General features: G+C 38.2%; 2 non-coding genes across 2 annotated transcripts; both read right to left on the reverse strand.

Moving 5' to 3' along the window:
* Positions 1–12,549: 12,549 nt before the first annotated feature.
* LOC123445779 lies at positions 12,550–12,635 on the reverse strand. The gene has a single exon (XR_006631155.1). It is a non-coding gene; the product is annotated as a small nucleolar RNA SNORD24 (small nucleolar RNA).
* Positions 12,636–12,712: 77 nt separating this feature from the next.
* LOC123445790 lies at positions 12,713–12,794 on the reverse strand. Its single transcript, XR_006631163.1, has one exon. It is a non-coding gene; the product is annotated as a small nucleolar RNA R12 (small nucleolar RNA).
* Positions 12,795–72,089: the final 59,295 nt, after the last annotated feature.

Consider the following 72,089-nt stretch of genomic DNA (forward strand, 5'->3'; position numbering starts at 1 on the left):
TACAGAAATTAGCACTCGCTGTGAAGAAGTCATCCTACTCTTGCTTGCCCACTCCTAGTTTTTCATCCCTGATACCAGCTTTTATGGGCTCTAGTATACCTGCATACAAACAAAGTAATGTATTGTTGAGGCGCAGGAACTAGATGGCAATGCTAAATTGTAAAACGTCTTTCGAAGAACAAAATATCATCTCAGGTGTAACAATAACAGTGAGTAGCTAGATGAGGTGCAAGCTAGCTGAAACACCATTCGTTAAGTACCAAAACTAGTCCCTTGGATAATAAGTGACCACGAGGAACTACCCATACATATATTCAGCAAGTTTGCATCAGGTAGGCTAGTGTTAGCTAGCATGGTAAGCAGAGAAACGGGCAAACTTTAAAAACAAACAGTGGCATGATGATTATGAAAGGACTCTAGCAGCCTAACCATACAGCCATGGAACGATGGCCATAGACCCACACCATGACCGTGGCTCGAAGGCCATGAGGATCATCAGAGCAACCGGGGACAGGAGGCATGGAGCAGAGGAGGGAGAGGAGCTCACCGTGCCGATGCGAAACAGCGTCACCGGCAGCAACGGGGCAGTCCAATGGAAGACGTCGAAGCTGAGCCTACCTCCATGCACCTTGCCTGTAAGAAATGGTAAAGTAGTTTCAGATATCACATTATTGAATTGCTTGCAGTATGACATGAGCTAACCAAAAGTATGCAAGGGACTAAAAATTTTAAGAAGTGTAGAATCATATATGCCCCTAGCATGCATCTCTCAAATAGTTAATTAATCAGACTTGCACTGTTGTACTATCAAGCATGAGCGTTTAATTTGTACTCAAAACTGAACCTAGAGGATATATATGATATATCTCACTCACAGCTAGCCAAATCAACAACTAGAAATTGGTGGTGTGCTATTTAGAAGGTCAACAATGAAGACATGTTTGTGTCTTTCAAAAGAAACATGTGTGTGGTGTTTTTCCCAACAAAATATAATTAAGTGGTCCAAGTAAATATACTGAAGCAATAATTATCTGAAAAATGATGTTTTCCTGCTGCACTTAGCCTCATTGTACAAAAAACAAATGTGACTGAGAGAAATAGGAGCAGTAGGCTGTGATCCTATATGAATGATACTGAGAAAATTTGAGAGAAGTAGGACACCAGCAGCAGCAGGAAAATCTAAAGTAGGACACCAGCAGCAGCAGGAAAATCGTGGGAAAATAGACTGAGAGAAGTAGGGCACCAGCAGCAGCAGGAAAATCTGAATTTATACTGTGAAAATTTATTTACAAGCATATGAATAGGTGAATACAACCCCACACATGTCACGCCCTTTGCCCCACAAAAGCATCTCCGGCGAACTACTAGAGAAGCAAACGTGGTTGGATTATTTTGTGCTTTGTTGGAGAAGAGATAAAATTTATTTCAGATATACTACTGATCGCTACCTTCAATTTTCTTGTATGCACTTTCTGGCCTCGTACCGAATGGCACAGAGGTATCATTTGAATTATGACAGGAACTGTTCTAAGTTCTGACCTAGCTTTGAAACAACCTCTTGTGTTGCTATGCATAATTGAGTAGTAGATAACTAAAGATAACAAGAAAAAGTAAACAAGCATGCCAAAACAAAACCCATGTGTTTCGAAGCTCTAATCATGTTATACTAAAGGGCTAATGTTTACATTCTGCTTTGCTGCATTTTTAGGTTGATGCTATGCTTCAGAAATTAGAGAAAGAAATTTTTAGGTTGATGCGGCAAGGCCCCTCTGATCGTTTGAAGTGGAGAAGAACGTGGCCATCCGATCCTCTTCAGATGCAAATGCAGTCTATCATCAGAAGGGTACCACTGTCGACGCTTGGGAAGGTTCAAGTTCTGTCTTGAGTGTGTCGAACTGAAGAAATAGAGGATTGGAAACTGTCGGTAAATCCTACCTACTATTGTCAGAAAACGATTTCATCTTGCTCCTAAATTCAAATCATAGTAGCAAATAGCATAATTAGACACGGTGCGCAAGTGGAACTGTACTGAATTAGGCAGAAGTGTGATATGAGTGGACTAGGCAAGAATGACTATATGAGTGTGTTGGGGAACGTCGCATGGGAAACAAAAATTTTCCTACGCGCACGAAGACCTATCATGGTGATGTCCATCTACGAGAGGGGATGAGTGATCTACGTACCCTTGTAGATCGTACAGCAGAAGCGATTAGAGATCGCGGTTGATGTAGTGGAACGTCCTCACGTCCCTCGATCCGCCCCGCGAACAATCCCGCGATCAGTCCCACGATCTAGTACCGAACGGACGGCACCTCCGCGTTCAGCACACGTACAACTCGACGATGATCTCGGCCTTCTTGATCCAGCAAGAGAGACGGAGAGGTAGAAGAGTTCTCCGGCAGCGTGACGGCGCTCCGGAGGTTGGTGATGATCTTGTCTCAGCAGGGCTCCGCCCGAGCTCCGCAGAAACGTGATCTAGAGGAAAAACTATGGAGGTATGTGGTCGGGCAGCCGTGAGAAAGTCGTCTCAAATCAGCCCTAAAACCTCCGTATATATAGGTGGGAGGGAGGGGAGGAGGCAGCCTCAAAACCTAAAGGTTTGGCCGAAATTGGAGGTGGAGGAGTCCTACTCCAATCCTACTTGGAGTAGGATTCCACCTTCCCACTTGGAAACTCTTTCCACCTTGTGTTTTTTCCTTCTCAAACCTTATGGGCCTTAGTGGGAACTTATTCCAGCCCACTAGGGGCTGGTTTATCTCTTCCCATAGCCCATGAGACCCCTTGGGGCGTGACACCCCTCCCGATGGTCCCCGGCACCCCTCCCGGCACTCCCGGTACACTACCGATGAGCCCGAAACTTTTCCGGTAATGCACGAAAACCTTCCGGTAACCAAATGAGGTCATCCTATATATCAATCTTCGTTTCCGGACCATTCCGGAAACCCTCGTGACGTCCGTGATCTCATCCGGGACTCCGAACAACATTCGGTAACCAACCATATAACTCAAATACGCATAAAACAACGTCGAACCTTAAGTGTGCAGACCCTGCGGGTTCGAGAACTATGTAGACATGACCCGAGAGACTCCTCGGTCAATATCCAATAGCGGGACCTGGATGCCCATATTGGATCCTACATATTCTACGAAGATCTTATCGTTTGAACCTCAGTGCCAAGGATTCATATAATCCCGTATGTCATTCCCTTTGTCCTTCGGTATGTTACTTGCCCGAGATTCGATCGTCAGTATCCGTATACCTATTTCAATCTCGTTTACTGGCAAGTCTCTTTACTCGTTCCGTAATACAAGATCCCGCAACTTACACTAAGTTACATTGCTTGCAAGGCTTGTGTGTGATGTTGTATTACCAAGTGGGCCCCGAGATACCTCTCCGTTCACACGGAGTGACAAATCCCAGTCTTGATCCATACTAACTCAACTAACACCTTCGGAGATACCTGTAGAGCATCTTTATAGTCACCCAGTTACGTTGCGACGTTTGATACACACAAAGCATTCCTCCGGTGTCAGTGAGTTATATGATCTCATGGTCATAGGAATAAATACTTGACACGCAGAAAACAGTAGCAACAAAATGACACGATCAACATGCTACGTCTATTAGTTTGGGTCTAGTCCATCACATGATTCTCCTAATGATGTGATCCCGTTATCAAGTGACAACACTTGCCTATGGCCAGGAAACCTTGACCATCTTTGATCAACGAGCTAGTCAACTAGAGGCTTACTAGGGACAGTGTTTTGTCTATGTATCCACACAAGTATTGTGTTTCCAATCAATACAATTATAGCATGGATAATAAACGATTATCATGAACTAAGAAATATAATAATAACTAATTTATTATTGCCTCTAGGGCATATTTCCAACAGTCTCCCACTTGCACTAGAGTCAATAATCTAGTTCACATCACCATGTGATTCCAACGAATCCAACACCCATATAGTTATGGGGTCTGATCACGTCTTGCTCGTGAGAGAGGTTTTAGTCAACGGTTCTGAAACTTTCAGATTCGTGCGTTCTCTACAAATCTTTATGTCATCTTATAGATGCTGCTACTACGTGCTATTCGAAAATGCTCCAAATATCTACTCTACTATACGAATCCGTTTCACTACTCATAGTTATCCGGATTAGTGTCAAAGCTTGCATTGACGTAACCCTTTACGACAAACTCTTTAACCACCTCCATAATCGAGAAAAATTCCTTAGTCCATTAGTTACTAAGGATAAATTTCGACCGCTGCTAGTGATTCAATCATGGATCACTCTCTGTACCTCTCAACATACTTTGAGTCAAGGCACACTTCAGGTGCGGTACACAGCATGGCATACTTTAGATTTCTACGGCTAAGGCATAGAAGACGACCTTCGTCTATTCTCTTTATTCTGCCGTGGTCGGTTTTTGAGTCTTACTCAAATTCACACCTCACAACGCAACCAAGAACTCCTTCTTTGCTGGTCTATTTTGAACTCTTTCAAAAACTTGTCAAGGCATGCATCTTGTTGAAACTTCTATTAAGCGCTTTCGATCTATCTCCATAGATCTTTGATGCTCAACGTTCAAGTAGCGTAATCCAGGTACTCCTTTGAAAACTTCTTTCAAATAACCTTGTATGATTTACAGAAATTCTACATTACTTCTGATCCACAATATGTCAACCACATATACCTATCAGAAATTCTACAGTGCTCCCACTCAATTCTTTGGAAATACAAGTTTCTCATAAACCTTGTACATACCCAAAATCTTTGATCATCTCATCAAAGTGCTTATTCCAACTCCGAGATGCTTGCACCAGTCCATTGAAGGATCACTGGAGCTTGCATACTTGCTAGCATCTTTAGGATCGACAAAAACTTCTGGTTGTATCACATACAATGTTTGCTCAAGGAAACCGTCGAGGAAACAATGTTTTGACATCCTACGTGCAATATTTCATAAATAATGCATCAACAACTAACATAATTCTAACAGACCTTTAGCATCGCTACGAGTGAGAAAGTCTCATCATAGTCAACTGTTTGATCTTGTCGAAAACATCTTTGTGACAAGTCGAGCTTTTCTTAATAGTGACTTATCACCATCATCGTCTGTTTTCCTTTAAAGATCCATCTTTACTCAATAGTCCTATGACCATCAAGTAATTCTTCCAAAGTCTACACTTTGTTTTCATACATGGATCCTCTCTCGGATTTCATGGCTTCCAGCCATTTGTCGGAATCTGGGCCCACCATCGCTTTCTCCATAACTCGTAGGTTCATTGTTGCTCAACAACATGACCTCCAAGACAGGGTTACCGTACTACTCTCCAGCAGTACGCGACCTTGTCGACCTACGAGGTTTGTAGTAACTTGATTCGAAGCTCAATGATCACCATCATCATCTTCCACTTCAATTGGTGTAGGCGCCACAGGAACAACTTCCTGCGCCCTGTTACACACTGGTTGAAGTGATGGTTCAATAACCTCATCAAGTTCTACTACCCTCCCACTCAATTCTTTCGAGAGAAACCTTTCCTCGAGAAAGGATCCGTTTCTAGAAACAAACACTTTGCTTTCGGATCTGAGATAGGAGATGTACCCAACTGTTTTGGATACCCTATGAAGAAGCATTTATCCGCTTTGGGTTCGAGCTTATCAGACTGAAACTTTTTCACATAAGTGTCGAAACCCCAAACTTTCAGGAAACGACAGTTTAGATTTCTCTAAACCTCAGTCTATACTGTGTCATCTCAACGGAAATACGCGGTGCCCTATTTAAAGTGAGTGCGGTTGTCTCTAATGCAAAACCCATAAACGATAGTGGTAATTCGATAAGAGACATCATAGTATGCACCATACCAAATAGTGCGTGGCTATGACGTTCAGACACATCATCACACTATGATGTTCCAGGTGGCATGAACTGCGAAACAATTTCCACATTGTCTTAACTGCGTACCAAAAACCCGTAACTCAGATTTTCATTTCCATGATCATATCGTAGACAGTTTATCCTCTTGTTACGACGAACTTCACTCTGAAACGGAATTGAACTTTTCAACATTTCAGACTTGTGATTCATTAAGTAAATACTCCTGTATCTACTCAAATCGTCAGTGAAGTAAGAACATAATGATATCCACTGCGTGCCTCAGCACCCATTGGACTGCATACATCAAAATGTATCACTTCCAACAAGTTACTATCTTATTTCATCTCAATGAAAACAAGGCCTTGCTCATGTGGTATGATTTGCATGTCACTAGTGATTCGAAATCAGGTGAGTACAAAGATCCATCAGCATGGAGCCTCTTCATGCAATTTATACTAACATGACTCAAGCGGCAGTGCCACAAGTAAGTGGTACTATCATCATTAACTCGTATCTTTTGGCACCAATATCATGAACATGTGTAACACTACGATCGAGATTCAATAAACCATTGAAGGTGAATATTCAAGAAAATAGAGTAACCATTATTCTCCTTAAATGAATAATCGTATTGCAATAAACACGATACAATCATGTTCATGCTTAACGCAAGCACCAAATAACAATTATTTAGGTTTAACACCAATCCCGATGGTAGAGGGAGCTTGCGACGTTTGATCATATCAACCTTGGAAACACTTCCAACACGTATCGTCATCTCGCCTTTAGCTAGTCTCCGTTTATGCCGTAGCTTTCATTTCGTGTTACTAATCACTTAGCAACCGAACCGGTATCCAATACCCTCATGCTACTAGGAGTACTAGTAAAGTACACATCAACATCATGTATATCAAATACACTTCTTTCGACTTTTGCCAGCCTTCTTATCTACCAAGTATCTAGAGTTGCTCCGCCTCAGTGACTGTTCCCCTCATTACAGAAGCACTTAGTCTCGGGTTTGGGTTTAATCTTGGGTCTCTTCATTAGTGCAGCAACTGTTTTGCCGTTTCACGAAGTATCCCTTCTAGCCCTTGCCTTTCTTGAAACTTAGTGGTTTTACAAACCATCAACTATTGACGCTCCTTCTTGATTTCTACTTTCAGAGTGTCAAACATCACGAATCGCTCAAGGATCATTGTATCTATCCTTGATATGTTATAGTTCATCACGAAGCTCTCACAGCTTGGTGGCAGTGACTTTTGGAGAACCATCACTATGTCATCTGGAAGATTAACTCCCACTTGATTCAAGTGTTTGTCGTACTCAGACAATCTGAGCACACGCTCAACGATTGAGCTTTTCTCATTTACTTTGTGGACAAAGAATCTTGTTGGAGGTCTCGTACCTCTTAACAAGGGCACAAGCATGAAATCACAATTTCATCTCTTTAGAACATCACTTATGTTCCGTGACGTTTCAAAACGTCTTCGGCGCCTTGCTTCTGAGCCATTAAGTATTTTGCACTGAACTATCATGTAGTCATCAGAAACGTGTATGTCGGATGTTCACAGCATCCACAGACGACGCTCGAGGTGCAGCACACCAAGTGGTGCATTAAGGACATAAGCCTTCTGCGCAGCAACGAGGACAATCCTCTGCAAAGTTTGCTACTATCAACTTTCAACTAAATTTTCTCTAGGAACATATAAAAACAGTAGAGCTATAGCGCAAGCTACATCGTAATTCGCAAAGACCATTAGACTATGTTCATGACAATTAGTTCAATTAATCATATTACTTAAGAACTCCCACTCAAAAAGTACATCTCTCTAGTCATTTGAGTGGTACATGATCCAAATCCACTATCTCAAGTCCGATCATCACGTGAGTCGAGAATAGTTTCAGTGGTAAGCATCTCTATGCTAATCATATCAACTATACGATTCATGCTCGACCTTTCGGTCTCATGTGTTCCGAGGCCATGTCTGCACATGCTAGGCTCGTCAAGCTTAACCCGAGTGTTCTGCGTGTGCAACTGTTTTGCACCCGTTGTATGTGAACGTTGAGTCTATCACACCCGATCATCACGTGGTGTCTCGAAACGAAGAACTGTCGCAACGGTGCACAGTCGGGGAGAACACAATTTCGTCTTGAAATTTTAGTGAGAGATCACCTCATAATGCTACCGTCGTTCTAAGCAAAATAAGGTGCATAAAAGGATTAACATCACATGCAATTCATAAGTGACATGATATGGCCATCATCACGTGCTTCTTGATCTCCATCACCAAAGCACCGGCACGATCTTCTTGTCACCGGCGCCACACCATGATCATCCATCAACGTGTTGCCATCGGGGTTGTCGTGCTACTTATGCTATTACTACTAAAGCTACATCCTAGCAAAATAGTAAACGCATCTGCAAGCACAAACGTTAGTATAAAGACAACCCTATGGCTCCTGCCGGTTGCCGTACCATCGACGTGCAAGTCAATATTTCTATTACAACATGATCATCTCATACATCCAATATATCACATCACATCGTTGGCCATATCACATCACAATCATACCCTGCAAAAACAAGTTAGACGTCCTCTAATTTTGTTGTTGCATGTTTTACGTGGTGACCGAGGGTATCTAGTAGGATCGCATCTTACTTACGCAAACACCACAACGGAGATATATGAGTTGCTATTTAACGTCATCCAAGGACCTCCTCGGTCAAATCCGATTCAACTAAAGTTGGAGAAACAGTCACTTGCCAGTCATCTTTGAGCAAAGGGGGTTACTCGTAACGATGAAACCAGTCTCTCGTAAGCGTACGAGTAATGTCGGTCCAAGCCGCTTCAATCCAACAATACCGCGGAATCAAGAAAAGACTAAGGAGGGCAGCAAAACGCACATCACCGCCCACAAAAACTTTTGTGTTCTACTCGAGAAGACATCTACGCATGAACCTAGCTCATGATGCCACTGTTGGGGAACGTCGCATGGAAAACAAAAATTTTCCTACGCGCACGAAGACCTATCATGGTGATGTCCATCTACGAGAGGGGATGAGTGATCTACGTACCCTTGTAGATCGTACAGCAGAAGCGATTAGAGATCGCGGTTGATGTAGTGGAACGTCCTCACGTCCCTCGATCCGCCCCGCGAACAATCCCGCGATCAGTCCCACGATCTAGTACCGAACGGACGGCACCTCCGCGTTCAGCACACGTACAACTCGACGATGATCTCGGCCTTCTTGATCCAGCAAGAGAGACGGAGAGGTAGAAGAGTTCTCCGGCAGCGTGACGGCGCTCCGGAGGTTGGTGATGATCTTGTCTCAGCAGGGCTCCGCCCGAGCTCCGCAGAAACGTGATCTAGAGGAAAAACTATGGAGGTATGTGGTCGGGCAGCCGTGAGAAAGTCGTCTCAAATCAGCCCTAAAACCTCCGTATATATAGGTGGGAGGGAGGGGAGGAGGCAGCCTCAAAACCTAAAGGTTTGGCCGAAATTGGAGGTGGAGGAGTCCTACTCCAATCCTACTTGGAGTAGGATTCCACCTTCCCACTTGGAAACTCTTTCCACCTTGTGTTTTTTCCTTCTCAAACCTTATGGGCCTTAGTGGGAACTTATTCCAGCCCACTAGGGGCTGGTTTATCTCTTCCCATAGCCCATGAGACCCCTTGGGGCGTGACACCCCTCCCGATGGTCCCCGGCACCCCTCCCGGCACTCCCGGTACACTACCGATGAGCCCGAAACTTTTCCGGTAATGCACGAAAACCTTCCGGTAACCAAATGAGGTCATCCTATATATCAATCTTCGTTTCCGGACCATTCCGGAAACCCTCGTGACGTCCGTGATCTCATCCGGGACTCCGAACAACATTCGGTAACCAACCATATAACTCAAATACGCATAAAACAACGTCGAACCTTAAGTGTGCAGACCCTGCGGGTTCGAGAACTATGTAGACATGACCCGAGAGACTCCTCGGTCAATATCCAATAGCGGGACCTGGATGCCCATATTGGATCCTACATATTCTACGAAGATCTTATCGTTTGAACCTCAGTGCCAAGGATTCATATAATCCCGTATGTCATTCCCTTTGTCCTTCGGTATGTTACTTGCCCGAGATTCGATCGTCAGTATCCGTATACCTATTTCAATCTCGTTTACTGGCAAGTCTCTTTACTCGTTCCGTAATACAAGATCCCGCAACTTACACTAAGTTACATTGCTTGCAAGGCTTGTGTGTGATGTTGTATTACCAAGTGGGCCCCGAGATACCTCTCCGTTCACACGGAGTGACAAATCCCAGTCTTGATCCATACTAACTCAACTAACACCTTCGGAGATACCTGTAGAGCATCTTTATAGTCACCCAGTTACGTTGCGACGTTTGATACACACAAAGCATTCCTCCGGTGTCAGTGAGTTATATGATCTCATGGTCATAGGAATAAATACTTGACACGCAGAAAACAGTAGCAACAAAATGACACGATCAACATGCTACGTCTATTAGTTTGGGTCTAGTCCATCACATGATTCTCCTAATGATGTGATCCCGTTATCAAGTGACAACACTTGCCTATGGCCAGGAAACCTTGACCATCTTTGATCAACGAGCTAGTCAACTAGAGGCTTACTAGGGACAGTGTTTTGTCTATGTATCCACACAAGTATTGTGTTTCCAATCAATACAATTATAGCATGGATAATAAACGATTATGATGAACTAAGAAATATAATAATAACTAATTTATTATTGCCTCTAGGGCATATTTCCAACAGAGTGGACTAGGCAAGAATGACTGCAAATTCATTCAGAAAATTACAAGAGAAAAGTGGAAGAATTCTACTGCAAGTGAAGTAAATCAAAAGGAAGGAATGGATCCAACAGAATTGAAAGCATGCATCTACCTGGGAGAACAAAGTTCAGATCACCGTACTTCCTTAACACACAATCCCTCAGTCTTGTTTCTGAGGTACCACCTGCATAAAAAAGAAACAGAAGCATTTCCACTCAGCTGACGAAACCAACATATAATTTCACGTAAACACCAGTCCAAATCAGTAGTACCTATCAAGAGTAAAAAAAAGCCTAACTGGACTAGACTTGACTTGAGAGAAACTAAGAGCAGGCAAAAATATCAGTCACCATACTACCACTTAGCAATTCAGAGACCGAACTTGCCGAGAATCAGCTAAAACACGAAGCAGTTTTTCCAGTTGGTATGGTGTTTTGCCTAACGCAACATCAACCATTCGATTCAGAGCCAAAATAACAACTAGGTCCTTGGCATTTATCCTAGATTTCCAAATAATACCTCACTAGTTCCATTCTAAATGCTTGATGACAGACAAACACGCATATCATTGTTAAATCAAGGCAGACGAGATTAATCCAGGTTAATAATAGATGACCATGTTACAGGCCAATAAGACCATGTTACAGGTCAGATTCAGTGCATGATATATGGACAGTCCCGTCAGATTTTTTTATTCGGTTTAGAGTGGAATAAGCATTCTTTAGAAGGGCACTAACGATTTTAGAAGGCATCCTTTTTAAGTTGCTCCAAAACAGAGTACATTCCCATGCATGTGAGCCAGTTAGGCTTTTCATGGCTGAAGGCTGAAATCTGCGAATTCAAAATGTGCAGTTGGGCTAGGAGTAACAAGGGCATTGGAGAACAGAGGGCACCTAGACTGATCTGAGACTAGGTCGAAGCTGCTTATTCTCCTTTCACAAAATTGTTTGTGAGCCAATTCAATCTGACATATGTCCAGATCCAAGCAATGGTTTGTTCAGTAATCAAATAGATACTGTACATAATAGGAAAAGAACAGTGCACATACAGAGAATCCAAGGGTCTAATAGAAGTAATCTGTGTTAGATTCGAAGTAACATGGTCGCCAAAATCAGATCACAAATGCAGGAAAAAACATATATGTCGGCAAGAACGCCGCCAATCAGGATATACCACGAGGAACACAAATCATACTCAGTAATTGGCAATGAACGGAATCAATCAAAACAAATAAGTAGAAGAACATATATGAAAGATTAGGTGTTTTCCAAAAGTTTTTTTCGAAAAACAAGGAGGATGCCAGGATGGAATTATGACCTTGGGTGTTCTCATTAGGTGATTTTTAAGTTTCAGCACATGATAAAAACTAAGTTAGATTATCAGTATGGTTGTCTCACACGCATCCTGTTGTTGATTAGCCATGGCAACAATATTTCTTCTGTTTCGTCAGACTTATATGTAAAAGAAGCACACCAAGGTCTGAAATCTTAATTGGCCTGAAACTATACTACCTGTACAAAACCTAAGTTTCGGATTTAGCTTTTCTTTGCCTTTTTTATATATTCTCCACACATGGTACTGAAATGATGTTGGGTTTGTTGTCACAGCAAAGCTGTAAAAAACTCTACGCATGTTACTGGAATCATATGCATTCTCGTGTTTCCTGAACCGAATCTGAAGCAACAGTGATATTGTTTTCACAGCAATACATGGAGAAGCAGGTCAGTACAAGGGGAGCTACAAACGTTGCACAGGGAAGCACGAAGCAGCTGAGTTGCCATCATTTAGAATTGCTGCATCCGAGGACTTTCCATGTTGAGGCACAGAGAATCATAAAAAAAAATAAAAGATGATTTGAAGGGCCTCAGAGATCTTGGTGGTTGTGATCATCAAATGGGGTCGTTGCCCCATCAAGAGTAGCAAATATTTTGATAACATCACTGGCTCCATGAAAAACACGGACAAGCACCACTAAAACAATTAAGAAATAAACTAGTGAATCCAACAGTTGGTAGATTGGATGACGAGTCAGTAGTAGCTGGTTAGAGATCTCATTTTTTTTACAAATCAATGGGAATCAGAATGATTTTCTTCTTCACCCTCGCCATCCAAGCCAAAACAAAAGAAAAACAAAATAAAATCCCCGCATTGGAACACTCGGCGAGGGCGCGTCGATGAATCTGAGCGGCACAGGCAGCACGGAGAAACCAGGGCTCTACATTGGAATAGGAGGATGAGGTGCAGAGGAGAGGGGAGCGGACCTCGCGGAGGACAACGGCGGCAGCGGCGAAGCAGGCGCGCCTGATGGCCCGGCGGTAGGCCGGCGCGCACGTGCACTGCGACGGAGAACCCTGTGGGCAATCGAGGGCCGTACCACTGCTCCTTGGCCTGGTTGAGGCGGCGGCGGCGATGCTTGACCGCGGACGAGTCGCCGTGGTCGTCGTACACCTCCTGGTCCTCCTGGATCCCGCGCCACTGGTCGAGCAGCAGGCCCCGCCGCGCCGCCCCCATTGCCGCGTTCCGGTCACCGCCCCCGTCTCTTCGTAGGGTATGGGGAGGAGGTGGGGATCGGGAGGGGGAGGGGACGGGGAGGAGGCGGCGGCGGCTGCGAGGAGATGGTACGAGGGAGGAAGAACGGGATGGGGGATGTGAGCTAGGGTTTTGGGCTATGGGTGGGTTATCTCTTTTTCATTTTTTTCCTTGTAGATAGATGGATGGATGGATGTGGGATGGAGAGATGGATGGATGGATGGATGGACGCCATGTCATCGATCCGTGGGAAGGGTTCTGAGTGTTACGACATTTTTATAATCGTCGTAAATGTTATGACGATCTCATCTTATGTGGTTACGATGTTTTTGACTCACATCGTCGTAATTTATATGTAGATTTGATCCCCTCAAACGGTTTACGACAATCTCAGATGAAATCATCATAGATTTATGATGAATTCATCAACGACGTCTTAAAAAACATCATGTATGAGCATATTTCTTGTAGTGTGCCTAATTAGTCTAAATATTTTAGTCATGAAGAGGAGTTACTATTGTTGAATATATACAGAGGTGGTCACAATAATTGATTCTTTTTTTCCTTTGAGACGGAAACTTTTTTATAATTGTAACCCTAATTCTAATGCCATACAACTGTTTTCTCACAAATAAAAAATAACTAACATTACCGTTTATACACCTACATAGCTTATACGTAAGCAAATCTACCATGCCTCTATGTGGATTACAAGTTTATTTTGCACTCCATGCAATATCTAATTGCCAAAATACATTCGGAACCATGGCGAGTAGTAATAACTTGTGAAATCTGAGAACTCATTCTCAATAGTATATGTTTAAAACTCCAGGCAAGTGAACAGAAATAACAGCATGACTAATATTTGACCAAATATTGTAAAACGAGGACACCAACTTATACTCGGAGAAGGAAAATCACCTACAATAGTCATTACCCTCTTATTGTTCTTATGTGTATTTGGCATGAACTGCTCTATATAACTAGAAACTGACCTTATTATTTTGTGAACATCAGTCTCTCGAATGTGGATGCGCATACAAATTAAAGCCTTCTCAAGTGTTTTCTTTTTCTCCACGTAACTCATGAATTAAGAGCAACAACATTCGTAATGAACACATTTTACTTGGGAATTCGGCATGCTTGCTGTCCTTGACACGTAATCATGATGCTTGATGACATTTTACTCATGACCGAACACCATTCTTTCCCTTGAAAATTCACGACGTCGAAGAAACATCAAGGAATTCATGGTGCATGCACATATTATCCCCACGTTAAAGTTGCTTTCCGCATAGAACATATAGCAGATGCCTCTTGAACAAGCCCTACAGGGAAGCAAGAAACACTAAAAGCTGCAAGGAAACCACAAATAGCAGTCTAACAACTCTTAAGGAGGAGATAACCCTGATGCATTCAAATAACACATATTGTAATTAGTCACCTGAAGTTGAGATTCTGTTCTGGACCTAGAAAGAGAAACATTTCTTTGAAGTTGTAGTTGCTAGTTGTGTCTTTTTTTTATGTTGTATGCCGGGCAATGGTGGGAAAAAACTGGAAATCAAATCTCGGGTCGCAAGTGTGTTGTGTGATCTTACTTACGGTAGAAACAATGCCTGCTAGGTCTTGGTAGGTTCCATTCCATATTACTTGTGAAACGCGAGCATACCCAGGGGTATGCCACTAGCTACTTCAGATGGGGCGATACCTTCCCCATACTGATGTGTGGCTACGCACTGGTCCAGATGCTATTAGCACTGCACACCACTGATTGTAATGAGTCCTTTTAATTAATGAAAGGTCCCATTCACAAAAAATAATGGAAGGAAGTGTCGGCGCAAAAAGTGGACGCTTGGGAAGATGAAACAACGACCTCTAGGCGGAAGCACCATGGAGAGATTAGGGAATGATATTTGAAATAGATGAAGGGGTGGCTGTGGTAAATATCATCGCTTCTCATTTTTCCTTGTTTGCAAATTCTTTTCCTTTTGAGGAATCACAGCCTATACATGAATCCCTAAGGCTTTGCGTGCCTTTTTCTAACCTTTTGTGACTTGTGTTTTTCCCATTTTTTTAGAGATTCCAGCCTGTAGAGAGATCCATAAGGCTCTGCGTGTTTTCTTTTTCTAGTTCGATTCCTTTAATTTTGAGAAATCACAGCCTATAGATGAGTCCCGTTAGGAACAAATATTGAGGTGGGACAAAGGGCAATGACTTCTTTAAATATTGAGGTGGAACAAAGGGCAATGACTTCCTAAGATACTTCATCCAACGATTGTAGATAACTAATAGAAATATCTAATGGACATTTTTGATGGTTTTTCTGGGATCAACGTGCAGCCTGCAATGGTGCTTCCATTTATTAAACATGAGATATAACATGGATTAAATAAAATTTCCAAGGCTCCTATCCAAAATTATGCTAAGTAATACATCTATATATGCCCGCCAACTGTCTAAAATATTCTTTTTTCCCGCGATTTAGGGTAGAAGAATTTACATTTAATATTTATTATCAAATGTGCCGGTCCTTTCATGTTGATATATCTTGATTCATATCATTATAATAAAACCGTTTAAGGCGGTACTTCATGCCGTTGAGGGGGAAGTGTTAACCCCAGTTGTTTAGTTTTATGTTCCGTTGTCTCCTGATTCATAAAAAAGAACACGCAATTTTGCATAGTCTCTTCATGCCGAGGAAACAAGGAATGCATGCATGTGTACCTTCTGTGTATTTTAATAAGTTTTGTACTGTAGGCCGGGACAAATGCCAGTCCAACTGCGGAGGTTCCGACTATCAATATCATGGCCATTGATTTCCAGTTTGGAGTCTCCAAGGAAGAAAGCATGGTGCTATCATTTCTAACATGTTTTCCAAGAATTCAGATATTGCATGTAAAGGTATATGTGGCATCCATGTTCTTCCACTTTTCCTTATTTTGAATCATTTGCAACAACAATTGACATGCAATATATGGCCCAGCTAACACTTTTCTTTGTAGAATGGTGAATCTCTATTCAAAACCACTATTGACAGTGATGGCACATTATGGAAGAAGAAAATAGATCTCATCAAATGTGTGAAATCAACCATTAAGAAACTCGTATTCTATGGTTTATGTGGGGGTGATAGCGAACTTTCATTCTTGAAGTCCATTTTGAGAACCGCGAACATGCTAAGGGACATTTACATTGTCTTCTCGGATGATATATTTTCTACTGGCATGGAAACTGAGATGGATGAAAAATTGGAAGGGGATGCCGCTTCCGTTGAATCTGCTAATGCGAATGTGCAAATCTTCAGGGTGCCTAAACACAACATGTGGAACTACAAGACAGCATCTGATCTCTTACTTAGTGACCCTTTTGATTGCCTAACGTGAACATGCATGCCCTGCACTTCGTCCTACTAGATATTCTGCAAAGAGCTATTGAACTGACAGTCAAGTCCCGTGAAGGCAATAGAGCTTCTTTGTGTTGTTAGGTTGCCATTAGCTCTCCAAGTTCAAGTACCCTGGCTTATCAGCCATCTGGCTGATTTCTTAAATAAACATGTGTACGTTAAATGATGCCTACACTGTATACCCATTTTCCTTTTCCAAATGTTATCTGTGACAGTTCATGATAAATTCTTCACATGATACGTGGATTCCGTGGATGTTGATGTGTCTAAATAACATAGTAACTATTTATTTTATGATATGTTTTCATGTGGCTAGCTTCAACTCTGTGAGCGTTCTACATGTATGAAAGAATCACCTACTAGTTACTCATACAACATATTGGTTATGCGTCTCAGAAATCAATTGGTTCTAACTTGAGTATAATATAGATCATGGTGGCGTGATTCTTGCATAATATTTCTGATATACCGTAACAACTTCGTTCAGACTTACGTAAGATATAGCCAACGCATGATAAGGTATATTATTAGACCGATTATATATTTTTATATCAGCTTTTTCAAGTGCTTTACTGAATAGTCCTAACATTAAATATACAACTTTAAATTTCATGGGTTCTACATCTAAGTGCATATAAATTTCTTCGGTTAGTAGTCGTTACGTCTCAACTTGCACATGGTAGAATTTCCTGTGCTATATGTTTCCTTTTACATGAGGATTTGATTGTTGCCCTTGCTTCACTACTGCACAATGCTATGGTTGAGCACTTAATCACTAATGTAGGTCAGCTAGTGTGTAACACTATGAGTAGGTGTTCTTTTTTAATTTGTCCAAGAATGCACTGCGGTACCTTGTAAATGTACAACTATTTATTCGGACCGGAAACCCCAACAAGGCTAGTTTTGCCAAACCTGGGTCCTTACCAAAGAGCGACATGGGCGAACACTAGGGCTGTTGCCAACCCACCCGCCACCACCTTTTCTTGGTTTCCTCGTCGAGCGGGCAGAGCCCACCAGAGGTGGTGGTTTAGGGGGTGGGGGTGTTCTCATGGGTGATGCTGACTTCAAGGCTCTGAAAAACATGCCACACATGATACATCACATGCTTAGGGGCAGGGGCCATCGCATTATTGACAAGTTGCGCAATGGCAGGTGCTAGAGGTGTAGCAATCTCCGTCCTAATGGTATCGACTTGGATCTTGCATAATGCATATGGTTCCCTATATGCCAGGCGTGTAGCATCTCCTCCTACCCGTGGTGGTACTAGGAGACATGTAGGATTTGGAGGTTGATAGCTAGCATGTTTGATGTGTGTGTGGTCGTGTGGACGAAGGATAAGGAACCATCAGGCTGGATCACATGAAAGTTGTGGCGGGTCTCTGCTAATCGTCACTATGTAGTGTGATTGGTGGCAATGAGGCAGCCAAGGCATGTATATTTTTCAACTCTGATGATGTGGTGGTTTGGTGGGGAGGCGGCTCATTGTGGTGATGAAGTATCAGAAACCCAAGGTGAAACCCTTGCTCTGCTTGAGTCGAGGCTGACAATGATGGTACTTGTGTGGACCGCGATCATCTCGGTGGCTTAATGTCAGCTGATGTACGACCGGAGTACAAAAGAATCCATGGTTACTGAGTCGTTTTGGTACAGTTTCATTGCGGCGGTTTGGTATCGTGTTCCTTCCTGACAACATCCTCTTGGAGTTTGTTCGATCAACAAAAAATTGTCTTCTTGTGGCGTGGATGTCGTTTGGAGGCCTTGAATCCATCGGTTTGGTGACTTGTGTTTGGAAAAGAAGGCGGTAGTGAGCCGAGCTGGTTCACGGTTGATTTTTCTAGCGACATACATCCGGTGCGTGTTTAGGTTCCCATGCCTCACTGTATTGTCGTGGAGTTGGAGTTCCTAGGGAGGATCCTTAGCTGTGATAATGACATGAAATAAAATCATGATTGCTGGGTTCTGCTTTGTGCCACCTCAGAGTATATCTCCTACATTGCTCATCACAAGAGTCACGGATGTTTGGTCGCCGATGTGAGTGGTCTACTATTCGCATGGAGTGGCATGTGTGTATGGTTTCGGTGTCCGCTGAGGTGATGGAATAATTGGTGTTCACCAAAGTTTAGTTGGACATGCTCGGTTGAGCAAGAGTGATGACAATGACATTGATGGCAACCTCGACATTGCATTTCTTCTTGATGACATGTAATGGGCTTTGCGTGGGTAGGCATGTTAGCGATTGTTGCCATGTGGAGTTTCCATGCTAAGTTGTAGGTGTTTGAAAATAATCTATTGGTTTCCTACCAAATAATTGGGCGATTGTGTTTGATCCGAGGCAAAGATATTGCGTCTCCCTTTCTTGGAAAAGAGGTAATTATTAGGGTAGTTGGACTATATCGGTGACAACTTCTCATATATAAAGTGTGGATTTACACTATAGCTTTCATCATTTTTTTAACCTTGTAATTTTTTTTCATATTGCATATAATAGAGATCTTGGGATGATTGGTTAGTTGTTATATTAGCAATCATACTAAATGCTATATCCCAAATAGTTAAAATTAGTATCCAAATATATTTTCCCTACCCGTTTATGATTAAAAAGCACAAAACTGAGGCTCGTTATCCCATATGGTTTAGCTGCCAACTTCAATCGATGTTTATAGGGAATCACTAGCAGAAAACAGGGCTATCATTCGGCCCTGGCCAGCCCATTAGTTCCGGTTCTTCAAGAACCGGGACCAATGGGGGGGGGGTATTAGACCCGGTTCGTGAGCCCAGGGGGCCGACCGGGGCCTCGTGGGCATTGGTCCCGGTTCATGTAGAACCATTTGTCCCGTTTCGAGCCACGAACCGGGACCAATGGTCCTCGCTGTTGGCCCACAACCATTGGTTCCGGTTCGTGGCATGAACCGGGATAGAAGGGGTGGCTTTAGTCCCGGTTCATGCAACGAACCGGTACAGATAAGTTGCCTATATATACCCATCGCCGCGGCAGAGCACTCTGTTTTTTTGGCCGGCGAGGGGTGGGCATTTTGGTGCTCTAGCTCACCTCCTATGCACATGAGGTGTTCGATGAAATGCCCGAGCCACACTAGTTAAGCTTTCTCCTCTCGAAGCTTGACCTAGGAGCTTCATTTTTCCCGAGATTTGTCTAGATTTAGGGGTCCGTCACGCCCCGTCCCCGTTTTCACCGTCGTTGATCGCCCGCGCCGATATCGTCGCCCGCACCACCGTGGTGAGCCTCTTGTTCTTATCTTCTTTATGATACTTGTCTGATTTTCTTACTTTAGATAGATATTTGTTTGATTTTCTTAATTTTGACACATATAATTATATGTAATGCACGCAGATGAACCGGCAATGGATGTATGGTGACAGACACACCTCCGAGTACATTAAGGGCGTGCATATTTTTCTCCAAGTGGCTGAGGCAAACAAGCAGAATGGTTTTATGTGTTGTCCATGCAGTAAATGTGGGAATACGAAGTCTTACTCTGACCGGAAAATCCTTCACACCCACCTGCTTTACAAGGGTTTCATGCCACACTATAATGTTTGGACGAGGCACGGAGAAATAGGGGTTATGATTGAAGACGGCGAAGAAGAAGAGGACGATGACAACTATGTGCCCCCTTAATACGGTGATGCTGCAACGGGGGGAGCTGCTGAAGATCAAGAGGAACCAGACGATGTGCCCGATGATGTTGCAATGGGGGAAGCCGCTGAAGATCAAGAGAAACCAGACGATGTGCCCGATGATGATCTCCGCCGGGTCATTGTCGATGCAAGGACGCAATGCGAAAGTCAAAAGGAGAAGCTGAAGTTCGATCGCATGTTAGAGGATCACAAAAAAAGTTGTATCCCAATTATGAAGGTGGCAACACAAAGCTGGGTACCGTACTGGAATTGCTGCAGTGGAAGCTGCAGTAGGAAGATGGGTACCCCAAGGCAGAGAGCCTGACTTGTGCACCACCAATTTATGTCAGATATACACTTTGTTCGGATGGTCTCCAGTGACCCCAAGTTGGAGAAGCTAGCTTTCATCTTTGTCCTTATGGAATTGACCTGCATCGACCTCATTATTATGGCGGAGCCAACATCCAAAGAAAAGGTTTATAGAGTCCCCTAAAACCCGTCGATTTAATCATGTTTCACCTTTTATTTGCTTATGTTATTTTATATATGTGAATTACATGTGTTATTCACCCAAATACAAATGTCGCTCCACCCATGCCTCCTTAGCATCAACCTTAGATGTGTCCTGTACTAGCACATTGTTCCGTCAAAAGAGCTCACCGGGCGGTGCCAGCTATCTGGCATGGTTTGACAGGTGTCGTACCTAATTCTTTCTACAGATGCACTTAGTATATATACTAGTACATGTAGAACTTTAAAAATTCAGTGTGTGTTACGCCTAGTTGCTTCCTACTGATGAGCATGATGCAATGGTCAGTGGGTCTGTGAACTGTGACTTCACCCCACAGATAAATTAAAACATATATCTTGTATTTTGATGAACTCTTGCATTCACTAGTGGGGATAGGGCCTATAGCCCCGGCCCGTAAGGGGGCGGGACTAAAGGCCTAACCTTTTCGTCCCGGCCTTGTTACACGCCGGGACTAAAGGTGCTCCACGTGGGTGCCTCGTAGCGCCCCAGGGGCAGGCCCTTTAGTCCCGGTTCGTTACACGGACCGGGACTAAAGATTTTCAGATTTTGCTGGTTTTTGGGTTTTTTTGAATGAAATTATTTTTGGGTTTTAGGGTTTTAGGGTTTAGGTGTTCGGGAGATTAACGTGATGCCTCGTTTGGTGTTCGGGAATTAGTTTTCATATAATTTAAATAGAAATAATTATGCATATATATATATATATATATATATATATATATATATATATATATATATAAGATTAACTTATGTTACAAGCGATCATATATATACAATTATATGGAGATCTGAATTATCGGGGCTAGAGCCCGTCTATTCGATTACATGGACGAACATCAGTAATGGCCCTTAGCTACATTAAATTGTCCTTTGTCTTCTATAGCTTCCGTCCTTAGAAATCCCGCAAGCTCCTCTGCAACAGCAATCGCGCGTTGCTGTGGTAGGACCTTCGTCCTCATGGCCATGTGCTATATAAGAAGAGGAGATGAATATGAATATCAATCATGATAACAAAGAATGACGGGTAAAAATAGAGGTGTGAATGTTCATTGCTTACGTCGAATCTGTGATCCTTGAACTCAGAGGTAAACGTGCGAATCGTCTCGCAAACATAGTATCCGCATAGATGCGTTCCCCGTGGCTGTTGGTCGCACTTTACGAGAATAGAATATATATAATTGAAATAATAATCTAGCATCATAAATGTATTGAAAATTAATAGAAGTATATCATACTACTACTTACCTGAGCCGCTCTAAAGGTCAGCTTCTCTGGAAAGTTATCAGTAGTCACGCACTTGAACCGCTTCAAAACCCTGCCCGACAAGGATAATGATTTGCTAAGTTTTTCATTAATTGATATATCAGAAAATCATCGAAAGAGACCGATAGAGCGCAAGAATGATTAAAATTACCCTTGGAGCATGTCCTGCAGGCTTTAGAACTGTTCCAAGGGTCTCGATAATGGGTCGAAGGCATCAACTCTTCTCTTATCAATTTGAATGTCCAACAGAATCCAATGGAAGCTGCACATGTATATATATATATATATATATATATATATATATGTGTGTGTGTGTGTGTGTGTGTGTGTGTCAGTAACTTATCAATTACACTTATAAGTGAATGGACAAAACAGAGTAAAGACCCTCACCTGAAGTTGTATGGAAACAGTATGTGGTCACAGAAATTTTGATCTGTTAGAAACCTTAGAAGGTTTTCCTCCGTCTCCTTGGGTTTGTCAGTTAGCGTCGCTATATGTATTTTATCTGGGTCAATAAACCCAATATTTAGGATGCTCTTACTTTTACACTCCAGAATCTTCATTCTGCATAATAGAGTACAAGTTATATATAGACAATGAATTGAAATAACTAAACAAGTTATATGTAGACAACGAATTAAAAAACTTACAGACAATAGCAACTCATAAGCGATTTGTCGAGGGCGTCGCCATTGTACATCTGGAAGAGTTCATCAAAGTCGATATGGATTTCTTCGGAGCGGTCGTAGTACTCCCGTGGGACACTCAGCACGATCATCGTTCTCCCATTCTTTGATTCAATTAAGTACCATTTATGCAAGTAACGCATATTTGTTGGGAGATCATCTTTGCTGACCAAAGGCTCACCTATGACAAACTGTGGCTTAGGGGCTACCACAGCCTTGGGTATCCTGTTGTCTTGGGAAGCCAGCAAATCTTCAACCGAGATACCACATTCATCCGCCAACTCCTTTGCTCTTTGAAAAGATTGCCCCTGCACCGGAGGGGGAACATTCTCGGTTAACACCTTGAGGGGTGGGATCGACTATTTGGCCTGTTGTCCAAGCTGAGGAACGTCTGATTTTTTCTTGCTTGTAGTTCAACTTGATTTGCTCCCACTTGCACTTGCACGTGAGCTGCTCTTTTTCACTTCCTTCTGCAATGTGCGTGTATAGTCATCAGGCTTATAGTGTAAGTCATACTGTGATGGAGTGGTTATGAAGTCTTTTGCCCATGCTATGTGCTTCTCGGTGTATTCCGGGCGGGGCTCAGGTTCCTTCCTTTTCATCTGTGCATCATGTTGTTCCTTTGCTATCCTGGCGTTTTCCTCGGGGGTACGATCATAAGATCTGATAGGAAGATTAGCATGAGGTACCTTTGGGAGGGGCGACAGTTTGCGCTTTGGGGAGCTCCGTCGCTTAGAAATCTTCGACGGAGCGTTCTTGCTGGCACGCTTCCGCTTAGTATCATGTGCGGGCGGCGGCGGAGACGGACGACCCAAGTCCGGTGGCGGTGATCGAGATGGACTCGTGTTGTGCTGGCCGACGTCATGTGAAGGGCTTGGAGGTAATGGAGGTGTAGGTGACCTGCGACGACTCGGAGGCGGTGTTGTCCTTGGGGCCGAGCCTGGAAGCTTGATGTAGTTCTTGTCCCATAGGATGACTCCACCCAGTACTTCTCCAAGTGTCCTCTCATCTTTGGGTCCAGCTATGTCGAGCTCCATATCATTAAACCCCGTCATGATTTCATCCACCCCGACTTTAGCAAAGCCAGCTGGAATCTCACGGCCATGCCAGCGTGCATCAGGGCCAGAAGGTAAATCTTGTCCGACGGCCACCTTCATGGATATGTTCTTGAATTTCTGATGGAGTTCACATGATGTTGACTCCTTGATTCCATCCACGGGGTAGCCGGGACCGCCCTCTATCATTCTTCGTTCATCGTCAGGCGAGGCCTCATATTCAGCCACGCTGCTTTTCCGCTTAGATGGGGCGCCGGTAATATCAAGTGCAGGATCTTCCTGGCGCGGTACTCCTCTAAGCTCATCAATCTGCTTCTGTTGCTCGTTAATCCTGGCAAGCAACTGGTTGAACTTGTCATTCTCCTCATCCTGCTGCCGCTTCTTTGCTCTCTCTCGGCTTCTGTAAGTTTCTTGGTCTCTGGCAAACCCAAGCCACCATGGGTAAGAAGGACCAAAGCCTCGTGTTCGTCCTCCATGTTCGTCATTGCCGAGGACCAGTGTGAGCAAATCTTTATCTCTATCTGCAGTGAACTTTCTTTGTCCCTCCTTAATTTCTTTCACTATCCTTTTCCAATTCTCCCTGGGTATCCTAGCTCGTCATTGCAGATGAGTTCCCCTGTTGTTTCGTCGTACGACCCACCATGCACAAGGAACCAATTTCTTGCTCTCAATTCTCACTCATCACGGAGTGGTTCAGGTATGATGCCTTTATCTATCAGATATTGCTCTTTCTTATCCCACTTTGGGATGGCCGTCTCATAGCCCCTGGCCCCAGCTTGTGGTGATATTTCTTCTTGTCGGCATTTATCTTGTTCTTTTCTGATAATGCCTGGGCATCTTCTGACTCCTTTTACTCTTGAAATGCCTTCCAGTGATTCGCCTGCTTGGCTACATACCCCTCGAATACTCGCACTTTCTGTGTCTTCAGATAGTTTTTCCATAGCTTCTTCTTCCAGTTACGGAACAGTTCGGCCATCTTCTTCAGAGTCCACTGCTTGACTTTGGCCCTCAGTTTGTCTGCGGCGTCTTCATTCTCACATTCTGGCAGGTTGAAATGTGACATGAGATCATTCCAAAGATTATCTTTATACCTTTCGGCGACATAGTCACTATCGGCTGCCCCTTTGCGCTTGTTCCACTCCCGAACGCTGATCGGGACGTGATCCCTAACGAGAACTCCGCATTGCTTCTTGAATGTGTCAGCAATATTCTTAGGAAGCTTGGGTTCGCCCGTAGGAAATATCACCTCAAATGTGTAATGCGTCCGTGCATCCAACTTTCTAGTCGGGCCTCATTTCGTAGTTTTGCTCGATGTGGAGGCCTAAGAGGGAGAAACATTCGTCAAATGAATGTATATGTATACAATATAGAGCTATCTCCAATATTTTTCACATATTACAAGTGATTGTCGAACTTCATATGTATACCTCGCCGAACTTCTCCTCTTCATCGGCTTCTCCATCAGTGGAGCTATCACCTTCTCCGTCATTGGACCTATCTCCTGCCCCATCGGCTTCATCTTCGTGTCGCTCGACCTCCATTCCAACGTCCTGGTTTAGATATGACGACGGAGATTCAGCTGGTTCAACGCCGGGGCCGTCTTTGATTATATATTCGAGAAGTCCTTCCTCTTCGAGGTTCCTGATATGTGGATCCATAGTTCTGCAAAAAACGGATTCTCTTAGCCTTTGTACCAAAAAAAATTATTCTATCAGGAACTCCGTTCCAAAATAACTTAAGCCCCGGGTCATGGCTCCACCCGGGACTCCTAGATTTCTGCATAGTATTCAAAGTAGGAGTACTTTTCCAATTTGAGCATTCAATAAGCAAAACCAAATCGTAAAATAAAGTAGTATTCAAATTAGCATGTATTCAATTATAAGCTAATACATCATCACTTTTGTCCGTACATCGTCGAATATAATCACTAATACTCCTCGAATACTATCATACATATAGCATCACTAATACATCTAGAACCGTAGCGCCCGACGGGTATCGGCGCGGGCGGTGGACACCCAAAGAGAAGGAACCATCACAGGATCATAGCTCGAGTGAGATCCCCGAAGAACCAGCCAGGTATGCTCGAACCTGCCCTCCAACGCAACCATGTAGCGACGGACGTGCTCATCCTCCTCGCTGACACGGTGACGTACCACCTCTGCGGTGTCCGGAAGCCTCGGCACCCTCACTGGCCCACGCGACCGCCACCAAACAAGGATCGGGTCAACGACGGGCTGGCTCCTCACCAACCTACGCCCCCCGGAAGGTAGCACCTCCCAATACCAGCCGGGCGGAGCCCAATCCCTGACAGGGCCCCTCTGATCAAGCAGGTGTCCTCCGCCGAGTCGACGACGAGGATGCGGGATAGGCATCGTAAAATGAACTAAAAAAATAAACTAGTTCTATTAATTTTCTTGCTAAAAATAAACTATTAACACTTAAGCATATACAATAGCAAAATTAAACTATTAACACTTAACCATATACAATAGCAAAATTAAGCAATAATCTAAAAAACACTATTAACACTTAAGCATATACACTATACAATAGCAAAATTCCTCCTCTTCTTATTTTCATTTTTCTTCTCCTCCTCTTCTTTTCTTCTCTTCTCCTCCTCTTCTTTTCTTCTTTTCTTATACACTATACACTATATACACTATAGCAAAATTCCTCCTCTCCTTATACACTATACACTATATACACTATACACTTAAGCATATACACTATACAATATACAGTTTTTCTTCTTTTCTTCTCCTCCTCTTCTTATTTTCATTTTTCCTAATCTTATTTTCTTATTTTTGTTCATATTTCTTCTTCTTGTAACCCTAACCTAATTCTAAATATTACTAACCCTAATAATCTAGCACAAACCTACTAACAATAGGAATTAAATGACAAAAAAATCATTTTCTTTTTCTTCTTTTCTTCTCCTTCTTCTTCTTTTCTTCTCCTTTTTCTTCCTTTCTTCTCCTTTTTATTCTTCTCTTCTCCTTTTTCTTCTTTTCTTCTATACTGGCCGGAGTGTTGGGGAGGAGGGGGCGGGGGGCTTACCGGCCGGAGGTGTCAACGGCGCGCGGCGAGGAGGACGACGTGGAGGACGGCGCGACGGCGAGGAGCACGGCGCGGCGGCGAGGAGGACGGCGCGGCAGCGAGGAGGACGGCCGACGACGAGGAGGACGGCAGGCGGCGGCGAGCAGGACGGCGGGCAGCTTCACGGCGTCGGTTAGTTCGTCGTTGTGCCGCGCCGGGCAGGAGAACGAGAGGAAGAAGAAGAGAAATGGACGAATTGGGTTGGAAATTTTCGAAGTCCCGCTTATATAGGTGGATCTATAGTCCCGGTGCGTGGCTCGGGCCGGGACTAAAGACCCCCTTTAGTCCCGGGTGGTGCCATGACCCGGGACTAAAGGCCTCTTTCCGGGCAGACCAAGAGGCGGGAAGCAGGGGGTCTTTAGTCCCGGTGCGTGGCTCCAACCGGGACTAAAGGGTGTCTTTAGTCCCAGGGCGTGGCTCCACCCGGGACTAGAGCCCCTCCTCGGCTGCACGATAAGTTTAGTCCCACCTCGCCCAGCGAGGGGGACTAACACTTGTTTATAAGCCCCGTCGCAGCTTGTCCATCGAGCTCCTCTCTAAAGCAGGCTTACGGGCCTAAACTTACTGAAAATTGAAACTATATTCGAAATTGTGGAGAAAATTCAATCTGAATTCAAAGTGAATTCAGGTTGAATTTTGTCCATGATTTCTCATATAGTTTCTTTTTTTTCTATGATAATGAAATTTGAGAATTATTTTTGCACATTTGAGAATTTGACAAAACTATGATAATGAAAAGTGTTTCAAATTGAATAAATAATGCAAAACTATTTTCTATTTTCATAATTAATAATTTTGACTATCCAAACTATTATCTATTTTGTTATTTTCAATTAAAAACTATGTTTATTAAAAATTATTTTTGCATATTTGAGAATTTGACAAAACTATGATAATGAAAAGTGTTTCAAATTGAATAAATAATGCAAAACTATTTTCTATTTTCATAATTAATAATTTTGACTATCCAAACTATTATCTATTTTGTTATTTTCAATTAAAAACTATGTTTATTAAAAATTCTTTTTGCATATTTGAGAATTTGACAAAACTATGATAATGAAAAGTGTTTTAAATTGAATAAATAATGCAAAACTATTTTTTATTTTCATAATGAATAAATTTGACTATCCAAACTATTATCTCTCGAAGTAGCAGGGTTTCGAACGAGAACTCATCTCGTACAAATGGATTTCATTTTTTTGAACTTATTTGAACTCCATACTTTTTGTGTGTTCAAAATGCACCATTAAAAGGCACATCACAAAATTTCAACAATTTCTGACTTCATTTGGTATTCTTCGTGCACTTACTTTTTTTTTTGAGCTAGTTGACCCTGAAATTGAAAAGCACTACAAATGAACTCTAAAAATGTTGAAAGTTGGCATGCTATCATTATTTCAGCCACATAGCATGTGTTAAAAAGTTGAGAGGGCTACGACCAAAACTGGATGCACTTCGTGTACAAAACTGACAATCTCTCTCGAAGAAGCAGGGTTTCGAACGAGAACTCATCTCTTACAAAGGGATTTCATTTTTTTAAACTTATTTGAACTCCATACTTTTTGTGTGTTCAAAATGCACCATTCAAAGGCACATCACAAAATTTCAACAATTTTTGACTTCATTTGGTATATTTCGTGCATTTACTTTTTTTTTGAGCTAGTTGACCCTGAAATTGAAAAGCACTACAAATGAACTCTGAAAATGTTGAAAGTTCGCATGCTATCATCATTTCACCCACATAGCATGTGTTAAAAAGTTGAGAGGGCTACGACAAAAACTGGATGCAGTTCATGTACAAAACTGACAATCTCTCTCGAAGTAGCAGGGTTTCGAACGAGAACTCATCTCTTACAAATGGAGTTCATTTTTTTGAACTTATTTGAACTCCATACTTTTTGTGTGTTCAAAATGCACCATTCAAAGGCACATCACAAAATTTCAAAAATTTCTGATTTCATTTGGTATATTTCGTGCATTACTTATTTTTTTGAGCTAGTTGACCCTGAAATTGAAAAGCACTACAAATGAACTCTGAAAATGTTGAAAGTTGGCATGCTATCATAATTTCACCCACATAGCATGTGTTAAAAAGTTGAGAGGGCTACGACAAAAACTGGATGCAGTTCGTGTACAAAACTGACAATCTCTCTCGAAGTAGCAGGGTTTCGAACGAGAACTCATCTCTTACAAATGGATTTCATTTTTTTTGAACTTATTTGAACTCCATACTTTTTGTGTGTTCAAAATGCACCATTCAAAGGCACATCACAAAATTTCAACAATTTCTGACTTCATTTGGTATATTTCGTGCATTTACTTTTTTTTTTGAGCTAGTTGACCCTGAAATTGAAAAGCACTACAAATGATCTCTTAAAATGTTGAAAGTTGGCATGCTATGATCATTTCACCCACATAGCATGTGTTAAAAAGTTGAGAGGCCTACGACAAAAACTGGATGCAGTCCGTGTACAAAACTGACAATCTCTCTCGAAGTAGCAGGGTTTCGAACGAGAACTCATCTCTTACAAATGGATTTCATTTTTTTGAACTTATTTGAACTCCATACTTTTTGTGTGTTCAAAATGCACCATTCAAAATCACATCACAAAATTTCAACAATTTCTGACTTAATTTGGTATATTTCGTCCATTTACTTATTTTTTTTGAGCTAGTTGACCCTGAAATTGAAAAGCACTACAAATGAACTCTGAAAATGTTGAAAGTTGGCATGCTATCATCATTTCACCCACATAGCATGTGTTAAAAAGTTGAGAGGGCTACGACAAAAACTGGATGCAGTTCGTGTACAAAACTGACAATCTCTCTCGAAGTAGCAGGGTTTCGAACCAGAACTCATCTCTTACAAATGGATTTCATTTTTTGAACTTATTTGAACTCCATAATTTTTGTGTGTTCAAAATGCACCATTCAAAGGCACATCACAAAATTTCAACAATTTCTGACTTCATTTGGTATATTTCGTGCATTTACTTATTTTTTTTGAGCTAGTTGACCCTGAAATTGAAAAGCACTACAAATGAACTCTGAAAATGTTGAAAGTTGGCAAGGTATCATCATTTCACCCCCATAGCATGTGTTCAAAAGTTGAGAGGGCTACGACGAAAACTGGATGCAGTCCGTGTACAAAACTGACAATCTCTCTCGAAGTAGCAGGGTTTCGAACCAGAACTCATCTCTTACAAATGGATTTCATTTTTTTGAACTTATTTGAACTACATACTTTTTGTATGTTCAAAATGCACCATTCAAAGGCACATCACAAAATTTAAACAATTTCTGACTTCATTTGGTATATTTCGTGCATTTACTTATTTTTTTTGAGCTAGTTGACCCTGAAATTGAAAAGCACTACAAATGAATTTTAAAAATGTTGAAAGTTGGCATGATATCATCATTTCACCCACATAGCATGTGTTAAAAAGTTGAGAGGGCTACGACAAAAACTAGATGCAGTTCGTGTACAAAACTGACAATCTCTCTCGAAGTAGCAGGGTTTCGAACCAGAACTCATCTCTTACAAAGGGATTTCATTTTTTTTGAACTTATTTTAACTCCATACTTTTTGTGTGTTCAAAATGCACCATTCAAAATCACATCACAAAATTTCAACAATTTCTGACTTAATTTGGTATATTTCGTCCATTTACTTATTTTTTTTGAGCTAGTTGACCCTGAAATTGAAAAGCACTACAAATGAACTCTAAAAATGTTGAAAGTTGGCATGCTATCATTATTTCAGCCACATAGCATGTGTTAAAAAGTTGAGAGGGCTACGACCAAAACTGGATGCACTTCGTGTACAAAACTGACAATCTCTCTCGAAGAAGCAGGGTTTCGAACGAGAACTCATCTCTTACAAAGGGATTTCATTTTTTTAAACTTATTTGAACTCCATACTTTTTGTGTGTTCAAAATGCACCATTCAAAGGCACATCACAAAATTTCAACAATTTCAGACTTCATTTGGTATTCTTCGTGCATTTACTTATTTTTTTTCAGCTAGTTGACCATGAAATTGAAAAGCACTGCAAATGAACTCTGTAAATGTTGAAAGTTGGCATGCTATCATCATTTCACCCACATAGCATGTGTTTAAAAGTTGAGAGGGCTACGACAAAAACTGGATGCAGTTCGTGTACAAAACTGACAATCTCTCTCGAAGTAGCAGGGTTTCGAACCAGAACTCATCTCTTACAAAGGGATTTCATTTTTTGAACTTATTTGAACTCCATACTTTTTTTGTGTTCAAAATGCACCATTCAAAGCCACATCACAAAATTTCAACAATTTCTGACTTCATTTGGTATATTTCGAGCATTTACTTATTTTTTTTGAGCTAGTTGACCCTGAAATTGAAAAGCACTACAAATGAATTCTGAAAATGTTGAAAGTTGGCATGCTATCATCATTTCACCCACATAGCATGTGTTAAAAATTAAAGAGGGCTACGACAAAAAATAGATGCAGTTCATGTACAAAACTGACAATCTCTCTCGAAGTAGCACGGTTTCGAACCAGAACTCATCTCTTACAAAGGGATTTCATTTTTTTTGAACTTATTTGAACTCCATACTTTTTGTGTGTTCAAAATGCACCATTCAAAGGCACATCACAAAATTTCAACAATTTCTGACTTCATTTGGTATATTTCGTGCATTTACTTATTTTTTTTGAGCTAGTTGACCCTGAAATTGAAAAGCACTACAAATGAACTCTGAAAATGTTGAAAGTTGGCATGCTATCATCATTTCACCCAGATAGCATGTGTTAAAAAGTTGAGAGGGCTACGACAAAAACTGGATGCAGTTCGTGTACAAAACTAACAATCTCTCTCGAAGTAGCAGGGTTTCGAACCAGAACTCATCTCTTACAAAGGGATTTCATTTTTTGAACTTATTTGAACTCCATACTTTTTGTGTGTTCAAAATGCACCATTCAAAGCCACATCACAAAATTTCAACAATTTCTGACTTCATTTGGTATATTTCATGCATTTACTTATTTTTTTTGAGCTAGTTGACCCTGAAATTGAAAAGCACTACAAATAAACTCTGAAAATGTTGAAAGTTGGCATGCTATCATCATTTCACCCACATAGTATGTGTTAAAAAGTTGATACGGCTACGACAAAAAGTGGATGCAGTTCGTGTACAAAACTGACAATCTCTCTCGAAGTAGCAGGGTTTCGAACCAGAACTCATCTCTTACAAAGGGATTTCATTTTTTTGAACTTATTTGAACTCCATAATTTTTGTGTGTTCAAAATGCACCATTCAAAGGCACATCACAAAATTTCAACAATTTCTGACTTCATTTGGTATATTTCGTGCATTTACTTATTTTTTTTGAGCTAGTTGACCCTGAAATTGAAAAGCACTACAAATGAACTCTGAAAATGTTGAAAGTTGGCAAGGTATCATCATTTCACCCCCATAGCATGTGTTCAAAAGTTGCGAGGGCTACGACGAAAACTGGATGCAGTCCGTGTACAAAACTGACAATCTCTCTCGAAGTAGCAGGGTTTCGAACCAGAACTCATCTCTTACAAATGGATTTCATTTTTTTGAACTTATTTGAACTACATACTTTTTGTATGTTCAAAATGCACCATTCAAAGGCACATCACAAAATTTCAACAATTTCTAACTTCATTTGGTATATTTCGTGCATTTACTTATTTTTTTTGAGCTAGTTGACCCTGAAATTGAAAAGCACTACAAATGAATTTTAAAAATGTTGAAAGTTGGCATGATATCATCATTTCACCCACATAGCATGTGTTAAAAAGTTGAGAGGGCTACGACAAAAACTAGATGCAGTTCGTGTACAAAACTGACAATCTCTCTCGAAGTAGCAGGGTTTCGAACCAGAACTCATCTCTTACAAAGGGATTTCATTTTTTTTGAACTTATTTTAACTCCATACTTTTTGTGTGTTCAAAATGCACCATTCAAAATCACATCACAAAATTTCAACAATTTCTGACTTAATTTGGTATATTTCGTCCATTTACTTATTTTTTTTGAGCTAGTTGACCCTGAAATTGAAAAGCACTACAAATGAACTCTAAAAATGTTGAAAGTTGGCATGCTATCATTATTTCAGCCACATAGCATGTGTTAAAAAGTTGAGAGGGCTACGACCAAAACTGGATGCACTTCGTGTACAAAACTGACAATCTCTCTCGAAGAAGCAGGGTTTCGAACGAGAACTCATCTCTTACAAAGGGATTTCATTTTTTTAAACTTATTTGAACTCCATACTTTTTGTGTGTTCAAAATGCACCATTCAAAGGCACATCACAAAATTTCAACAATTTCAGACTTCATTTGGTATTCTTCGTGCATTTACTTATTTTTTTTCAGCTAGTTGACCATGAAATTGAAAAGCACTGCAAATGAACTCTGTAAATGTTGAAAGTTGGCATGCTATCATCATTTCACCCACATAGCATGTGTTTAAAAGTTGAGAGGGCTACGACAAAAACTGGATGCAGTTCGTGTACAAAACTGACAATCTCTCTCGAAGTAGCAGGGTTTCGAACCAGAACTCATCTCTTACAAAGGGATTTCATTTTTTGAACTTATTTGAACTCCATACTTTTTTTGTGTTCAAAATGCACCATTCAAAGCCACATCACAAAATTTCAACAATTTCTGACTTCATTTGGTATATTTCGAGCATTTACTTATTTTTTTTGAGCTAGTTGACCCTGAAATTGAAAAGCACTACAAATGAATTCTGAAAATGTTGAAAGTTGGCATGCTATCATCATTTCACCCACATAGCATGTGTTAAAAATTAAAGAGGGCTACGACAAAAAATAGATGCAGTTCATGTACAAAACTGACAATCTCTCTCGAAGTAGCACGGTTTCGAACCAGAACTCATCTCTTACAAAGGGATTTCATTTTTTTTGAACTTATTTGAACTCCATACTTTTTGTGTGTTCAAAATGCACCATTCAAAGGCACATCACAAAATTTCAACAATTTCTGACTTCATTTGGTATATTTCGTGCATTTACTTATTTTTTTTGAGCTAGTTGACCCTGAAATTGAAAAGCACTACAAATGAACTCTGAAAATGTTGAAAGTTGGCATGCTATCATCATTTCACCCAGATAGCATGTGTTAAAAAGTTGAGAGGGCTACGACAAAAACTGGATGCAGTTCGTGTACAAAACTAACAATCTCTCTCGAAGTAGCAGGGTTTCGAACCAGAACTCATCTCTTACAAAGGGATTTCATTTTTTGAACTTATTTGAACTCCATACTTTTTGTGTGTTCAAAATGCACCATTCAAAGCCACATCACAAAATTTCAACAATTTCTGACTTCATTTGGTATATTTCATGCATTTACTTATTTTTTTTGAGCTAGTTGACCCTGAAATTGAAAAGCACTACAAATAAACTCTGAAAATGTTGAAACTTGGCATGCTATCATCATTTCACCCACATAGTATGTGTTAAAAAGTTGATACGGCTACGACAAAAAGTGGATGCAGTTCGTGTACAAAACTGACAATCTCTCTCGAAGTAGTAGGGTTTCGAACCAGAACTCATCTCTTACAAAGGGATTTCATTTTTTTGAACTTATTTGAACTCCATACTTTTTTCCTGTTCAAAATGCACCATTCAAAGGCACATCACAAATTTCCAACAATTTCTGACTTCATTTGGTATTCTTCGTGCATTTACTTATTTTTTTTGATCTAGTTGACCCTGAAATTGAAAAGCACTACAAATGAACTCTGAAAATGTTGAAAGTTGGCATGCTATCATCATTTCACCCAGATAGCATGTGTTAAAAAGTTGAGAGGGCTACGACAAAAACTGGATGCAGTTCGTGTACAAAACTGACAATCTCTCTCGAAGTAGCAGGGTTTCGAACGAGAACTCATCTCTTACAAATGGATTTCATTTTTTTGACCTTTTTTGAACTCCATAATTTTTGTGTGTTCAAAATGCACCATTCAAAGGCACATCACAAAATTTCAACAATTTCTAACTTCATTTGGTATATTTCGTGCATTTACTTTTTTTTGAGCTAGTTGACCCTGAAATTGAAAAGCACTACAAATGAACTCTGAAAATGTTGAAAGTTGGCATGCTATCATCATTTCACCCCCATAGCATGTGTTCAAAAGTTGAGAGGGCTACGACGAAAACTGGATGCAGTCCGTGTACAAAACTGACAATCTCTCTCGAAGTAGCAGGGTTTCGAACCAGAACTCATCTCTTACAAATGGATTTCATTTTTTTGAACTTATTTGAACTCCATACTTTTTGTATGTTCAAAATGCACCATTCAAAGGCACATCACAAAATTTAAACAATTTCTGACTTCATTTGGTATATTTCGTGCATTTACTTATTTTTTTTGAGCTAGTTGACCCTGAAATTGAAAAGCACTACAAATGAATTCTAAAAATGTTGAAAGTTGGCATGCTATCATCATTTCACCCACATAGCATGTGTTAAAAAGTTGAGAGGGCTACGACAAAAACTAGATGCAGTTCGTGTACAAAACTGACAATCTCTCTCGAAGTAGCAGGGTTTCGAACCAGAACTCATCTCTTACAAAGGGATTTCATTTTTTTTGAACTTATTTTAACTCCATACTTTTTGTGTGTTCAAAATGCACCATTCAAAATCACATCACAAAATTTCAACAATTTCTGACTTAATTTGGTATATTTCGTCCATTTACTTATTTTTTTTGAGCTAGTTGACCCTGAAATTGAAAAGCACTACAAATGAACTCTAAAAATGTTGAAAGTTGGCATGCTATCATTATTTAAGCCACATAGCATGTGTTAAAAAGTTGAGAGGGCTACGACCAAAACTGGATGCACTTCGTGTACAAAACTGACAATCTCTCTCGAAGAAGCAGGGTTTCGAACGAGAACTCATCTCTTACAAAGGGATTTCATTTTTTTAAACTTATTTGAACTCCATACTTTTTGTGTGTTCAAAATGCACCATTCAAAGGCACATCACAAAATTTCAACAATTTCAGACTTCATTTGGTATTCTTCGTGCATTTACTTATTTTTTTTCAGCTAGTTGACCATGAAATTGAAAAGCACTGCAAATGAACTCTGTAAATGTTGAAAGTTGGCATGCTATCATCATTTCACCCACATAGCATGTGTTTAAAAGTTGAGAGGGCTACGACAAAAACTGGATGCAGTTCGTGTACAAAACTGACAATCTCTCTCGAAGTAGCAGGGTTTCGAACCAGAACTCATCTCTTACAAAGGGATTTCATTTTTTGAACTTATTTGAACTCCATACTTTTTGTGTGTTCAAAATGCACCATTCAAAGCCACATCACAAAATTTCAACAATTTCTGACTTCATTTGGTATATTTCGTGCATTTACTTATTTTTTTTGAGCTAGTTGACCCTGAAATTGAAAAGCACTACAAATAAACTCTGAAAATGTTGAAAGTTGGCATGCTATCATCATTTCACCCACATAGCATGTGTTAAAAAGTTGAGACGGCTACGACAAAAACTGGATGCAGTTCGTGTACAAAACTGACAATCTCTCTCGAAGTAGCACGGTTTCGAACCAGAACCCATCTCTTATAAAGGGATTTCATTTTTTTGAACTTATTTGAACTCCATACTTCTTGTGTGTTCAAAATGCACCATTCAAAGGGACATCACAAAATTTCAACAATTTCAGACTTCAATTGGTATTCTTCGTGCATTTACTTATTTTTTTTCAGCTAGTTGACCATGAAATTGAAAAGCACTGCAAATGAACTCTGTAAATGTTGAAAGTTGGCATGCTATCATCATTTCACCCACATAGCATGTGTTTAAAAGTTGAGAGGGCTACGACAAAAACTGGATGCAGTTCGTGTACAAAACTGACAATCTCTCTCGAAGTAGCAGGGTTTCGAACCAGAACTCATCTCTTACAAATGGATTTCATTTTTTGAACTTATTTGAACTCCATACTTTTTGTGTGTTCAAAATGCACCATTCAAAGCCACATCACAAAATTTCAAAAATTTCTGACTTCATTTGGTATATTTCGTGCATTTACTTATTTTTTTTGAGCTAGTTGACCCTGAAATTGAAAAGCACTACAAATGAACTCTGAAAATGTTGAAAGTTGGCATGCTATCATCATTTCACCCACATAGCATGTGTTAAAAAGTTGAGAGGGCTACGACAAAAACTGGATGCAGTTCGTGTACAAAACTGACAATCTCTCTCGAAGTAGCAGGGTTTCGAACCAGAACTCATCTCTTACAAAGGGATTTCATTTTTTGAACTTATTTGAACTCCATACTTTTTGTGTGTTCAAAATGCACCATTCCAAGCCACATCACAAAATTTCAACAATTTCTTACTTCATTTGGTATATTTCGTGCATTTACTTATTTTTTTTGAGCTAGTTGACCCTGAAATTGAAAAGCACTACAAATAAACTCTGAAAATGTTGAAAGTTGGCATGCTATCATCATTTCACCCACATAGCATGTGTTAAAAAGTTGAGACGGCTACGACAAAAACTGGATGCAGTTCGTGTACAAAACTGACAATCTCTCTCGAAGTAGCAGGGTTTCGAACCAGAACCCATCTCTTATAAAGGGATTTCATTTTTTTGAACTTATTTGAACTCCATACTTCTTGTGTGTTCAAAATGCACCATTCAAAGGGACATCACAAAATTTCAACAATTTCAGACTTCAATTGGTATTCTTCGTGCATTTACTTATTTTTTTTCAGCTAGTTGACCATGAAATTGAAAAGCACTGCAAATGAACTCTGTAAATGTTGAAAGTTGGCATGCTATCATCATTTCACCCACATAGCATGTGTTTAAAAGTTGAGAGGGCTACGACAAAAACTGGATGCAGTTCGTGTACAAAACTGACAATCTCTCTCGAAGTAGCAGGGTTTCGAACCAGAACTCATCTCTTACAAAGGGATTTCATTTTTTGAACTTATTTGAACTCCATACTTTTTTTGTGTTCAAAATGCACCATTCAAAGCCACATCACAAAATTTCAACAATTTCTGACTTCATTTGGTATATTTCGTGCATTTACTTATTTTTTTTGAGCTAGTTGACCCTGAAATTGAAAAGCACTACAAATGAACTCTGAAAATGTTGAAAGTTGGCATGCTATCATCATTTCACCCACATAGCATGTGTTAAAAAGTTGAGAGGGCTACGACAAAAACTGGATGCAGTTCGTGTACAAAACTGACAATCTCTCTCGAAGTAGCAGGGTTTCGAACCAGAACTCATCTCTTACAAAGGGATTTCATTTTTTGAACTTATTTGAACTCCATACTTTTTGTGTGTTCAAAATGCACCATTCCAAGCCACATCACAAAATTTCAACAATTTCTTACTTCATTTGGTATATTTCGTGCATTTACTTATTTTTTTTGAGCTAGTTGACCCTGAAATTGAAAAGCACTACAAATAAACTCTGAAAATGTTGAAAGTTGGCATGCTATCATCATTTCACCCACATAGCATGTGTTAAAAAGTTGAGACGGCTACGACAAAAACTGGATGCAGTTCGTGTACAAAACTGACAATCTCTCTCGAAGTAGCAGGGTTTCGAACCAGAACCCATCTCTTATAAAGGGATTTCATTTTTTTGAACTTATTTGAACTCCATACTTCTTGTGTGTTCAAAATGCACCATTCAAAGGGACATCACAAAATTTCAACAATTTCAGACTTCAATTGGTATTCTTCGTGCATTTACTTATTTTTTTTCAGCTAGTTGACCATGAAATTGAAAAGCACTGCAAATGAACTCTGTAAATGTTGAAAGTTGGCATGCTATCATCATTTCACCCACATAGCATGTGTTTAAAAGTTGAGAGGGCTACGACAAAAACTGGATGCAGTTCGTGTACAAAACTGACAATCTCTCTCGAAGTAGCAGGGTTTCGAACCAGAACTCATCTCTTACAAAGGGATTTCATTTTTTGAACTTATTTGAACTCCATACTTTTTTTGTGTTCAAAATGCACCATTCAAAGCCACATCACAAAATTTCAACAATTTCTGACTTCATTTGGTATATTTCGTGCATTTACTTATTTTTTTTGAGCTAGTTGACCCTGAAATTGAAAAGCACTACAAATGAACTCTGAAAATGTTGAAAGTTGGCATGCTATCATCATTTCACCCACATAGCATGTGTTAAAAAGTTGAGAGGGCTACGACAAAAACTGGATGCAGTTCGTGTACAAAACTGACAATCTCTCTCGAAGTAGCAGGGTTTCGAACCAGAACTCATCTCTTACAAAGGGATTTCATTTTTTCAACTTATTTGAACTCCATACTTTTTGTGTGTTCAAAATGCACCATTCAAAGCCACATCACAAAATTTCAACAATTTCTGACTTCATTTGGTATATTTCGTGCATTTACTTATTTTTTTTGAGCTAGTTGACCCTGAAATTGAAAAGCACTACAAATGAACTCTGAAAATGTTGAAAGTTGGCATGCTATCATCATTTCACCCACATAGCATGTGTTAAAAAGTTGAGAGGGCTACGACAAAAACTGGATGCAGTTCGTGTACAAAACTGACAATCTCTCTCGAAGTAGCAGGGTTTCGAACCAGAACCCATCTCTTATAAAGGGATTTCATTTTTTTGAACTTATTTGAACTCCATACTTCTTGTGTGTTCAAAATGCACCATTCAAAGGGACATCACAAAATTTCAACAATTTCAGACTTCATTTGGTATTCTTCGTGCATTTACTTATTTTTTTTCAGCTAGTTGACCATGAAATTGAAAAGCACTGCAAATGAACTCTGTAAATGTTGAAAGTTGGCATGCTATCATCATTTCACCCACATAGCATGTGTTTAAAAGTTGAGAGGGCTACGACAAAAACTGGATGCAGTTCGTGTACAAAACTGACAATCTCTCTCGAAGTAGCAGGGTTTCGAACCAGAACTCATCTCTTACAAAGGGATTTCATTTTTTGAACTTATTTGAACTCCATACTTTTTGTGTGTTCAAAATGCACCATTCAAAGGCACATCACAAAATTTCAACAATTTCTGACTTCATTTGGTATATTTCGTGCATTTACTTATTTTTTTTGAGCTAGTTGACCCTGAAATTGAAAAGCACTACAAATGAACTCTGAAAATGTTGAAAGTTGGCATGCTATCATCATTTCACCCACATAGCATGTGTTAAAAAGTTGAGAGGGCTACGACAAAAGCTGGATGCAGTTCGTGTACAAAACTGACAATCTCTCTCGAAGTAGCAGGGTTTCGAACCAGAACTCATCTCTTACAAAGGGATTTCATTTTTTGAACTTATTTGAACTCCATACTTTTTGTGTGTTCAAAATGCACCATTCAAAGCCACATCACAAAATTTCAACAATTTCTGACTTCATTTGGTATATTTCGTGCATTTACTTATTTTTTTTGAGCTAGTTGACCCTGAAATTGAAAAGCACTACAAATAAACTCTGAAAATGTTGAAAGTTGGCATGCTATCATCATTTCACCCACATAGCATGTGTTAAAAAGTTGAGACGGCTACGACAAAAAGTGGATGCAGTTCGTGTACAAAACTGACAATCTCTCTCGAAGTAGTAGGGTTTCGAACCAGAACTCATCTCTTACAAAGGGATTTCATTTTTTTGAACTTATTTGAACTCCATACTTTTTGCCTGTTCAAAATGCACCATTCAAAGGCACATCACAAATTTCCAACAATTTCTGACTTCATTTGGTATTCTTCGTGCATTTACTTATTTTTTTTGATCTAGTTGACCCTGAAATTGAAAAGCAGTACAAATGAACTCTGAAAATGTTGAAAGTTGGCATGCTATCATCATTTCACCCACATAGCATGTGTTAAAAAGTTTAGACGGCTACGACAAAAAGTGGATGCAGTTCGTGTACAAAACTGACAATCTCTCTCGAAGTAGCAGGGTTTCGAACGAGAACTCATCTCTTACAAATGGATTTCATTTTTTTGACCTTTTTTGAACTCCATAATTTTTGTGTGTTCAAAATGCACCATTCAAAGGCACATCACAAAATTTCAACAATTTCTGACTTCATTTGGTATATTTCGTGCATTTACTTTTTTTTTGAGCTAGTTGACCCTGAAATTGAAAAGCACTACAAATGAACTCTGAAAATGTTGAAAGTTGGCATGCTATCATCATTTCACCCCCATAGCATGTGTTAAAAAGTTGAGAGGGCTACGACAAAAACTGGATGCAGTCCGTGTACAAAACTGACAATCTCTCTCGAAGTAGCAGGGTTTCGAACAAGAACTCATCTCTTACAAATGGATTTCATTTTTTTGAACTTATTTGAACTCCATACTTTTTGTATGTTCAAAATGCACCATTCAAAGGCACATCACAAAATTTAAACCATTTCTGACTTCATTTGGTATATTTCGTGCATTTACTTATTTTTTTTGAGCTAGTTGACCCTGAAATTGAAAAGCACTACAAATGAATTCTAAAAAGGTTGAAAGTTGGCATGCTATCATCATTTCACCCACATAGCATGTGTTAAAAAGTTGAGAGGGCTACGACAAAAACTAGATGCAGTTCGTGTACAAAACTGACAATCTCTCTCGAAGTAGCAGGGTTTCGAACCAGAACTCATCTCTTACAAAGGGATTTCATTTTTTTTGAACTTATTTGAACTCCATACTTTTTGTGTGTTCAAAATGCACCATTCAAAATCACATCACAAAATTTCAACAATTTCTGACTTAATTTGGTATATTTCGTCCATTTACTTATTTTTTTTGAGATAGTTGACGCTGAAATTGAAAAGCACTACAAATGAACTCTAAAAATGTTGAAAGTTGGCATGCTTTCATCATTTCACCCACATAGCATGTGTTAAAAAGTTGAGATGGCTACGACAAAAAGTGGATACAGTTCGTGTACAAAACTGACAATCTCTCTCGAAGTAGCCGGGTTTCGAACCAGAACTCATCTCTTACAAAGGGATTTCATTTTTTTGAACTTATTTGAACTCCATACTTTTTGCCTGTTCAAAATGCACCATTCAAAGGCACATCACAAATTTCCAACAATTTCTGACTTCATTTGGTATTCTTCGTGCATTTACTTATTTTTTTGATCTAGTTGACCCTGAAATTGAAAAGCACTACAAATGAACTCTGAAAATGTTGAAAGTTGGCATGCTATCATCATTTCACCCACATAGCATGTGTTAAAAAGTTGAGAGGGCTACGACAAAAACTGGATGCAGTTCGTGTACAAAACTGACAATCTCTCTCGAAGTAGCAGGGTTTCGAACGAGAACTCATCTCTTACAAATGGATTTCATTTTTTTGACCTTTTTTAAACTCCATAATTTTTGTGTGTACAAAATGCACCATTCAAAGGCACATCACAAAATTTCGACAATTTCTGACTTCATTTGGTATATTTCGTGCATTTACTTTTTTTTTGAGCTAGTTGACCCTGAAATTGAAAAGCACTACAAATGAACTCTGAAAATGTTGAAAGTTGGCATGCTATCATCATTTCACCCCCATAGCATGTGTTAAAAAGTTGAGAGGGCTACGACAAAAACTGGATGCAGTCCGTGTACAAAACTGACAATCTCTCTCGAAGTAGCACGGTTTCGAACCAGAACTCATCTCTTACAAATGGATTTCATTTTTCTGAACTTATTTGAACTCCATACTTTTTGTATGTTCAAAATGCACCATTCAAAGGCACATCACAAAATTTAAACAATTTCTGACTTCATTTGGTATATTTCGTGCATTTACTTATTTTTTTTGAGCTAGTTGACCCTGAAATTGAAAAGCACTACAAATGAATTCTAAAAATGTTGAAAGTTGGCATGCTATCATCATTTCACCCACATAGCATGTGTTAAAAAGTTGAGAGGGCTACGACAAAAACTAGATGCAGTTCGTGTACAAAACTGACAATCTCTCTCGAAGTAGCAGGGTTTCGAACCAGAACTCATCTCTTACAAAGGGATTTCATTTTTTTGAACTTATTTGAACTCCATACTTTTTGCCTGTTCAAAATGCACCATTCAAAGGCACATCACAAATTTCCAACAATTTCTGACTTCATTTGGTATTCTTCGTGCATTTACTTATTTTTTTGATCTAGTTGACCCTGAAATTGAAAAGCACTACAAATGAACTCTGAAAATGTTGAAAGTTGGCATGCTATCATCATTTCACCCACATAGCATGTGTTAAAAAGTAGAGAGGGCTACGACAAAAACTGGATGCAGTTCGTGTACAAAACTGACAATCTCTCTCGAAGTAGCAGGGTTTCGAACGAGAACTCATCTCTTACAAATGGATTTCATTTTTTTGACCTTTTTTGAACTCCATAATTTTTGTGTGTTCAAAATGCACCATTCAAAGGCACATCACAAAATTTCGACAATTTCTGACTTCATTTGGTATATTTCGTGCATTTACTTTTTTTTTGAGCTAGTTGACCCTGAAATTGAAAAGCACTACAAATGAACTCTGAAAATGTTGAAAGTTGGCATGCTATCATCATTTCACCGCCATAGCATGTATTAAAAAGTTGAGAGGGCTACGACAAAAACTGGATGCAGTCCGTGTACAAAACTGACAATCTCTCTCGAAGTAGCACGGTTTCGAACGAGAACTCATCTCTTACAAATGGATTTCATTTTTCTGAACTTATTTGAACTCCATACTTTTTGTATGTTCAAAATGCACCATTCAAAGGCACATCACAAAATTTAAACAATTTCTGACTTCATTTGGTATATTTCGTGCATTTACTTATTTTTTTTGAGCTAGTTGACCCTGAAATTGAAAAGCACTACAAATGAATTCTAAAAATGTTGAAAGTTGGCATGCTATCATCATTTCACCCACATATCATGTGTTAAAAAGTTGAGAGGGCTACGACAAAAACTAGATGCAGTTCGTGTACAAAACTGACAATCTCTCTCGAAGTAGCAGGGTTTCGAACCAGAACTCATCTCTTACAAAGGGATTTCATTTTTTTTGAACTTATTTGAACTCCATACTTTTTGTGTGTTCAAAATGCACCATTCAAAATCACATCACAAAATTTCAACAATTTCTGACTTAATTTGGTATATTTCGTCCATTTACTTATTTTTTTTGAGATAGTTGACGCTGAAATTGAAAAGCACTATAAATGAACTCTAAAAATGTTGAAAGTTGGCATGCTATCATCATTTCACCCACATAGCATGTGTTAAAAAGTTGAGATGGCTACGACAAAAAGTGGATACAGTTCGTGTACAAAACTGACAATCTCTCTCGAAGTAGCCGGGTTTCGAACCAGAACTCATCTCTTACAAAGGGATTTCATTTTTTTGAACTTATTTGAACTCCATACTTTTTGCCTGTTCAAAATGCACCATTCAAAGGCACATCACAAATTTCCAACAATTTCTGACTTCATTTGGTATTCTTCGTGCATTTACTTATTTTTTTTGAGCTAGTTGACGCTGAAATTGAAAAGCACTACAAATGAACTCTGAAAATGTTGAAAGTTGGCATGCTATCATCATTTCACCCACATAGCATGTGTTAAAAAGTTGAGAGGGCTACGACAAAAACTGGATGCAGTTCGTGTACAAAACTGACAATCTCTCTCGAAGTAGCACGGTTTCGAACGAGAACTCATCTTTTACAAATGGATTTCATTTTTTTGAACTTATTTGAACTCCATACTTTTTGTGTGTTCAAAATGCACCATTCAAAGGCACAACACAAAATTTCAACAATTTCTGACTTCATTTGGTATATTTCGTGCATTTACTTGTTTTTTTGAGCTAGTTGACCCTCAAATTGAAAAGCACTACAAATAAACTCTGAAAATGTTGAAAGTTGGCATGCTATCATCATTTCACCCACATATCATGTGTTAAAAAGTTGAGAGGGCTACGACAAAAACTGGATGCAGTTCGTGTACAAAACTGACAATCTCTCTCGAAGTTGCAGGGTTTCGAACCAGAACCCATCTCTTATAAAGGGATTTCATTTTTTTGAACTTATTTGAACTCCATACTTCTTGTGTGTTCAAAATGCACCATTCAAAGGGACATCACAAAATTTCAACAATTTCAGACTTCATTTGGTATTCTTCATGCATTTACTTATTTTTTTTCAGCTAGTTGACCATGAAATTGAAAAGCACTGCAAATGAACTCTGTAAATGTTGAAAGTTGGCATGCTATCATCATTTCACCCACATAGCATGTTTTTAAAAGTTGAGAGGGCTACGACAAAAACTGGATGCAGTTCGTGTACAAAACTGACAATCTCTCTCAGTAGCAGGGTTTCGAACCAGAACTCATCTCTTATAAAGGGATTTCGTTTTTTTGAACTTATTTGAACTCCATACTTCTTGTTTGTTGAAAATGCACCATTCAAAGGCACATCACAAAATTTCAACAATTTCAGACTTCATTTGGTATTCTTTGTGCATTTACTTATTTTTTTTGAGCTAGTTGACCATGAAATTGAAAAGCACTACAAATGAACTCTGAAAATGTTGAAAGTTGGCATGCTATCATCTTTTCACCCACATAGCATGTGTTAAAAGTTGAGAGGGCTACGACAAAAACTGAATGCAGTTCCTGTACAAAACTGACAATCTCTCTCGAAGTAGCAGGGTTTCGAACGAGAACTCATCTCTTACAAATAGATTTCATTTTTTTGAACTAATTTTAACTCCATAATTTTTGTGTGTTCAAAATGCACCATTCAAAGGCACATCACAAAATTTCAACAATTTCTGACTTCATTTGGTATATTTCGTGCATTTACTTATTTTTTTTGAGCTAGTTGACCCTGAAATTGAAAAGCACTACAAATGAACTCTGAAAATGTTGAAAGTTGGCATGCTATCATCATTTAACCCACATAGCATGTGTTAAAAAGTTGAGAGGGCTACAACAAAAACTGGATGCAGTCCGTGTACAAAACTGACAATCTCTCTCGAAGTAGCAGGGTTTCGAACGAGAACTCATCTCTTACAAATGGATTTCATTTTTCTGAACTTATTTGAACTCCATACTTTTTGTATGTTCAAAATGCACCATTCAAAGGCACATCACAAAATTTAAACAATTTCTGACTTCATTTGGTATATTTCGTGCATTTACTTATTTTTTTTGAGCTAGTTGACCCTGAAATTGAAAAGCACTACAAATGAATTCTAAAAATGTTGAAAGTTGGCATGCTATCATCATTTCACCCACATATCATGTGTTAAAAAGTTGAGAGGGCTACGACAAAAACTAGATGCAGTTCGTGTACAAAACTGACAATCTCTCTCGAAGTAGCAGGGTTTCGAACCAGAACTCATCTCTTACAAAGGGATTTCATTTTTTTTGAACTTATTTGAACTCCATACTTTTTGTGTGTTCAAAATGCACCATTCAAAATCACATCACAAAATTTCAACAATTTCTGACTTAATTTGGTATATTTCGTCCATTTACTTATTTTTTTTGAGATAGTTGACGCTGAAATTGAAAAGCACTATAAATGAACTCTAAAAATGTTGAAAGTTGGCATGCTATCATCATTTCACCCACATAGCATGTGTTAAAAAGTTGAGATGGCTACGACAAAAAGTGGATACAGTTCGTGTACAAAACTGACAATCTCTCTCGAAGTAGCCGGGTTTCGAACCAGAACTCATCTCTTACAAAGGGATTTCATTTTTTTGAACTTATTTGAACTCCATACTTTTTGCCTGTTCAAAATGCACCATTCAAAGGCACATCACAAATTTCCAACAATTTCTGACTTCATTTGGTATTCTTCGTGCATTTACTTATTTTTTTTGAGCTAGTTGACGCTGAAATTGAAAAGCACTACAAATGAACTCTGAAAATGTTGAAAGTTGGCATGCTATCATCATTTCACCCACATAGCATGTGTTAAAAAGTTGAGAGGGCTACGACAAAAACTGGATGCAGTTCGTGTACAAAACTGACAATCTCTCTCGAAGTAGCACGGTTTCGAACGAGAACTCATCTTTTACAAATGGATTTCATTTTTTTGAACTTATTTGAACTCCATACTTTTTGTGTGTTCAAAATGCACCATTCAAAGGCACAACACAAAATTTCAACAATTTCTGACTTCATTTGGTATATTTCGTGCATTTACTTGTTTTTTTGAGCTAGTTGACCCTCAAATTGAAAAGCACTACAAATAAACTCTGAAAATGTTGAAAGTTGGCATGCTATCATCATTTCACCCACATATCATGTGTTAAAAAGTTGAGAGGGCTACGACAAAAACTGGATGCAGTTCGTGTACAAAACTGACAATCTCTCTCGAAGTTGCAGGGTTTCGAACCAGAACCCATCTCTTATAAAGGGATTTCATTTTTTTGAACTTATTTGAACTCCATACTTCTTGTGTGTTCAAAATGCACCATTCAAAGGGACATCACAAAATTTCAACAATTTCAGACTTCATTTGGTATTCTTCATGCATTTACTTATTTTTTTTCAGCTAGTTGACCATGAAATTGAAAAGCACTGCAAATGAACTCTGTAAATGTTGAAAGTTGGCATGCTATCATCATTTCACCCACATAGCATGTTTTTAAAAGTTGAGAGGGCTACGACAAAAACTGGATGCAGTTCGTGTACAAAACTGACAATCTCTCTCAGTAGCAGGGTTTCGAACCAGAACTCATCTCTTATAAAGGGATTTCGTTTTTTTGAACTTATTTGAACTCCATACTTCTTGTTTGTTGAAAATGCACCATTCAAAGGCACATCACAAAATTTCAACAATTTCAGACTTCATTTGGTATTCTTTGTGCATTTACTTATTTTTTTTGAGCTAGTTGACCATGAAATTGAAAAGCACTACAAATGAACTCTGAAAATGTTGAAAGTTGGCATGCTATCATCTTTTCACCCACATAGCATGTGTTAAAAGTTGAGAGGGCTACGACAAAAACTGAATGCAGTTCCTGTACAAAACTGACAATCTCTCTCGAAGTAGCAGGGTTTCGAACGAGAACTCATCTCTTACAAATAGATTTCATTTTTTTGAACTAATTTTAACTCCATAATTTTTGTGTGTTCAAAATGCACCATTCAAAGGCACATCACAAAATTTCAACAATTTCTGACTTCATTTGGTATATTTCGTGCATTTACTTATTTTTTTTGAGCTAGTTGACCCTGAAATTGAAAAGCACTACAAATGAACTCTGAAAATGTTGAAAGTTGGCATGCTATCATCATTTAACCCACATAGCATGTGTTAAAAAGTTGAGAGGGCTACAACAAAAACTGGATGCAGTCCGTGTACAAAACTGACAATCTCTCTCGAAGTAGCAGGGTTTCGAACGAGAACTCATATCTTACAAATGGATTTCATTTTTTTGAACTTATTTGAACTCCATAATTTTTGTGTGTTCAAAATGCACCATTCAAAGGCACATCACAAAATTTCAACAATTTCTGACTTCATTTGGTATATTTCGTGCATTTTCTTCTTCTTTTTTTTGAGCTAGTTGACCCTGAAATTGAAAAGCACTACAAATGAACTCTGAAAATGTTGAAAGTTGGCATGCTATCATCATTTCACCCACATAGAATGTGTTAAAAAGTTGAGAGCGCTACGACAAAAACTAGATGCAGTCCGTGTACAAAACTGACAATCTCTCTCGAAGTAGCGGGGTTTCGAACGAGAACTCATCTCTTACAAATGGATTTCATTTTTTGAACTTATTTGAACTCCATACTTTTTGTGTGTTCAAAATGCACCATTCAAAGGCACATCACAAAATTTCAACAATTTCTGACTTCATTTGGTATATTTCGTGCATTTACTTATTTTATTTGAGATAGTTGTCCGTGAAATTGAAAAGCACTACAAATGAATTCTGAAAATGTTGAAATTGGCATGCTATCATCATTTCACCCACATAGCATGTGCTAAAAAGTTGAGAGGGCTACGACAAAAACTAGATGCAGTTCGTGTACAAAACTGACAATCTCTCTCGAAGTAGCAGGGTTTCGAACGAGAACTCATCTCTTACAAAGGGATTTCATTTTTTTTGAACTTATTTGAACTCCATACTTTTTGGGTGTTCAAAATGCACCATTCAAAGGCACATCACAAAATTTCAACAATTTCTGACTTCATTTGGTATATTTCGTGCATTTACTTATTTTTTTTGAGCTAGTTGACCCCGAAATTGAAAAGCACTACAAATGAACTCTGAAAATGTTGAAAGTTGTCATGCTATCATCATTTCACCCACATAGCCTGTGTTAAAAAGTTGAGAGGGCTACGACAAAAACTGGATGCAGTTCCTGTACAAAACTGACAATCTCTCTCGAAGTAGCAGGGTTTCGAACGAGAACTCATTTCTTACAAAAGGATTTCATTTTTTTGAACTTATTTGAACTCCATAATTTTTGTGTGTTCAAAATGCACCATTCAAAGGCACATTACAAAATTTCAACAATTTCTGACTTCATTTGGTATATTTCGTGCATTTACTTATTTTTTTTGAGCTAGTTGACCCTGAAATTGAAAAGCACTACAAATGAACTCTGAAAATGTTGAAAGTTGGCATGCTATCATCATTTAACCCACATAGCATGTGTTAAAAAGTTGAGAGGGCTACAACAAAAACTGGATGTAGTTCGTGTACAAAACTGACAATCTCTCTCGAAGTAGCAGGGTTTCGAACGAGAACTCATATCTTACAAATGGATTTCATTTTTTTGAACTTATTTGAACTCCATAATTTTTGTGTGTTCAAAATGCACCATTCAAAGGCACATCACAAAATTTCAACAATTTCTGACTTCATTTGGTATATTTCGTGCATTTACTTCTTCTTTTTTTTGAGCTAGTTGACCCTGAAATTGAAAAGCATTACAAATGAACTCTGAAAATGTTGAAAGTTGGCATGCTATCATCATTTCACCCACATAGCCTGTGTTAAAAAGTTGAGAGGGCTACGACAAAAACTGGATGCAGTCCGTGTACAAAACTGACAATCTCTCTCGAAGTAGCAGGGTTTCGAACAAGAACTCATCTCTTACAAATGGATTTCATTTTTTTGAAGTTAGTTGAACTCCATACTTTTTGTGTGTTCAAAATGCACCATTCAAAGGCACATCACAAAATTTCAACAATTTCTGACTTCATTTGGTATATTTCGTGCATTTACTTATTTTTTTTTTGAGCTAGTTGATCCTGAAATTGAAAAGCACTACAAATGAACTCTGAAAAAGTTGAAAGTTGGCATGCTATCATCATTTCACCCACATAGCATGTGTTTAAAAGTTGAGAGGGCTACAACAAAAACTGGATGCAGTCCGTGTACAAAACTGACAATCTCTCTCGAAGTAGGAGGGTTTCGAACAAGAACTCATCTCTTACAAATGGATTTCATTTTTTTGAACTTATTTGAACTCCATACTTTTTGTGTGTTCAAAATGCACCATTCAAAGGCACATCACAAAATTTCAACAATTTCTGACTTCATTTGGTATATTTCGTGCATTTACTTAACTTTTTTTTGAGCTAGTTGACCCTGAAATTGAAAAGCACTACAAATGAACTCTAAAAATGTTGATAGTTGGCATGCTATCATCATTTCACCCACATAGCATGTGTTAAAAAGTTGAGAGGGCTACGACAAAAACTGGATGAAGTCCGTTTACAAAACTGACAATCTCTCTCGAAGTAGCAGGGTTTCGAACCAGAACTCATCTCTTACAAATGGATTTCATTTTTTTGAACTTATTTGAACTCCATAATTTTTTGTGTGTTCAAAATGCACCATTAAAAGTCACATCACAAAATTTCAACAATTTCTGACTTCATTTGGTATATTTCGTGCATTTACTTATTTTTTTTTGAGCTAGTTGACCCTGAAATTGAAAAGCACTACAAATGAATTCTGAAAATATTGAAAGTTGGCATGCTATCATCATTTCACCCACATAGCATGTGTTAAAAAGTTGAGAGCGCTACGACAAAAACTAGATGCAGTTCGTGTACAAAACTGACAATCTCTCTCGAAGTAGCAGGGTTTCGAACGAGAACTCATCTCTTGCAAAGGGATTTCATTTTTTTGAACTTATTTGAACTCCATACTTTTTGCCTGTTCAAAATGCACCATTCAAAGGCACATCACAAATTTCCAACAATTTCTGACTTCATTTGGTATTCTTCGTGCATTTACTTATTTGTTTTGAGCTAGTTGACCCTGAAATTGAAAAGCACTACAAATGAACTCTGAAAATGTTGAAAGTTGGCATGCTATCATCATTTCACCCACATAGCATGTGTTAAAAAGTTGAGAGGGCTACGACAAAAAGTGGATGCAGTTCGTGTACAAAACTGACAATCTCTCTCGAAGTAGCAGGGTTTCGAACAAGAACTCATCTCTTACAAAGGGATTTCATTTTTTTGAACTTATTTCAACTCCATACTTTTTTCCTATTCAAAATGCACCATTCAAAGGCACATCACAAAATTTCAACAATTTCTGACTTCATTTGGTATATTTCGTGCATTTACTTCTTCTTTTTTTTGAGCTAGTTGACCCTGAAATTGAAAAGCACTACAAATGAACTCTGAAAATGTTGAAAGTTGGCATGCTATCATCATTTCACCCACATAGAATGTGTTAAAAAGTTGAGAGCGCTACGACAAAAACTAGATGCAGTCCGTGTACAAAACTGACAATCTCTCTCGAAGTAGCGGGGTTTCGAACGAGAACTCATCTCTTACAAATGGATTTCATTTTTTGAACTTATTTGAACTCCATACTTTTTGTGTGTTCAAAATGCACCATTCAAAGGCACATCACAAAATTTCAACAATTTCTGACTTCATTTGGTATATTTCGTGCATTTACTTATTTTATTTGAGATAGTTGTCCGTGAAATTGAAAAGCACTACAAATGAATTCTGAAAATGTTGAAATTGGCATGCTATCATCATTTCACCCACATAGCATGTGCTAAAAAGTTGAGAGGGCTACGACAAAAACTAGATGCAGTTCGTGTACAAAACTGACAATCTCTCTCGAAGTAGCAGGGTTTCGAACGAGAACTCATCTCTTACAAAGGGATTTCATTTTTTTTGAACTTATTTGAACTCCATACTTTTTGTGTGTTCAAAATGCACCATTCAAAGGCACATCACAAAATTTCAACAATTTCTGACTTCATTTGGTATATTTCGTGCATTTACTTATTTTTTTTGAGCTAGTTGACCCCGAAATTGAAAAGCACTACAAATGAACTCTGAAAATGTTGAAAGTTGTCATGCTATCATCATTTCACCCACATAGCCTGTGTTAAAAAGTTGAGAGGGCTACGACAAAAACTGGATGCAGTTCCTGTACAAAACTGACAATCTCTCTCGAAGTAGCAGGGTTTCGAACGAGAACTCATTTCTTACAAAAGGATTTCATTTTTTTGAACTTATTTGAACTCCATAATTTTTGTGTGTTCAAAATGCACCATTCAAAGGCACATTACAAAATTTCAACAATTTCTGACTTCATTTGGTATATTTCGTGCATTTACTTATTTTTTTTGAGCTAGTTGACCCTGAAATTGAAAAGCACTACAAATGAACTCTGAAAATGTTGAAAGTTGGCATGCTATCATCATTTAACCCACATAGCATGTGTTAAAAAGTTGAGAGGGCTACAACAAAAACTGGATGTAGTTCGTGTACAAAACTGACAATCTCTCTCGAAGTAGCAGGGTTTCGAACGAGAACTCATATCTTACAAATGGATTTCATTTTTTTGAACTTATTTGAACTCCATAATTTTTGTGTGTTCAAAATGCACCATTCAAAGGCACATCACAAAATTTCAACAATTTCTGACTTCATTTGGTATATTTCGTGCATTTACTTCTTCTTTTTTTTGAGCTAGTTGACCCTGAAATTGAAAAGCATTACAAATGAACTCTGAAAATGTTGAAAGTTGGCATGCTATCATCATTTCACCCACATAGCCTGTGTTAAAAAGTTGAGAGGGCTACGACAAAAACTGGATGCAGTCCGTGTACAAAACTGACAATCTCTCTCGAAGTAGCAGGGTTTCGAACAAGAACTCATCTCTTACAAATGGATTTCATTTTTTTGAAGTTAGTTGAACTCCATACTTTTTGTGTGTTCAAAATGCACCATTCAAAGGCACATCACAAAATTTCAACAATTTCTGACTTCATTTGGTATATTTCGTGCATTTACTTATTTTTTTTTGAGCTAGTTGATCCTGAAATTGAAAAGCACTACAAATGAACTCTGAAAAAGTTGAAAGTTGGCATGCTATCATCATTTCACCCACATAGCATGTGTTTAAAAGTTGAGAGGGCTACAACAAAAACTGGATGCAGTCCGTGTACAAAACTGACAATCTCTCTCGAAGTAGGAGGGTTTCGAACAAGAACTCATCTCTTACAAATGGATTTCATTTTTTTGAACTTATTTGAACTCCATACTTTTTGTGTGTTCAAAATGCACCATTCAAAGGCACATCACAAAATTTCAACAATTTCTGACTTCATTTGGTATATTTCGTGCATTTACTTAACTTTTTTTTGAGCTAGTTGACCCTGAAATTGAAAAGCACTACAAATGAACTCTAAAAATGTTGATAGTTGGCATGCTATCATCATTTCACCCACATAGCATGTGTTAAAAAGTTGAGAGGGCTACGACAAAAACTGGATGAAGTCCGTTTACAAAACTGACAATCTCTCTCGAAGTAGCAGGGTTTCGAACCAGAACTCATCTCTTACAAATGGATTTCATTTTTTTGAACTTATTTGAACTCCATAATTTTTTGTGTGTTCAAAATGCACCATTAAAAGTCACATCACAAAATTTCAACAATTTCTGACTTCATTTGGTATATTTCGTGCATTTACTTATTTTTTTTTGAGCTAGTTGACCCTGAAATTGAAAAGCACTACAAATGAATTCTGAAAATATTGAAAGTTGGCATGCTATCATCATTTCACCCACATAGCATGTGTTAAAAAGTTGAGAGCGCTACGACAAAAACTAGATGCAGTTCGTGTACAAAACTGACAATCTCTCTCGAAGTAGCAGGGTTTCGAACGAGAACTCATCTCTTGAAAAGGGATTTCATTTTTTTGAACTTATTTGAACTCCATACTTTTTGCCTGTTCAAAATGCACCATTCAAAGGCACATCACAAATTTCCAACAATTTCTGACTTCATTTGGTATTCTTCGTGCATTTACTTATTTGTTTTGAGCTAGTTGACCCTGAAATTGAAAAGCACTACAAATGAACTCTGAAAATGTTGAAAGTTGGCATGCTATCATCATTTCACCCACATAGCATGTGTTAAAAAGTTGAGAGGGCTACGACAAAAAGTGGATGCAGTTCGTGTACAAAACTGACAATCTCTCTCGAAGTAGCAGGGTTTCGAACAAGAACTCATCTCTTACAAAGGGATTTCATTTTTTTGAACTTATTTCAACTCCATACTTTTTTCCTATTCAAAATGCACCATTCAAAGGCACATCACAAAATTTCAACAATTTCTGACTTCATTTGGTATATTTCGTGCATTTACTTTTTTTTTTTTTGAGCTAGTTGATCCTGAAATTGAAAAGCACTACAAATGAACTCTGAAAAAGTTGAAAGTTGGCATGCTATCATCATTTCACCCACATAGCATGTGTTTAAAAGTTGAGAGGGCTACAACAAAAACTGGATGCAGTCCGTGTACAAAACTGACAATCTCTCTCGAAGTAGGAGGGTTTCGAACAAGAACTCATCTCTTACAAATGGATTTCATTTTTTTGAACTTATTTGAACTCCATACTTTTTGTGTGTTCAAAATGCACCATTCAAAGGCACATCACAAAATTTCAACAATTTCTGACTTCATTTGGTATATTTCGTGCATTTACTTAACTTTTTTTTGAGCTAGTTGACCCTGAAATTGAAAAGCACTACAAATGAACTCTAAAAATGTTGATAGTTGGCATGCTATCATCATTTCACCCACATAGCATGTGTTAAAAAGTTGAGAGGGCTACGACAAAAACTGGATGAAGTCCGTTTACAAAACTGACAATCTCTCTCGAAGTAGCAGGGTTTCGAACCAGAACTCATCTCTTACAAATGGATTTCATTTTTTTGAACTTATTTGAACTCCATAATTTTTTGTGTGTTCAAAATGCACCATTAAAAGTCACATCACAAAATTTCAACAATTTCTGACTTCATTTGGTATATTTCGTGCATTTACTTATTTTTTTTTGAGCTAGTTGACCCTGAAATTGAAAAGCACTACAAATGAATTCTGAAAATATTGAAAGTTGGCATGCTATCATCATTTCACCCACATAGCATGTGTTAAAAAGTTGAGAGCGCTACGACAAAAACTAGATGCAGTTCGTGTACAAAACTGACAATCTCTCTCGAAGTAGCAGGGTTTCGAACGAGAACTCATCTCTTGCAAAGGGATTTCATTTTTTTGAACTTATTTGAACTCCATACTTTTTGCCTGTTCAAAATGCACCATTCAAAGGCACATCACAAATTTCCAACAATTTCTGACTTCATTTGGTATTCTTCGTGCATTTACTTATTTGTTTTGAGCTAGTTGACCCTGAAATTGAAAAGCACTACAAATGAACTCTGAAAATGTTGAAAGTTGGCATGCTATCATCATTTCACCCACATAGCATGTGTTAAAAAGTTGAGAGGGCTACGACAAAAAGTGGATGCAGTTCGTGTACAAAACTGACAATCTCTCTCGAAGTAGCAGGGTTTCGAACGAGAACTCATCTCTTACAAAGGGATTTCATTTTTTTGAACTTATTTGAACTCCATACTTTTTGTGTGTTCAAAATGCACCATTCAAAGGCACATCACAAAATTTCAACAATTTCTGACTTCATTTGGTATATTTCGTGCATTTACTTATTTTTTTTGAGCTAGTTGACCCCGAAATTGAAAAGCACTACAAATGAACTCTGAAAATGTTGAAAGTTGGCATGCTATCATCATTTCACCCACATAGCCTGTGTTAAAAAGTTGAGAGGGCTACGACAAAAACTGGATGCAGTTCCTGTACAAAACTGACAATCTCTCTCGAAGTAGCAAGGTTTCGAACGAGAACTCATTTCTTACAAATGGATTTCATTTTTTTGAACTTATTTGAACTCCAGAATTTTTGTGTGTTCAAAATGCACCATTCAAAGGCACATCACAAAATTTCAACAATTTCTGACTTCATTTGGTATATTTCGTGCATTTACTTATTTTTTTTGAGCTAGTTGACCCTGAAATTGAAAAGCACTACAAATGAACTCTGAAAATGTTGAAAGTTGGCATGCTATCATCATTTAACCCACATAGCATGTGTTAAAAAGTTGAGAGGGCTACAACAAAAACTGGATGCAGTTCGTGTACAAAACTGACAATCTCTCTCGAAGTAGCAGGGTTTCGAACGAGAACTCATATCTTACAAATGGATTTCATTTTTTTGAACTTATTTGAACTCCATAATTTTTGTGTGTTCAAAATGCACCATTCAAAGGCACATCACAAAATTTCAACAATTTCTGACTTCATTTGGTATATTTCGTGCATTTACTTCTTCTTTTTTTTGAGCTAGTTGACCCTGAAATTGAAAAGCACTACAAATGAACTCTGAAAATGTTGAAAGTTGGCATGCTATCATCATTTCACCCACATAGCATGTGTTAAAAAGTTGAGAGGGCTACGACAAAAACTGGATGAAGTCCGTTTACAAAACTGACAATCTCTCTCGAAGTAGCAGGGTTTCGAACCAGAACTCATCTCTTACAAATGGATTTCATTTTTTTGAACTTATTTGAACTCCATAATTTTTTGTGTGTTCAAAATGCACCATTAAAAGTCACATCACAAAATTTCAACAATTTCTGACTTCATTTGGTATATTTCGTGCATTTACTTATTTATTTTTGAGCTAGTTGACCCTGAAATTGAAAAGCACTACAAATGAATTCTGAAAATATTGAAAGTTGGCATGCTATCATCCTTTCACCCACATAGCATGTGTTAAAAAGTTGAGAGGGCTACGACAAAAACTAGATGCAGTTCGTGTACAAAACTGACAATCTCTCTCGAAGTAGCAGGGTTTCGAACGAGAACTCATCTCTTGCAAAGGGATTTCATTTTTTTGAACTTATTTGAACTCCATACTTTTTGCCTGTTCAAAATGCACCATTCAAAGGCACATCACAAATTTCCAACAATTTCTGACTTCATTTGGTATTCTTCGTGCATTTACTTATTTGTTTTGAGCTAGTTGACCCTGAAATTGAAAAGCACTACAAATGAACTCTGAAAATGTTGAAAGTTGGCATGCTATCATCATTTCACCCACATAGCATGTGTTAAAAAGTTGAGAGGGCTACGACAAAAAGTGGATGCAGTTCGTGTACAAAACTGACAATCTCTCTCGAAGTAGCAGGGTTTCGAACCAGAACTCATCTCTTACAAAGGGATTTCATTTTTTTGAACTTATTTGAACTCCATACTTTTTGTGTGTTCAAAATGCACCATTCAAAGGCACATCACAAAATTTCAACAATTTCTGACTTCATTTGGTATATTTCGTGCATTTACTTATTTTTATTGAGCTAGTTGACCCCGAAATTGAAAAGCACTACAAATGAACTCTGAAAATGTTGAAAGTTGGCATGCTATCATCATTTCACCCACATAGCCTGTGTTAAAAAGTTGAGAGGGCTACGACAAAAACTGGATGCAGTTCCTGTACAAAACTGACAATCTCTCTCGAAGTAGCAGGGTTTCGAACGAGAACTCATTTCTTACAAATGGATTTCATTTTTTTGAACTTATTTGAACTCCAGAATTTTTGTGTGTTCAAAATGCACCATTCAAAGGCACATCACAAAATTTCAACAATTTCTGACTTCATTTGGTATATTTCGTGCATTTACTTATTTTTTTTGAGCTAGTTGACCCTGAAATTGAAAAGCACTACAAATGAACTCTGAAAATGTTGAAAGTTGGCATGCTATCATCATTTAACCCACATAGCATGTGTTAAAAAGTTGAGAGGGCTACAACAAAAACTGGATGCAGTTCGTGTACAAAACTGACAATCTCTCTCGAAGTAGCAGGGTTTCGAACGAGAACTCATATCTTACAAATGGATTTCATTTTTTTGAACTTATTTGAACTCCATAATTTTTGTGTGTTCAAAATGCACCATTCAAAGGCACATCACAAAATTTCAACAATTTCTGACTTCATTTGGTATATTTCGTGCATTTACTTCTTCTTTTTTTTGAGCTAGTTGACCCTGAAATTGAAAAGCACTACAAATGAACTCTGAAAATGTTGAAAGTTGGCATGCTATCATCATTTCACCCACATAGCCTGTGTTAAAAAGTTGAGAGGGCTACGACAAAAACTGGATGCAGTCCGTGTACAAAACTGACAATCTCTCTCGAAGTAGCAGGGTTTCGAACAAGAACTCATCTCTTACAAATGGATTTCATTTTTTTGAAGTTAGTTGAACTCCATACTTTTTGTGTGTTCAAAATGTACCATTCAAAGGCACATCACAAAATTTCAACAATTTCTGACTTCATTTGGTATATTTCGTGCATTTACTTATTTTTTTTTTGAGCTAGTTGATCCTGAAATTGAAAAGCACTACAATTGAACGCTGAAAAAGTTGAAAGTTGGCATGCTATCATCATTTCACCCACATAGCATGTGTTTAAAAGTTGAGAGGGCTACAACAAAAACTGGATGCAGTCCGTGTACAAAACTGACAATCTCTCTCGAAGTAGGAGGGTTTCGAACAAGAACTCATCTCTTACAAATGGATTTCATTTTTTTGAACTTATTTGAACTCCATACTTTTTGTGTGTTCAAAATGCACCATTCAAAGGCACATCACAAAATTTTAACAATTTCTGACTTCATTTGGTATATTTCGTGCATTTACTTAACTTTTTTTTGAGCTAGTTGACCCTGAAATTGAAAAGCACTACAAATGAACTCTAAAAATGTTGATAGTTGGCATGCTATCATCATTTCACCCACATAGCATGTGTTAAAAAGTTGAGAGGGCTACGACAAAAACTGGATGAAGTCCGTTTACAAAACTGACAATCTCTCTCGAAGTAGCAGGGTTTCGAACCAGAACTCATCTCTTACAAATGGATTTCATTTTTTTGAACTTATTTGAACTCCATAATTTTTTGTGTGTTCAAAATGCACCATTAAAAGTCACATCACAAAATTTCAACAATTTCTGACTTCATTTGGTATATTTCGTGCATTTACTTATTTTTTTTTGAGCTAGTTGACCCTGAAACTGAAAAGCACTACAAATGAATTCTGAAAATATTGAAAGTTGGCATGCTATCATCATTTCACCCACATAGCATGTGTTAAAAAGTTGAGAGCGCTACGACAAAAACTAGATGCAGTTCGTGTACAAAACTGACAATCTCTCTCGAAGTAGCAGGGTTTCGAACGAGAACTCATCTCTTGCAAAGGGATTTCATTTTTTTGAACTTATTTGAACTCCATACTTTTTGCCTGTTCAAAATGCACCATTCAAAGGCACATCACAAATTTCCAACAATTTCTGACTTCATTTGGTATTCTTCGTGCATTTACTTATTTGTTTTGAGCTAGTTGACCCTGAAATTGAAAAGCACTACAAATGAACTCTGAAAATGTTGAAAGTTGGCATGCTATCATCATTTCACCCACATAGCATGTGTTAAAAAGTTGAGAGGGCTACGACAAAAAGTGGATGCAGTTCGTGTACAAAACTGACAATCTCTCTCGAAGTAGCAGGGTTTCGAAACACAACTCATCTCTTACAAAGGGATTTCATTTTTTTGAACTTATTTGAACTCCATACTTTTTGTGTGTTCAAAATGCACCATTCAAAGGCACATCACAAAATTTCAACAATTTCTGACTTCATTTGGTATATTTCGTGCATTTACTTATTTTTATTGAGCTAGTTGACCCCGAAATTGAAAAGCACTACAAATGAACTCTGAAAATGTTGAAAGTTGGCATGCTATCATCATTTCACCCACATAGCCTGTGTTAAAAAGTTGAGAGGGCTACGACAAAAACTGGATGCAGTTCCTGTACAAAACTGACAATCTCTCTCGAAGTAGCAGGGTTTCGAACGAGAACTCATTTCTTACAAATGGATTTCATTTTTTTGAACTTATTTGAACTCCAGAATTTTTGTGTGTTCAAAATGCACCATTCAAAGGCACATCACAAAATTTCAACAATTTCTGACTTCATTTGGTATATTTCGTGCATTTACTTATTTTTTTTGAGCTAGTTGACCCTGAAATTGAAAAGCACTACAAATGAACTCTGAAAATGTTGAAAGTTGGCATGCTATCATCATTTAACCCACATAGCATGTGTTAAAAAGTTGAGAGGGCTACAACAAAAACTGGATGCAGTTCGTGTACAAAACTGACAATCTCTCTCGAAGTAGCAGGGTTTCGAACGAGAACTCATATCTTACAAATGGATTTCATTTTTTTGAACTTATTTGAACTCCATAATTTTTGTGTGTTCAAAATGCACCATTCAAAGGCACATCACAAAATTTCAACAATTTCTGACTTCATTTGGTATATTTCGTGCATTTACTTCTTCTTTTTTTTGAGCTAGTTGACCCTGAAATTGAAAAGCACTACAAATGAACTCTGAAAATGTTGAAAGTTGGCATGCTATCATCATTTCACCCACATAGCCTGTGTTAAAAAGTTGAGAGGGCTACGACAAAAACTGGATGCAGTCCGTGTACAAAACTGACAATCTCTCTCGAAGTAGCAGGGTTTCGAACAAGAACTCATCTCTTACAAATGGATTTCATTTTTTTGAAGTTAGTTGAACTCCATACTTTTTGTGTGTTCAAAATGTACCATTCAAAGGCACATCACAAAATTTCAACAATTTCTGACTTCATTTGGTATATTTCGTGCATTTACTTATTTTTTTTTTGAGCTAGTTGATCCTGAAATTGAAAAGCACTACAATTGAACGCTGAAAAAGTTGAAAGTTGGCATGCTATCATCATTTCACCCACATAGCATGTGTTTAAAAGTTGAGAGGGCTACAACAAAAACTGGATGCAGTCCGTGTACAAAACTGACAATCTCTCTCGAAGTAGGAGGGTTTCGAACAAGAACTCATCTCTTACAAATGGATTTCATTTTTTTGAACTTATTTGAACTCCATACTTTTTGTGTGTTCAAAATGCACCATTCAAAGGCACATCACAAAATTTTAACAATTTCTGACTTCATTTGGTATATTTCGTGCATTTACTTAACTTTTTTTTGAGCTAGTTGACCCTGAAATTGAAAAGCACTACAAATGAACTCTAAAAATGTTGATAGTTGGCATGCTATCATCATTTCACCCACATAGCATGTGTTAAAAAGTTGAGAGGGCTACGACAAAAACTGGATGAAGTCCGTTTACAAAACTGACAATCTCTCTCGAAGTAGCAGGGTTTCGAACCAGAACTCATCTCTTACAAATGGATTTCATTTTTTTGAACTTATTTGAACTCCATAATTTTTTGTGTGTTCAAAATGCACCATTAAAAGTCACATCACAAAATTTCAACAATTTCTGACTTCATTTGGTATATTTCGTGCATTTACTTATTTTTTTTTGAGCTAGTTGACCCTGAAACTGAAAAGCACTACAAATGAATTCTGAAAATATTGAAAGTTGGCATGCTATCATCATTTCACCCACATAGCATGTGTTAAAATGTTGAGAGCGCTACGACAAAAACTAGATGCAGTTCGTGTACAAAACTGACAATCTCTCTCGAAGTAGCAGGGTTTCGAACGAGAACTCATCTCTTGCAAAGGGATTTCATTTTTTTGAACTTATTTGAACTCCATACTTTTTGCCTGTTCAAAATGCACCATTCAAAGGCACATCACAAATTTCCAACAATTTCTGACTTCATTTGGTATTCTTCGTGCATTTACTTATTTGTTTTGAGCTAGTTGACCCTGAAATTGAAAAGCACTACAAATGAACTCTGAAAATGTTGAAAGTTGGCATGCTATCATCATTTCACCCACATAGCATGTGTTAAAAAGTTGAGAGGGCTACGACAAAAAGTGGATGCAGTTCGTGTACAAAACTGACAATCTCTCTCGAAGTAGCAGGGTTTCGAACCAGAACTCATCTCTTACAAAGGGATTTCATTTTTTTGAACTTATTTGAACTCCATACTTTTTGTGTGTTCAAAATGCACCATTCAAAGGCACATCACAAAATTTCAACAATTTCTGACTTCATTTGGTATATTTCGTGCATTTACTTATTTTTTTTGAGCTAGTTGACCCCGAAATTGAAAAGCACTACAAATGAACTCTGAAAATGTTGAAAGTTGGCATGCTATCATCATTTCACCCACATAGCCTGTGTTAAAAAGTTGAGAGGGCTACGACAAAAACTGGATGCAGTTCCTGTACAAAACTGACAATCTCTCTCGAAGTAGCAGGGTTTCGAACGAGAACTCATTTCTTACAAATGGATTTCATTTTTTTGAACTTATTTGAACTCCATAATTTTTGTGTGTTCAAAATGCACCATTCAAAGGCACATCACAAAATTTCAACAATTTCTGACTTCATTTGGTATATTTCGTGCATTTACTTATTTTTTTGAGCTAGTTGACCCTGAAATTGAAAAGCACTACAAATGAACTCTGAAAATGTTGAAAGTTGGCATGCTATCATCATTTAACCCACATAGCATGTGTTAAAAAGTTGAGAGGGCTACAACAAAAACTGGATGCAGTTCGTGTACAAAACTGACAATCTCTCTCGAAGTAGCAGGGTTTCGAACGAGAACTCATATCTTACAAATGGATTTCATTTTTTTGAACTTATTTGAACTCCATAATTTTTGTGTGTTCAAAATGCACCATTCAAAGGCACATCACAAAATTTCAACAATTTCTGACTTCATTTGGTATATTTCGTGCATTTACTTCTTCTTTTTTTTGAGCTAGTTGACCCTGAAATTGAAAAGCACTACAAATGAACTCTGAAAATGTTGAAAGTTGGCATGCTATCATCATTTCACCCACATAGCCTGTGTTAAAAAGTTGAGAGGGCTACGACAAAAACTGGATGCAGTCCGTGTACAAAACTGACAATCTCTCTCGAAGTAGCAGGGTTTCGAACAAGAACTCATCTCTTACAAATGGATTTCATTTTTTTGAAGTTAGTTGAACTCCATACTTTTTGTGTGTTCAAAATGCACCATTCAAAGGCACATCACAAAATTTCAACAATTTCTGACTTCATTTGGTATATTTCGTGCATTTACTTATTTTTTTTTTGAGCTAGTTGATCCTGAAATTGAAAAGCACTACAAATGAACTCTGAAAAAGTTGAAAGTTGGCATGCTATCATCATTTCACCCACATAGCATGTGTTTAAAAGTTGAGAGGGCTACAACAAAAACTGGATGCAGTCCGTGTACAAAACTGACAATCTCTCTCGAAGTAGGAGGGTTTCGAACAAGAACTCATCTCTTACAAATGGATTTCATTTTTTTGAACTTATTTGAACTCCATACTTTTTGTGTGTTCAAAATGCACCATTCAAAGGCACATCACAAAATTTCAACAATTTCTGACTTCATTTGGTATATTTCGTGCATTTACTTAACTTTTTTTTGAGCTAGTTGATCCTGAAATTGAAAAGCACTACAAATGAACTCTAAAAATGTTGATAGTTGGCATGCTATCATCATTTCACCCACATAGCATGTGTTAAAAAGTTGAGAGGGCTACGACAAAAACTGGATGAAGTCCGTTTACAAAACTGACAATCTCTCTCGAAGTAGCAGGGTTTCGAACCAGAACTCATCTCTTACAAATGGATTTCATTTTTTTGAACTTATTTGAACTCCATAATTTTTTGTGTGTTCAAAATGCACCATTAAAAGGCACATCACAAAATTTCAACAATTTCTGACTTCATTTGGTATATTTCGTGCATTTACTTATTTTTTTTGAGCTAGTTGACCCTGAAATTGAAAAGCACTACAAATGAATTCTGAAAATATTGAAAGTTGGCATGCTATCATCATTTCACCCACATAGCATGTGTTAAAAAGTTGAGAGCGCTACGACAAAAACTAGATGCAGTTCGTGTACAAAACTGACAATCTCGCTCGAAGTAGCAGGGTTTCGAACGAGAACTCATCTCTTGCAAAGGGATTTCATTTTTTTGAACTTATTTGAACTCCATACTTTTTGTCTCTTCAAAATGCACCATTCAAACTCACATCACAAATTTCCAACAATTTCTGACTTCATTTGGTATTCTTCGTGCATTTACTTATTTGTTTTGAGCTAGTTGACCCTGAAATTGAAAAGCACTACAAATGAACTCTGAAAATGTTGAAAGTTGGCATGCTATCATCATTTCACCCACATAGCATGTGTTAAAAAGTTGAGAGGGCTACGACAAAAAGTGGATGCAGTTCGTGTACAAAACTGACAATCTCTCTCGAAGTAGCAGGGTTTCGAACCAGAACTCATCTCTTACAAAGGGATTTCATTTTTTTGAACTTATTTGAACTCCATACTTTTTTCCTGTTCAAAATGCACCATTCAAAGGCACATCACAAATTTCCAACAATTTCTGATTTCATTTGGTATTCTTCGTGCATTTACTTATTTTTTTTGAGCTAGTTGACGCTGAAATTGAAAAGCACTACAAATGAACTCTGAAAATGTTGAAAGTTGGCATGCTATCATCATTTCACCCACATAGCATGTGTTAAAAAGTTGAGAGGGCTACGACAAAAACTGGATGCAGTTCGTGTACAAAACTGACAATCTCTCTCGAAGTAGCAGGGTTTCGAACGAGAACTCATCTCCTACAAAGGGATTTCATTTTTTTGAACTTATTTCAACTCCATACTTTTTGCCTATTCAAAATGCACCATTCAAAGGCACATCACAAAATTTCAACAATTTCTGACTTCATTTGGTATTCTTCGTGCATTTACTTATTTTTTTTGAGCTAGTTGACGCTGAAATTGAAAAGCACTACAAATGAACTCTGAAAATGTTGAAAGTTGGCATGCTATCATCATTTCACCCACATAGCATGTGTTAAAAAGTTGAGAGGGCTACGGCAGAAACTGGATGCAGTTCGTGTACAAAACTGACAATCTCTCTCGAAGTAGCAGGGTTTCGAACGAGAACTCATCTCTTACAAATGGATTTCATTTTTTTGAACTTATTTGAACTCCATACCTTTTGTGTGTTCAAACTGCACCCTTCAGAGGCACATCACAAAATTTCAACAATTTCTGACTTCATTTGGTATATTTCATGCATTTACTTATTTTTTTTGAGCTAGTTGACCCTGAAATTGAAAAGCACTACAAATGAATTATGAAAATGTTGAAAGTTGGCATGCTATCATCATTTCACCCACATAGCATGTGTTAAAAAGTTGAGAGGGCTACGACAAAAACTAGATGCAGTTCGTGTACAAATCTGACAATCTCTCTCGAAGTAGCAGGGTTTCGAACGAGAACTCATCTCTTACAAAGGGATTTCATTTTTTTGAACTTATTTGAACTCCATACTTTTTGTGTGTTCAAAATGCACCATTCAAAGGCACATCACAAAATTTCAACAATTTCTGACTTCATTTGGTATATTTCGTGCATTTACTTATTTTTTTGAGCTAGTTGACCCTGAAATTGAAAAGCACTACAAATGAACTCTGAAAATGTTGAAAGTTGGCATGCTATCATCATTTCACCCACATAGCATGTGTTAAAAAGTTGAGAGGGCTACGACAAAAACTGGATGCAGTTCGTGTACAAAACTGACAATCTCTCTCGAAGTAGCAGGGTTTCGAACGAGAACTCATCTCTTACAAATGGATTTCATTTTTTTCTGAACTTATTTGAACTCCATACTTTTTGTGAGTTCAAAATGCACCATTCAAAGGCACATCACAAAATTTCAACAATTTCTGACTTCATTTGGTATTCTTCGTGCATTTACTTATTTTTTTTGAGCTAGTTGACCCTGAAATTGAAAAGCACTACAAATGAACTCTGAAAATGTTGAAAGTTGGCATGCTATCATCATTTAACCCACATAGCATGTGTTAAAAAGTTGAGAGGGCTACAACAAAAACTGGATGCAGTTCGTGTACAAACCTGACAATCTCTCTCGAAGTAGCAGGGTTTCGAACGAGAACTCATATCTTACAAATGGATTTCATTTTTTTGAACTTATTTGAACTCCATAATTTTTGTGTGTTCAAAATGCACCATTCAAAGGCACATCACAAAATTTCAACAATTTCTGACTTCATTTGGTATATTTCGTGCATTTACTTCTTCTTTTTTTTGAGCTAGTTGACCCTGAAATTGAAAAGCACTACAAATGAACTCTGAAAATGTTGAAAGTTGGCATGCTATCATCATTTCACCCACATAGCCTGTGTTAAAAAGTTGAGAGGGCTACGACAAAAACTGGATGCAGTCCGTGTACAAAACTGACAATCTCTCTCGAAGTAGCAGGGTTTCGAACAAGAACTCATCTCTTACAAATGGATTTCATTTTTTTGAAGTTAGTTGAACTCCATACTTTTTGTGTGTTCAAAATGCACCATTCAAAGGCACATCACAAAATTTCAACAATTTCTGACTTCATTTGGTATATTTCGTGCATTTACTTTTTTTTTGAGCTAGTTGATCCTGAAATTGAAAAGCACTACAAATGAACTCTGAAAATGTTGAAAGTTGGCATGCTATCATCATTTCACCCACATAGCATGTGTTTAAAAGTTGAGAGGGCTACAACAAAAACTGGATGCAGTCCGTGTACAAAACTGACAATCTCTCTCGAAGTAGGAGGGTTTCGAACAAGAACTCATCTCTTACAAATGGATTTCATTTTTTTGAACTTATTTGAACTCCATACTTTTTGTGTGTTCAAAATGCACCATTCAAAGGCACATCACAAAATTTCAACTATTTCTGACTTCATTTGGTATATTTCGTGCATTTACTTAACTTTTTTTTGAGCTAGTTGACCCTGAAATTGAAAAGCACTACAAATGAACTCTGAAAATGTTGATAGTTGGCGTGCTATCATCATTTCACCCACATAGCATGTGTTAAAAAGTTGAGAGGGCTACGACAAAAACTGGATGAAGTCCGTGTACAAAACTGACAATCTCTCTCGAAGTAGCAGGGTTTCGAACCAGAACTCATCTCTTACAAATGGATTTCATTTTTTGGACTTATTTGAACTCCGTAATTTTTTGTGTGTTCAAAATGCACCATTCAAAGGCACATCAAAAAATTTCAACAATTTCTGACTTCATTTGGTATATTTCGTGCATTTACTTATTTTTTTTTGAGCTAGTTGACCCTGAAATTGAAAAGCACTACAAAAGAATTCTGAAAATATTGAAAGTTGGCATGCTATCATCATTTCACCCACATAGCATGTGTTAAAAAGTTGAGAGCGCTACGACAAAAACTAGATGCAGTTCGTGTACAAAACTGACAATCTCTCTCGAAGTAGCACGGTTTCGAACGAGAACTCATCTCTTGCAAAGGGATTTCATTTTTTTGAACTTATTTGAACTCCATACTTTTTGCCTGTTCAAAATGCACCATTCAAAGGCACATCACAAATTTCCAACAATTTCTGACTTCATTTGGTATTCTTCGTGCATTTACTTATTTGTTTTGACCTAGTTGACCCTGAAATTGAAAAGCACTACAAATGAACTCTGAAAATGTTGAAAGTTGGCATGCTATCATCATTTCACCCACATAGCCTGTGTTAAAAAGTTGAGAGGGCTACGACAAAAACTCGATGCAGTCCGTGTACAAAACTGACAATCTCTCTCGAAGTAGCAGGGTTTCGAACGAGAACTCATCTCTTACAAATGGATTTCATTTTTTTGAACTTATTTGAACTCCATAATTTTTTGTGTGTTCAAAATGCACCATTCAAAGGCACATCACAAAATTTCAACAATTTCTGACTTCATTTGGTATATTTCGTGCATTTACTTATTTTTTTTTTGAGCTAGTTGACCCTGAAATTGAAAAGCACTACAAATGAATTCTGAAAATATTGAAAGTTGGCATGCTATCATCATTTCACCCACATAGCATGTGTTAAAAAGTTGAGAGCGCTACGACAAAAACTAGATGCAGTTCGTGTACAAAACTGACAATCTCTCTCGAAGTAGCAGGGTTTCGAACGAGAACTCATCTCTTGCAAAGGGATTTCATTTTTTTGAACTTATTTGAACTCCACACTTTTTGCCTGTTCAAAATGCACCATTCAAAGGCACATCACAAATTTCCAACAATTTCTGACTTCATTTGGTATTCTTCGTGCATTTACTTATTTGTTTTGAGCTAGTTGACCCTGAAATTGAAAAGCACTACAAATGAACTCTGAAAATGTTGAAAGTTGGCATGCTATCATCATTTCACCCACATAGCATGTGTTAAAAAGTTGAGAGGGCTACGACAAAAAGTGGATGCAGTTCGTGTACAAAACTGACAATCTCTCTCGAAGTAGCAGGGTTTCGAACCAGAACTCATCTCTTACAAAGGGATTTCATTTTTTTGAACTTATTTGAACTCCATACTTTTTTCCTGTTCAAAATGCACCATTCAAAGGCACATCACAAATTTCCAACAATTTCTGATTTCATTTGGTATTCTTCGTGCATTTACTTATTTTTTTGAGCTAGTTGACGCTGAAATTGAAAAGCACTACAAATGAACTCTGAAAATGTTGAAAGTTGGCATGCTATCATCATTTCACCCACATAGCATGTGTTAAAAAGTTGAGAGGGCTACGACAAAAACTGGATGCAGTTCGTGTACAAAACTGACAATCTCTCTCGAAGTAGCAGGGTTTCGAACGAGAACTCATCTCTTACAAAGGGATTTCATTTTTTTGAACTTATTTCAACTCCATACTTTTTTCCTATTCAAAATGCACCATTCAAAGGCACATCACAAAATTTCAATAATTTCTGACTTCATTTTGTATTCTTCGTGCATTTACTTATTTTTTTTGAGCTAGTTGACCCTGAAATTGAAAAGCACTACAAATGAACTCTGAAAATGTTGAAAGTTGGCATGCTATCATCATTTCACCCACATAGCATGTGTTAAAAAGTTGAGAGGGCTACGGCAGAAACTGGATGCAGTTCGTGTACAAAACTGACAATCTCTCTCGAAGTAGCAGGGTTTCGAATGAGAACTCATCTCTTACAAAGGGATTTCATTTTTTTGAACTTATTTGAACTCCATACTTTTTGTGTGTTCAAAATGCACCATTCAAAGGCACATCACAAAATTTCAACAATTTCTGACTTCATTTGGTATATTTCGTGCATTTACTTATTTTTTTTGAGCTAGTTGACCCTGAAATTGAAAAGCACTACAAATGAACTCTGAAAATGTTGAAAGTTGGCATGCTATCATCATTTCACCCACATAGCATGTCTTAAAAAGTTGAGAGGGCTACGACAAAAACTGGATGCAGTTCGTGTACAAAACTGACAATCTCTCTCGAAGTAGCAGGGTTTCGAACGAGAACTCATCTCTTACAAATGGATTTCATTTTTTTCTGAACTTATTTGAACTCCATACTTTTTGTGAGTTCAAAATGCACCATTCAAAGGCACATCACAAAATTTCAACAATTTCTGACTTCATTTGGTATTCTTCGTGCATTTACTTATTTTTTTTGAGCTAGTTGACCCTGAAATTGAAAAGCACTACAAATGAACTCTGAAAATGTTGAAAGTTGGCATGCTATCATCATTTCACCCACATAGCATGTGTTAAAAAGTTGAGAGGGCTACGACAGAAACTGGATGCAGTTCGTGTACAAAACTGACAATCTCTCTCGAAGTAGTAGGGTTTCGAACGAGAACTCATCTCTTACAAATGGATTTCATTTTTTTGAACTTATTTGAACTCCATGCTTTTCGTGTGTTCAAACTGCACCATTCAAAGGCACATCACAAAATTTCAATATTTTCTGACTTCATTTGGTATATTTCGTGCATTTACTTATTTTTTTTGAGCTAGTTGACCCTGAAATTGAAAAGCACTACAAATGAATTCTGAAAATGTTGAAAGTTGGCATGCTATCATCATTTCACCCACATAGCATGTGTTAAAAAGTTGAGAGGGCTACGACAAAAACTAGATGCAGTTCGTGTACAAAACTGACAATCTCTCTCGAAGTAGCAGGGTTTCGAACCAGAACTCATCTCTTACAAAAGGATTTCATTTTTTTGAACTTATTTGAACTCCATACTTTTTGTGTGTTCAAAATGCACCATTCAAAGGCACATCACAAAATTTCAACAATTTCTAACTTCATTTGGTATATTTCATGCATTTACTTATTTTTTTGAGCTAGTTGACCCTGAAATTGAAAAGCACTACAAATGAACTCTGAAAATGTTGAAAGTTGGCATGCTATCATCATTTCACCCACACAGCATGTGTTAAAGAGTTGAGAGGGCTACGACAAAAACTGGATGCAGTTCGTGTACAAAACTGACAATCTCTCTCGAAGTAGCACGGTTTCGAACGAGAACTCATCTCTTACAAATGGATTTCATTTTTTTTGAACTTATTTGAACTCCATACTTTTTTCCTGTTCAAAATGCACCATTCAAAGGCACATCACAAATTTCCAACAATTTCTGATTTCATTTGGTATTCTTCGTGCATTTACTTATTTTTTTGAGCTAGTTGACGCTGAAATTGAAAAGCACTACAAATGAACTCTGAAAATGTTGAAAGTTGGCATGCTATCATCATTTCACCCACATAGCATTTGTTAAAAAGTTGAGAGGGCTACGACAAAAAGTGGATGCAGTTCGTGTACAAAACTGACAATCTCTCTCGAAGTAGCAGGGTTTCGAACCAGAACTCATCTCTTACAAAGGGATTTCATTTTTTTGAACTTATTTGAACTCCATACTTTTTTCCTGTTCAAAATGCACCATTCAAAGGCACATCACAAATTTCCAACAATTTCTGATTTCATTTGGTATTCTTCGTGCATTTACTTATTTTTTTGAGCTAGTTGACGCTGAAATTGAAAAGCACTACAAATGAACTCTGAAAATGTTGAAAGTTGGCATGCTATCATCATTTCACCCACATAGCATGTGTTAAAAAGTTGAGAGGGCTACGACAAAAACTGGATGCAGTTCGTGTACAAAACTGACAATCTCTCTCGAAGTAGCAGGGTTTCGAACGAGAACTCATCTCTTACAAAGGGATTTCATTTTTTTGAACTTATTTCAACTCCATACTTTTTGCCTATTCAAAATGCACCATTCAAAGGCACATCACAAAATTTCAACAATTTCTGACTTCATTTGGTATTCTTCGTGCATTTACTTATTTTTTTTGAGCTAGTTGACCCTGAAATTGAAAAGCACTACAAATGAACTCTGAAAATGTTGAAAGTTGGCATGCTATCATCATTTCACCCACATAGCATGTGTTAAAAAGTTGAGAGGGCTACGGCAAAAAGTGGATGCAGTTCGTGTACAAAACTGACAATCTCTCTCGAAGTAGCACGGTTTCGAACCAGAACTCATCTCTTACAAAGGGATTTCATTTTTTTGAACTTATTTGAACTCCATACTTTTTGCCTGTTCAAAATGCACCATTCAAAGGCACATCACAAATTTTCAACAATTTCTGACTTCATTTGGTATTCTTCGTGCATTTTTTTTTGAGCTAGTTGACCCTGAAATTGAAAAGCACTACAAATGAACTCTGAAAATGTTGAAAGTTGGCATGCTATCATCATTTCACCCACATAGCATGTGTTAAAAAGTTGAGAGGGCTACGACAAAAAGTGGATGCAGTTCGTGTACAAAACTGACAATCTCTCTCGAAGTAGCAGGGTTTCGAACCAGAACTCATCTCTTACAAAGGGATTTCATTTTTTGAACTTATTTGAACTCCATACTTTTTGCCT

The sequence above is a fragment of the Hordeum vulgare genome, chromosome 3H (genome assembly GCF_904849725.1).
Source record: "Hordeum vulgare subsp. vulgare chromosome 3H, MorexV3_pseudomolecules_assembly, whole genome shotgun sequence".
Taxonomy (NCBI): Eukaryota; Viridiplantae; Streptophyta; class Magnoliopsida; order Poales; family Poaceae; genus Hordeum; species Hordeum vulgare.